Source organism: Scomber scombrus, chromosome 9, assembly GCF_963691925.1.
Source record: "Scomber scombrus chromosome 9, fScoSco1.1, whole genome shotgun sequence".
NCBI lineage: Eukaryota > Metazoa > Chordata > Actinopteri > Scombriformes > Scombridae > Scomber > Scomber scombrus.
In genome coordinates this window covers 3,176,507-3,248,595 of record NC_084978.1, presented here as the reverse complement: position 1 = coordinate 3,248,595, position 72,089 = coordinate 3,176,507, and the positions used below count along the sequence as shown (strand labels likewise).

Below are 72,089 nucleotides of genomic sequence, written 5' to 3'. Positions count from 1 at the left end.
CAGTAAAAGTAGTGGTTTTGTCCCTCTGACTAATATATTATTATATATGACATCATTAGATAAAAAGTACAATATTTATCTCTGCAATCTGGTTGAGTTGAAGTATAAAGTTGCATCACATAGAAATACTCATGTAAAGTACCTGCAAACTGTACTTAAGCATAGTGTTTGAGTAAATGTACTTACTCTCCATCACTGGTATTTAATGTAAGTTTCCTTATTTATGCCCTCTGGTGGAACATGGAGAATGTGATTGGTTGCAGCTGTATTGCTACTTCCTGTTTAAAGATGGTCCAGCACCGAAATGTCACTAAAATCAGTAAATGTATCACTGCAAGTTAGAAAGGGTGTGAGAGTTCGTTTGCACCTTTTTTCAGACTAGCAGTTTTTAACCAGCTCCCTGGAATTGATGACATTTTTATGATCAGGTCATCACCTTTGAATCTTTGAGTGGCCGTATAGATTTCAGGCACTTGACCTACTTACTATAAAAATGTTCCTCCACCTTCCAATGACCAAGACCCCAAACTTTACTGTTTTGTTTTGGTCTCTCTAATCTTTATGGTTTTTAGCTCCTCTGATCTTTTTAGCTGCTGATAGAGAGGTATGACACTCAACCTGGCTCCTTTAATTCTACCTTTTCTCTGGTCTTTCCAGTGGACCACAGTAGACGAAGAAGCAGGTACTGCAACATTAAGGTGTATTAAAAAAATCTGGCCTTCATTGGCCATTATTGAATGGTCCCTTTTTAAAGTTTCATCCTCCCTGAATATCCACCCTCAGCCTCCAAACACAGTCCTGCAGGATTGAGTCACTGACCTCAAGTGCAGCATCAAGGGTTCAAAGTCAACGACAGTGCTATTAAATAATCTCCACAAAAAAAAAAAATGTTCCAACACTCGGGGTTACTCAGAGTCTTTGTGCAAATACTGACGATACGTGCGTCGTTCAATCAATGCTCCTTCACAAACAGATCCATGCACAGTTTCTACAATTTACAAAAAGCAGGATAGAAGAAAAAAAAAACAAGGACATCTGTGTTGTTGTGCTTCAACAGACTGAGACAAATTCTGAGAAAATAATTTCTCTTATCAGTCACACAGCTCAGTAACAAACACCAGACTTCTCTTTAGTCTGTGTCAAGTATTAAGGTCAGGTATCGAGCTCGGCCGGAGGAACATAGAGTTGAAAATATTAAACTTTAAAGAGCAGTGGTAGCCTAAAGGTAAGAAAACCAAACAGGAAAAGAAGGTAAAAGCTGTGAGTTTGAATATCTATAATCAATATGTCATTGTGTAAAGAACACCCTGCTTTCCATTTACTCTGAGATACAGCTGAGACTGTGCTTGTGCTGTGGGCAGCTCCAATCTGTCAATGCAAGCCAATAACTGTGTGTTAAGTCAAAAAGTGGGGCCCTGAAATAAAATAAAATAAAATCAACTCTTTCTAACCGAGACCTCTCCTTAGATTTGTTCCAGAAGATCATATTTAATCATAAATATTTAACTAGCAGTCAAATCTCTGCAGATAGTTGTTTAGTTTTTTACCTCTGAGGCAGATTTTTCCTTTAAACGGCACCTGAATGCAACACGGCCAAACAAGAAGTCCTGCACGTCTCACTTTCCCATCAGCACATAAACAAATTGTATTAGTTATTATTAGAAAAGACTAATTATCTAATGGGGAATATCACAGACCAAGAGATAACACTGAAATCTGATTAAAACTGAATGAAAACACAATATAGAGTTGAGGAATGGCTGCAAGGAAACCGCACTTTATGGTCTTTATTACTTTTTATTACTTTATAACTTCAATCTGTCTTTGTTACCTCCTTCAAGAACATGTTGGTTTTGGTCTTTCCTTTTTTCTTCTTGGTGAATGGGTATGAGTCAGCAGAATACCTCAAAAAGTTCAGCTTCAGTCCACAGAGACACTGATGTTAGGGGCTCATTGTTCCACCAGTGTGTGTGTGTGTGTGTGTGTGTGTGTGTCTGTGTCTGTCTGTGTCTGTCTGTCTGTCTGTCGTGTTTGAAGACAGTGAAAACAGTGTGCAATCACAACCATCGATGACATCTGCATAATATCATGTAACATAATATCATGCATGCTGTAGGTGTAACATATAAGATAATAAATGGTCACAACTAATTGGTTAGACTCATTCTACACAATTCAACCTGTGCAAATCTTTATTTTTTTTTAAAAATTTTAGGGTTTAGGTAAATCCAAAAACCTTCATCATCATTTATCACTGTTTTGATGCTGAATGCTGATTATTTTAAACATTTTCAACTAGAAAATATAATAATAATAATAATGAAAGTCAGGTTTCATTTCCACCTCTTTTCTTTTCTTTGGCTTTTGACACCATGCAGAGTGTTGATGTTATGCGTATACATGCATATTTTTATTTTGTGTGGGCAGTGCATTTTATTTATTTTATCTTTCTATTGTGTACTTAATATTTTATTGTGCTTCTATTGTGTTATCTATTTATTGTGTTTTATGTTGTTGTTGCAGCACTTTGGAAACCTTGTGTTTGTTAAAATCATGCTATATAAATAAAGTGGATTGCATTGAGCTATTATCTCTTGTTCTGTCTCAGTACGACTGAGGTTGTTGACTTGTGCACATGACAAACAGTCCTCTCCACTGAGAGGACAAACTCAACCTCACGCGTACCATCCATGTCAGCCGTACCTGTCCCCGTGGACCAATCAGAAGCCAGAATCAGGACACACCACAGAAACATGTCAAACACACATGGGGTTCAAGGAGACACACACACAACATGTGCGCTTGTTTTGCAGGGATGAAAAAGTGTGTCACCTCAATGTGTGCATTTGACATGTACTTGTACACTGGACATGTACTGTCAATATTTGTCCACAATTTATATTATATCAGGGTTTAAAAGTTCAATTTTACATCTGTTATCATAAGAATGTTTCTCCTGATGATGGTGCTTCATGTGTGAGTGAATGTGCATGATGTGGATATAAGTGTTACACAAATGCAATCAATTTACCATTATATTATATTATATGATATTATATGATATTATATTATATTATATTATATTATGTTATATTATATTATATTATATTATATTATATTGTATTATATTATATTATATTATATTATATTATGTTATATTATATTATATTATATTATGTTATATTATATTATATTATATTATATTATGTTATGTTATGTTATGTTATGTTATGTTATGTTATATTATATTATATTATATTATATTATATTATATTATATTATATTATATTATATTATGTTATGTTATGTTATGTTATATTATATTATATTATATTATATTATATTATATTATATTATATTATATTATATTACACTTGATATTTTACATCCTTTTTTCATATTGTGAAACTTAATATTTTTTTATTTCTACACTTTCTTTTTGTTTTTAGTGCAGGAAGATGATACATTTTACTGACATTTCCTCACTTATATACTTAGTAATACTGTATATATTATTATATTATTAAATATTGCTTGAATACTGATTTAGAAAATATCACTTTATTCATCCTCACTGTACAAACATGTTAAAAGTAGCTCATTTTGGTTAAATAAAGATGCACATGCACAACATTAATATAAAGAGAAGAAGAACAATAACTAAAAAAAGAAAAAAATGTGCAGGAGGAGCCAATAAAACCCTTAAACTTTGTGTCGTCCTCCCGAGTCAAATTGACCTCGTCTGTTTTGACTGTTCCTTCTTTCCTCCCTTCCTTCCTTCCATCTGTCCTTCCTCCCTCCCTCCTTCTCTCCTTATTTCCTTCCTCTTTCCTCCCTTCCTTCTTTCCTTCCTCCATCCCCCTTTCTTCCTTCCTTCTGTCCTTCCTTCCTCCCTCCCTCCCACCTTCTTTACGTCCCTTCCTTCTTTCCTCCCTCCTTCCTTCTGTCTTTCTTTCCTCCCCATTACCTTCCTTCTTTCCTCTGTCCTTCTTTCCTTTCTTTCCTCTTTTCCTTTCTCGCTCCCTCTCTCCTTCCTTCTTTCCTCCCTCCCTTCCTTTCCATCCCTCCCTCCTTCTCTCCTTCTTTCCTTCCTCTTTCCTCCCTTCCTTCTTTCCTTCCTCCATCCCCCTTTCTTCCTTCCTTCTGTCCTTCCTTCCTCCCTCCATCCCTCCTTCTTTCCTCCCTCCCTCCTTCTGTCTTTCTGTCCTCCCGATTACCTTCCTTCTTTCCTCCCTCCCTCCTTCTGTCTTTCTTTCTTCCCCATTACCTTCCTTCTTTCCTCTGTCCTTCTTTCCTTTCTTTCCTCTTTTCCTTTCTCCCTCCCTCTCTCCTTCCTTCTTTCCACCCACCCTTCCTTCCTTTCCTTCCTTCTTCCTCCCTTCCATCCTTCCTTCCTTCCTCCCTCCCTCCTTCCTTCTTCCTCCCTTCTATCCTTCCTTCTTCCTCCCTTCCATCCTTCCTTCTTCCGCCCTTCCTTCCTTGACTCGAGGACAACAGGAGGGTTTAAGGGCTTTCCAGGTGGCCCTCCTATTATAATCTACATATGAAAGCAAAAAAAGAAACAAGCGTCTTCCAGAGCAGCTTCACACACACTCCTGGTAATTTATTCCCCAAGTGTGTGGAGGAATGAAAACCACTCTTTACTCTTTAATAATATATTCCCTCATTTAGTGTTTTGATGATGGAGTTGGACAACCTGCGGGTGTTTAACAGACTTGAGATTCAGGTGATTGTGACCATATCACATCATTTATTCATCAAACTACTCAGACACTCCTCACACCTTGTATGGAAGCATCAGCATTTCTTATCTTCCTCTTCTCTTTTATTCAGATTTTTATATTTAAATGTGTCACTCATCTTTACAGTGGCATGCATATAAATGAATAGAGTATCTCAGGCTGATGTTAAAAGTGCAGGAAACAACAGGACGGCAGACTGTTCCCTGCTCAGGCAGATGTTGGCAGCTGAGGATCTTTTTCCTGAACTATCGCCAAATCACAGCTGGTGTCTTTGAGACACTGTGACAGAATTTAAGGGATTAGATATTATTTGGATATTTGATATTATTCTAACTTTATTCATATAATACATTTCTTATTAAGTGCTTTACAGAAAGAAAATAAATACAGATATGAAGGCAGAAAAGAAAGAAAGAAGAAGAATAGCATCAAATAAATAAAAGCTTTTACATATTAAAAAAAACACTTTTCAGAAGAGATTTAAGCTAATTAATTTGTGTGTCTGAGTTCAGCAGGCTAAGAGCTTTATATTGTGGGATCTTTACTCGATGACCATTCAAGTCAAGTCAAACTTTATTTATAAAGCACATTTAAAAACAACCTCAGTTGAACCAAAGTGCTGTACAGTTATTAAAATACAATATGATCATACAACAAATATACTAATAAATAAAACAATAAAGGAATAGTAAGAGTTCGATTTAAAAAAAGACACACCCGGAGAGCAAGGTAAAGAAATGTTCATAAATGTTCAAAACAAACCATCAAAAAAGACTAATGTCCATATTTCAGCTCTGAAACAAAGAAGACTAGCTCTGGTGCAGGGTGAGATGCTTTGCTGAACGTTTAGGAGAGTGTACAGACATGTTTGGCTTATTATGAAACTGTGGTGGCACAAATTAGACTATGGTGGGCCGCCACAGTCAGTATAATTAATGGGAACACTGGGCTCCATCTGAGGATCCTAATGGCCAAGAGGGCACATACCAGGTCAATAAGGCAGAGATGTGTGTAGGTGTGAGGCCGTTTAAAGGCTTTAACCCTCCTGTTGTCCTCAAGTCAAGGAAGGAAGGGAGGAAGAAGGAAAGAAAGGAGGGAGGAAGGAAGGAAGGGAAGGAGGGAGGAAGGGAGGAAAGGAAAGGAAAGAAGGAAGGGAGGAAGAAGGAAGGAAAGGAGAGAGGAAGGAAGGAAGGATGGAGGAAAGAAGGAAGGAGGGAGGGAGGGAGAAAGGAAAAGAGGAAGGGAGGAAGGAAGGAAAGAAGGACAGAGGAATGAAGGAAGGGAGGAAAGGAAAGGAAAGAAGGGAGGGAGGAAGGAAAGGAAGGAAGGAAGGATGGAGGAAAGAAGGAAGGAGGGAAGGTAGGAGGGAGGGAGTAAAGAAGGAAGGAGGGAGGGAGAAAGGAAAAGTGGAAGGGAGGAAGGAAGGAAAGAGGAACAGTCAAAACAGACGGGGTCAATTTGACCCGGGAGGACGACAGGAGGGTTAAAGATGAGCTGTAATCATTTAAAATCAATATGAAAAGACAAGTACATACCTGTTAGTTTCAAGAGCTATGATCTGGATCTGACTGTGCTGTAAATAACTGACATGCTCTCTCTGTTTTTGTCATTTCCCTTCCAGTCAGTGCAACCCTTCCTACATGATCTGTTTTGAACTGGTATTGATATCTGCGCTCAAGATATCTGAGCTCATTTATAGCCGTCTACAGTCTGCGTGAAACATTTTGAAATGTGATACAGAAACATACGAGTCACGCTGCCTATGTATAGATATGCAGGTTATCTGTCAGTACATATTGTTTTTACTTGGGGATGTTGTTGCTATCCACATGTTTGCATTTACTCCATCCTTCATGTTGAAATTAATTATTCATCTCTACAGTATGCAGATAATTAAAACTAACTTAAAGAAACAGTGAAACATTTGAGGACGTTGTCTTGGTTGCTGTCTTCTATCTACAGAGGTATATCCTGGATGTTTAGCCCAGTGTTTCTCACTTTTTCACATAAAGGACCCTTAAATTGATCCAATTTACACCACAGACCCCCACCTGATTAAGTGTAGTGAACCCTATGACCAAAGCAGTCATACATTATGTCATAGTGTTACTTATGGATGGATTATAGTGAAAATAAATGACTCCCCTTTTTGATGGGGACCCTCTGGAACCCCTTGAGGGACCCCACTTTGAGAACCATTGGTTTAGCCTAGCTTAGCTCGACGCCTGAAAGCAGAGAGAAACTGCTAGTGTAGCTCCTTCTTCCAACTCCTTCTTATTTACAACATTTTATCTTTTTTATCAAACAGTTTCTCAGAATAAAAAAGTAAAAGTAAGGCATTGTAGTTTTACTAGCAGTTAGCATTTGAGCTAATTTGTTGTGCAAAACTTGGGAATCCCCAGGAGGAGCGTGGCACCTAAACCTAAATTATGTTTAGGTTTAGGTGCCACCTCAGTCTAAGGCCCAGATATGTGGCATAAAATGAATGAATGGATGGATGAGACTTAGCTCTTAAAACACCTGTCCTCATAGTGGTGTCATCAGGTTTGACTTCTTCTGACTGGCAGATGGTGGTTGGCTTGCATTTTATCTAAAAATGTATTAATTAAAGAGCTTTGGAGTTGCTGAAGGGTTTATTTTTTAAACTGGCGAGCAGTTGACTAGCAGTGGCCAAGCCAAGTGAGACACAACCTCTAAGCTGTGCACGTTTTAGGAGGTGCATGTTGCAACTTATATGTTGCTATATCATGTAGCCCAATGAACTATTAAAGTGCCCACTATCATTTTACCAGGACTTACACATGCCTGTAATTTAACCGACAAGCTCTCTCTCTCTCTCTCTGTCTCTCTCTCTCTCTCTCTCTCTCTCTCTCTCTCTCTCTCTCTCTCTCTCTCTCTCTCTCTCTCTCTCTCTCATGCAACAACCATCCCAAATGCACAACTGGCTACCACAGATTGCATTCGCTGTATGCACTGTATGTGCTGTACACTTTTCCTTATCGTTCAATAAATGTAAATGTTCATTATACAGAAACAAACCAACCCAGTACCAGTGTGTCTATAAACAGCACACCTGACACCTGGTATCTATTCAGGTAGCCCGGCCCTTCACGCTGCTGTCCGTGGTGCTCATTTTCTCAGCGTAAACAACAGCAATAAACAACAACTTCATGCTGCTTAATCAAGGCAAGCAAGGCACAATAAGAAATATAATCACATCAAAAATAACACACATTGCTAAATAGGCAGTTCAGTTACTAGTAAAGCTGCACACAGAAAATAGTAGTGCTGTTTACTCACTCAATATTCATTTGTTTTTATTCTTATTTAGTTTTTCAGTTTGCTTTTTTATTTCAGTTTAGTTTTAGCTAGTTTAACAAGTGATTAAGTAGTTTTAGATTAGTTTTTATTCAGTTTAATTTCGTTTAGTTTTAGTTTTTAAGGTATTAGGAGGAAAGTTTTGATTAGTAGAAGCTGAAAAGGATGAAATAATGCTGACAATGAGGTAGAATTAGCTGTGTTAGTGGTCTCACTACTGGTACTAGCCCGTTATCTCAAGAAGTCAAAATGAACAGAATACAGTGAAAATGGGGAAAATGAAAAGAAAGTTTAGTTTTAGTTAGTTTTGCATTGCTCATTGTAGTTTTTATTTAGTTTTCGTTCTCTCTTTTTTTTATTTATTTCAGTTAACTAAATTATTTTTTCACTGCTACTTTTAGTTTTAATGTAACCCTGGTGCTAAGCTAGTCCAAACACCTCCTGTATATATCTCTGCGCCGGGCAGCAGAGGTGAAACTGATCTCCATCTTCTCATCTGACTCTGAGGAAAGAAGCAGATGAGAGAGGATTCCCCAAAATGTGAGACTGTTTCTTATTAAACCACAATGACTGTTACATTTCCTCTACATTAAAGTCACGTGACCTCAAGCCAACATTTCAGTAACCACATCCTGACATAGTGCAGGAAATAACTTTGCCCGGTTGTCACACTGTTTTATGGATTAATGCAGCTTGTCACCACACTGCAGTTAATTCATCTCTACTACAATAAAAAGTCAAGTTGCTTTAACCCTCCTGTTGTCCTTGAGTCAAGGAAGGAAGGAAGGGATGAATGACGGAAGGAAGAGAGGAAGAAGGAAGGAAAGGAGGGAGGAAGAAGGAAGGAAAGGAGAGAGGAAGGGAGGAATAAGGAAGGAACAGAGGGAAGGAAGGAAAGGAGGGAGGGAAGAAGGAAGGAAGGGAGGAAGGAAAGGAAGGAAGGACAGAGGAAAGAACAAAGGAAGGAAGGTAGGAGGGAGGGAGGAAGGAAGGGAGGAAGGTAGGGGGGAGGAAAGAAAGAGAGAAGGAGGGAAGGAAAGAAGGAGGGAGGCAGGAAGGACAGAAGGAAGGAAGAAGGGGGGATGGAGGAACGAAATAAGGAAAGGAGGAAAGAGAGAGGAAGGAAAGAAAGAGAAGGAGGGAGGGAAGAAGCACAGACGGAAGGAAGGAAGGAAGGAAGGAAGGAAGGAAGGAAGGAAAGAAGGAAGGAAGGAAGGAAGGAACAGTCAAAACAGACGACACAAAGGTTAATCACTTGTTACATTTGTTAATTTCAGTTCTCCGTCCTTTATATATAAGGATACATTCCACCAGTTAACTTACAGTCTTCTGCTATTAATATCATATAAATATGTGTGTCTGTGGTGACTGTGGGGATCCTGCAGCTCCACAGATCTATGTATAGCAGAACAGATGAGCTGCGGTGTAGAATTCGTCGCCATAATAAGGAAACCCCTCTAAATGCGTAGTCTAAGGTTTCAGTGTGTAGGTTTATTTCTATTTACACTCTGATCCTGTTACAGAGACTTAACCCATCACCCATATATTTGCCGTGCGTTGTATCTGAATTACTTTTACTGTGCTTACATATATTAAATGTTTATATATGTTAACCCTTACATACTGTTTATATTCTGCTTCATAATTAGTCTCTTTGCCAATTCATTGATACATGTTTGATTATTCATTCGACAGACATTCACAAATCACTATTTTATGATCCAGAAGAACATTTTATAGAATAATACGAATAAAACAACATGTTTGAATGGTGTTTTATAATTTATTTATGCATTTGCATATGTGAAAATGTGTATCAGCTGCACAGTAATTTTAAAACATGTTGCACTTTATTTCCATTTTTGCATACTGTGGGTCACATTAGGAAAAGTCCAGCTACCAGAAATGTGTGTTTGGTGTTTTTACAACTCTGAAATGTAAAAATGGGTCAAATTTGACCCTGAACAGTATGTAAGGGGGTCAGTAAATGAGTATAGGATAAATAAAAATAAGTCCTTATTTGACAATACAATAATACAATAAGAAGAAAAATTGGCTGGTTTAATCTACCTCAGATGTTAACAGTGTGTGTGTGTGTGTGTGTGTGTGTGTGTGTGTGTGTGTGTGTGTGTGTGTGTGTGTGTGTGTGTGTGTGTGTGTGTGTGTGTGTGTGTGTGTGTGTGTGTGTGTTATATGCTATAGAATGACATTCCTCCTCAGCTCAGACTTTGACCAAAAACAAGTCGAAACAGAAAGAAAAAGGCAAGAAACTGTGTCAACCGAAAGATAAAAAGCCTGTGGGAAAAAAAACATCAGTCCTGTATAACTGCCAGTTCTTCTGCATGCTATAGATTGTGCAGACTGTAGTGAGCGGAAACTCATTTTCTTAACCGGCCACAGAGAAAGAGTGGACGCTACATGCATGGCAATACATACATACTTCTATTTAAGTATGAAATGATATCTACTTCCACAGATAACCGTGGACTTTCAATAGTTTCCTAGAGAGTTGGGATGATGGCTGCATTAAAGTAGATTTCCAGATTATTAAAAGGAATGAGGAGGCACTTTGGGGAAAAAACATAAAAAACAGCCAACCTCTGTATTGTGGATGGCAAAGAACCAACAAAAAGCATGAATCAAAGAAATGTTCTGTTGGCAGTTAAAATAAGGGATATGTCTTTGTTCCTAAGCAGAATAAAAGAAAAGATAGAAGATAGAGAAGCGATGGGAAAGAAAGTAGCAGACACAAGATAAACAGCTGTTCATGGTGGAGAAAGGGGGGGGGGGGGGGGGGTTAAGAGGACTCACTTGTGTTTTTCTCTGGTAATTTTCCACAAAGTGTTAAAGTGTGCATCACCCGTTATCAGCGTCTTATCACAGGGTGGAGTTCAGTTAATGTAAATGAGTAGAGGAGGAGGAGGATGACGGCAGAGCATATCCTCTAAAACAACTCTGAAACATTAACTTAGCAGACCAAGTATCATGACAGTTTAGGATCATGGAAAATTTTAAGCGTTTATATCGTTGGAGCTATACAGCTGCTTTAATGCAGTTCAAGGTGCAACATGAGACATAAAACTGACATTAAAGCCACACAATGTTCATTTTATGCTATTAAAATGGTTATAATGATGAAATATGAATAAAAAAGGAACATCAACTAGAGGAAATGTCTACTTAATGGGTCATAAGATTATTAAGAAGCCCTTATAGAAGATCCTCCATTGTTGTGGGACTTTAAAAAAACTATTGTTATAAACCACAAAACAGCAAAAGAACAATATTACAATAAAAACTGAACTGAAAGATGAGAATTAGTGGATAAGAAAACTGTTGTCCAATAAAAATGTTTGTTTAAAGTTAAGTAAAGCTTTGTTATTAGACCCTGTGGTCACGTCTGTCCTCTGATTTGACTCTTACTAACTATTAAAGAGCGACAGTGTAACACACCCGGGGAACACCTCTGAGGCCAAGGACAGCAAAGGAAGGAAGGTTCCTGATAGCAATTATAATACTTAACATATAATACCTAAACTGGAGCAAATGGAGGAGACACACACACACACACACACACACACACACACACACACACACACACACACACACACACACACACACACACACACACACACACACACACACACACACACACACGCCGGGTTTAAGACTCAGTATAGTGGTGACAGTGACTGGATTTACTGACCTGAGCTGCTTCATGTGTTATAATAAAAGTTTTTTAAAAAACAATAAGAAGTCAGATAAATGTTAGTAAAGTAAAAAGTGCAACATCTTCTCTGACATACAGTGTGGTAAAGGTGAAAAAGACTCAAGTAAATGACCTCAATACTTTATTTGAGGAGAGTATTTCAGTGACTGAGGCATCACTCTTAAGTATCAGCTAATCATGCAAAACTTAGAGCTCCTTCAGAAAACTATAATCTGTGTAATCTAATTTTACAGACTCATGCTGTGAAGTTTAACAATGTTAACAAAACTCCAGTGGAGATCTCAGACATACCAAAAGATACCAAATATGTCAGGAATTTTATTTTATCTCTCTGTTACACGCTCAAAAAATGCAAAGAATACAAAACTTTGCAAACCCTTCAACAAATTCAAACTATTTCCAGCCAATAAAAGCAAGATGAGCAATGTTCCTGTCTTTTTTTGTAGACATCAGTTTGAACTACAGCAAGCTTTGATAAGGTTTTATCTACTTCTGTCCAGAAATACTTCTGGGAAGGTCCAGAAATATGGATTCAATCACCCAGTTTATCCATAACAGGCAAAAATCTGTCAATCAAGTCAATTTTAAGTGTTGAGAGAGGAATATAAACACTTATGTATGATTTTTTAATTATATTACTCTATGAATCAGACTATATTTTGCTTCCAGAGGTGAATGCCATCCTTAAATCTTTCTCCAATGAGCACAGAGTCTGATTACTAAAATAAAACAGAAATGAGAAATGTAAATATGCACAGCTGACTACAGATGTGCTATAGTATGTGTTCAAATACACCATAAAATACCATTAAACCCTGTTTACAATCTTCCACAGACAGGATTTAGCCTCATATAGTCTAGTAATAATACAGAGTGTGTGTATAGCAGTGGTTCAATTTATCAGCAGCTTCCAGTTTACAGTGCAGTCTGTGTTCATCCCTGCTCTGCTTTACTCCTCATGGCTCATTTCCATGACTCTGACTCTATAGGCTGTGCGGCTTTTGGAGAGCTCCCACCTGATTGGCCAGGAGAGCCATCCCGCAGATCCAAGCCGCGCTCCTATTGGCCACTTGTGCCAACCCGGTGTGTGTCGCTCTTATCATAGCAGACAGTCTCTAAGATCTCTTTTTCTTTACGCACAAACAGACCTGCCAGCTGCGCGAGAAGCATACGTCTATTATCTGTTGTGTTTTTCCTAACCCCGCTTTGACTTGAGTGTGTTTTTTAATTTTTTTTTTTTTATTTATTTAATTTTTTTTTTTTATGCGCTGATTGATGAAGTTTGGACACCCGGAGCAGCTCTGAGTGAAAAGATGCAGTCCTCTAAGAGTTTTCGTTTGGATGATTTTATCGCAGGATGGATCGGCGGTGAGTGCCACAAAGTTATTACCAGCTTTTTTTTTATTCAGAGTGAGGCTCCTTGTTAGTGTTGTGTGGATCTGTGTGGAGGTTTTTTGGGGGTGAAAGGAAGGGGAGGTAGGAAGGGGAGGGGGGGGATAGCTGCACTCAATGTCCTCTCAAATCTGCATGTTTGTTTGGATTAAATCAGGTTTGCATTGAAGATTAAATACATCAGAATATATGTTAAAAAACGCGCAAAGCTTCCTTGCTCGTACTAGAACAGCTGTTTTGCAGGAAAAACTGCTGCAGACTCACATGCATCCAGATGCTGAGTAAACAATAGAGGGTCTGCAAAGAAATCGCCCCCCCTTACTCCTCCTTTCCCCTCACCAAAGGAAAAACACTTCCACCTCCTGCTTTAACCTCTTAACTCAAACAAAGCATGGAGTTAAAGGTGTATCTTAGTAGTTACATGAGTAGACAGACATTTAGAGGCTGTGGTTGAAGGATTTGTTTAATTCAAATAAGAGGGAAAAAAACGTCTTTTAAAGGGGATTGATGCATGCAGATCCCACCGCTAGGGGCGCTGTTGCAGCATCATTTTTTGTTGCATAAACAAAAAAAGTAGGCCTCCCAAACCCCTTTATACTGAGCTCATGTTGTTCTGTTTACTCATGCATGGTCCTGTGGCAACAAAGGCTGAAGAGTTACATGTGCAAGCCAAATTAACAAAACAAGGATGAGCTCAAACAAAAAAATAAATAAAACACTAAAGTAATGATACTAAGAGTTTAATCTGAAAGTGGTGCATTGTTAGATTAATCTGATGTGTTCTTTGATGACAGTTGCAACCTTAAAATCAGAATATTTATCATCAATGCAACAAAAAAAAGACCCACACCTAAAGAAAAACAACAACCAAACACATAAAGCATCTTTCTCTCTGCTGTTGACCCCCAAGGGAGCCTCTAAAACGACCCAAAAAAGCATCATGAAGCAATCCAGGCCAGATGCAGCCAAACTCAAGTTTCTAACACCCCCAAACGTCCTTCTTTCTTAAGAGTTTGAGGCTATGTGGTTTTTAAAAAAAAAACTAACTCACACGCAGTAATTACCTTGTTTTTCTTATCCGAGTCAATTAAAAAGCAATGTTTTAGAAATACATTGCAGGAAACCATTCAGAGGATGGTTTGAGGGCTTAAAACAAAATGACGGAGAATGCAACTAGAAAACAGATCCAATGTGTCCTTTGAGTTGAGGTTTGCATTTCAGCTGCAAATAACTTCACATATACAACAGTTTGAACCAAAGCTGCTCACTCAACTACAGAATTGATAGAAAGATTTGAGATGTCTTTAAAAAACAAAGTTGTCTTTTCTTGCTTCACTACAGAGATTAAGTACTTTAACAGTGCAAACTACACAAAGTTACACCCTAAAAACCATGTTGTGAGTGCTGTTGAGGGATCTAAGCAGTAAATGCAGGATAAAGCTCTTTTCTTTTCAATCTGTGTTCCCATAACTGTCACTAGAGGAAGTGAGTTGGTAAAATGTGTCACTGCATGTCAGCTGGTTTGTGTTATTCATTATTAACTGTTAAAAAAATGCACTATCAAAGCAAAACTATCATCAGGAAGGATTTGGGTAGTCAGCCCAGTCCTGCTATAGTACTTATTTGTGAGGTTTTGTTTGGCAAAGTGCCCAGAGTCCAAATCTAGCTTTAACATTGTCTTTCAATTATTGATATTGAGAGCTGTATAGTGGTCTGTAGTCCTAAATAAATTAATAGGCTATTACTCATTAAATCTGCAACCAGGGAGTCAAAGATGTGTGTGCGTGTGTGTGTGTGTGTGTGCGGACCGTTACTTCAGGTATTTCCCCATCAGATATAGAAACAGGTGAGTTTCCTGTTCTCCCTGAAGAGGAAAGACTCATGTTTTCTATGTGATTTAAGTGAGACTGAAGATAAAGACTATTTTATGTTTTATATCACATTATATAATGATTGATGGGTGACTTATTATTGAGTAAAATGTGCTTAATTTCCCTTTTTTGAAGATGTTTTATTACATTTTTCTTCTACAGTCGTCAATGCATGGAAATTAGACAGCATGCTTACAGCAGGGCATAAACAATGCACTCAATGCACTCAATGAAACATACATGTACATGTGACTTGGATGCATACATTAACACTTATCTGCTCATGCTATCTGTATGTCATTTCCACCTGACCTATAATCCTGTTATCATCACATGACTGCTACTAAGCAAAGATACAACCTCTCCCATGAGATCTCACTAATGTTAATCCATATTTCCTTCTAAGAATACAAAATGCACACCAAAAAAAATCTATATTTTTATCAGAAATGTGTTAAATCTATTGATACGTGCAGGTGAATGTGCCTCATTTCTGACTAGTTTTTCTGGAGGCTGTGTTTCAGGAAGCAAACCTTTTTGTTTATCTGATTTAAGTACAGAAGATAAACTTATTTAGTTGTAATTATGTAATATAAGGACTTGTAAGAAGAATATGTTTCATTGCAACTACTGTATTTTGCAGTTTTTGTAAGTCAATGTGTGCTGGGTGCTTGTGTGTGAATGACATAATTTACTAATTGGTAGTTGCTCACTGGGTGTCCAGGCATTAATATATTGTATAAGCTGTGTGTAGTGTTCAGTGTGTGTGTACTAGATGGGTACTGGAAAGTGACGGGACACCCACACAATGCACAGAGAGCGGAGGGAACAGGAGGTACAATGGCTCATTTTTGCCTCTGGGCCTCATGATTACAGCCCTGTTTGACTAGTCTCCTGCTGCATCTTTATAATAAACTTTATCACTAATCATAAGAAGGGAAAAAAGGACATAACATTTGTTTTAAAATGGAAAAATTAATCTAATCTTTGGGAAGATTTAAAGAATATTAAATGATGAAGAGAAACTAGAGTTTTTTCTGTCACAATCACAAGTTTCAGTTGTCTATCAATGACAGCAAACTTTCCTTCTTCCAGAGCAGATTCACTGTAACATTATTCTCTTTATTCGTCCTCTGGTATTTCATGCATTCATTCCACCCCCTCTTGTGTCTGTTTTCTTTTCTCTCTTTTGGCTGCAGGAGCCTCCAGTGTTGTTGTGGGCCATCCATTGGACACAGTAAAGGTATTTCAGACCCACAGCATGATTTTACCTCACATGTCCCATATTTTATAACTGTTACTGATTAAAGTAGTTATATAAAAGAACAAACATCTGCAGCTGACGAGGTTCAAGTATATTTGGCACTTAGTACTGTAAGAACAATAAAGGTCTAATTACTTTGTTGAACAGTTGATGAAGTTATTCACTCTGAAAAGCTGTTTATTCTCAAAACATGTATCCATGTCAGGCGGGGAGTTCTGGTCCTCTGAAATGAGGCCAACGCGGAAGTAACTTAAAACTGCATTCTATCAAAAGGCCACCAGGTGGCGACCGTTTTGATGTCAAAAGGACTTCCGTCACTATACAAGTCAATGGAGAATTCACCAACTTCTCACTTGATTTCTAACCTCAGTAAACGTTTTCAAAATGTGTTTATGGTCTCAATCGCTAGTTTAAAGCCTTCTTCAATGCAGTATGATGTTCATTTGTGACATTTTGGCCTCCCTGATTTTATATTTGGCGATAAAGCAGGGTATGCATTAGGGCGTGGCTACGTGGTGATTGACAGGTTGATTGGTTCACAGGTTCAGGAGGGCGTCTCATGCTCCTCCTGATGCCCATATAAGTAGAATCCGTGTTTTTATTTTTCCCGGCATGCAACTGAAATTTTCAAGATGCCGCTGCCCAGATCCGATACTATAGGTTTCCGAGCAGCAGTCCACAAACCAATTGTTTGACGTCACGGATGTTACGTCCATTTCTTATATACAGTCTATGATCCATGTACTGATGCATGACGTTTTAAATGGGGAAGCTATGGGAGTTTTTGAGAAATATAGCATTTAGTAGTCTGGAGATTGAATTTTATACTAAAAACATCGTCTGAAAACCTCAGTCTCTTGTATGAAGATTTGAATTCCAGATTAACTCCTTTTCTGCTTGCTTTCAATGTATCTTGCAGGCATTTGTTGTAGGACGCTAACAAAATCATTGTTTTATGCTATGTAAGAAGGTGAACTCACATTTTACTCTCTAGTAAAGAAGTAGATTGGTGAAGTTTGGTGTTTAGAGAAAGGACAATGAAATATATCTAATACTTAGTTCGGCTGATGCTAACGGACAGATTAGAGCTACAGCAGCTGTTTTACTCAGTTCTGTTGTGACACTGTTTGGTTTCTCTCCTGCAGACGCGGCTCCAGGCGGGAAAAGGCTATAAGAACACTTTACACTGCGTCCTCACCATCTACAGGAAGGAAACGGTAACTTTCCAGCTTCAAACAATCCATCTCTTTGTGCTGAAATGTGCTGAGAATAGTATGAATGTGTTCTTTCAATTCACTGTCTGGAAGCTTTGTGCATAGTCATACATTTGTTAGACTTTGGACCGATTTCCCCAACGGGGATTAAGTCTAGTCCAAGACTATACTCGTCTTTCAATGGAAAATTTTATAGAATCTAGTCTTTAGTCCAGGACTAGTCTTTGGACCTTTACATTTAACAAATCTGGGAATCCAACCCAGTCTTTTAAAAGATGCAAATGTACAATGTGGCTGCTGAGTTTTGTAAATCTCTGTTTTGTCTCAGTATATTCACATCTTTTCTACATTTTTTCCATGGATGCATTATATCGATCTCATTCCAACGACGTGATTTATGGGTTGCACATGTTTTTTATGCCCATGTTTTTTTTAGCTTGCTTCAGCTTCTCAGCAGGAATCCTAGAAGTTGCATTTGACCAAATTGAGTTTGATCAGTTTGGAAAAGCTTAAAACAATGACAGATCACCAAAGTGCCATCATTTGTGCAATATGAATGATTATAGTTGAGTTAGATTGTGCAACAGGTCTGATTCAAACTGCTTTTACTTGGTGGGAAATGAATAAAAGTTTCCACTTGATCCGGTATGAATCTTTGTGGTGTGTGCTGATAATTTTGTAACTTTTATTCACACTAACCTTTTCAAACATTGTCAGCCCAACAGTCCCTGTCAGAAACCAAAGGCCTCCTCCACTCAGTGGTCAGATGACTTGTTATTCAGTATGCAGCTGTGTTTAAGTTTCAACATGTGTCTCAAACTCCCACCCCACTAGGAGAGAATGTATTCTGCAAAGCAAAAATATTTGGCAGCAGCCTCGGCTCATTTTTCAGTCTGTGCATTGTTGGCAGCGTCGCTGAGTACACTCTGAGTTTAAAATATGCTCCTTTCAATCCAAGGTTTCACTCTCTTTCCCCTCACAAGAAAAACTCTTATTTTTGGTTTCATTACCACAGAAATGTAGTAACTGTATCCCAACCTGTCCTCTTGTTTCTCAGGCCATGGGGTTCTTTAAAGGCATGTCTTTCCCGCTGGCCAGCATAACAGTTTACAACTCTGTGGTGTTTGGCTTCTTCAGCAACGCACAAAGGTTCATAAGCAAGTATCGCTATGGCGACGGGCGGCATCCCTGCGGTATGCTGGACCTGACCGTGGCCAGCATGCTGACTGGATTGATGTCAGTGGGCCTGGGAGCTCCGGTGGATCTGGTCAAGATCAGACTGCAAATGCAGACGCAGACGGTTCTAGCAGGTAAATCAGGGTGTTTTTGTCCCTTTTTGTGGGGGGGGGGGGGGGGGGGGGGGGGGGGGTTTCTCCTTAGGCAGCAGAGAGAAGAAAAACAGTTCATTATAAAGCTAATTTCTTTAGTCAACTATGTCTTTGCAAGCACAGTCTGTCCTGGCAGGCATAGGTGTTGTTTTAATTTGTCTTTGGAAGCTCAAATAATGGTTAGATCTACAGGTACATTTTCAGGCAAATTAAAAATAATATGAAAAATACTTAAAACAAAAGAAGATAGAAAAAATATATAGATATAAGTCATGTGAGGATAGCATCAAAAAGAGGAAACCCTGTGTGAAGAAACAGACTTGATGTGTTCTGTCATCATCAGTCAGCCAATCAAACAATCAATCTTCATGAGGCAGGTCAAGGTTGATAAACAGCCGGCTGTTAATGTGACATAACGTCCTGACGCTGAGACCGAACAAACATTACTGACTGTTGAAAACTGTGTCAGCGTGTCTGTGTGATATTGCTGCATTCAGTGATTTTGAAACATTGAAACATTTCTACCATATCACGTTGTTTACTGTAAGAACAGCAAAGTCACTGTTTGACATTTAGACTTCATCCACAAGTTGCAGTTTTGGTGCAAGTCTGTCACCTAATGTATCCTCTCAAACACTCAACTCGACTCAAATACAAAATACTCCAATATGGACCATATATTAACTTCTCAAAGCACTAAAGCATCATAATCTTAATCTTTGGTGTTCATTTGTACTTTCACTATGTTCCAAACACAATTTTCATCTAAAAATGGAAAAAAAGAAGGTTAAATTTACTTGAGTGGCAACAATAAGTCAATCGTCAGAAAATGAATTGGTTAATTGGTTAAAATGTTCCAGCTCCTTAAATGTGAAGATTTGCTTAATATCTTCATTTTAAGAGACAGAACAACATGTCATGGACTAAATGATTAATTGGTATTAATCAAAAATAACCTGCAGTTTAATCAATAATTAAAATCATTGTTGGTTGCAACCTTAAAATTGAATTCTTCTCTTTAGGGTCAGATCTGATGAATTCTAACGATTTAATTGAGTTACTGGATACAAATACCACTGACTAATTTTAAAAAGCAATTATTTATATCAGATACCTAAAGTCAACACTTCCGAAAAAAGAAAAAAAAACAAACATTGTATTGCTCAAATTGTGCAATTTAAACATTTGAAATAGCCTAAATGTCTCTAAATGATTCTTTGAGGATTTTGTGTTATTGTATCTACTTGTACGGCCGTCAGTACTAAAGCTGAAGTATTGAAATAACTTGAAGTGGGAGTTGAAATAGAAGCTCTGAATAAAGTTGAAGTGGAAGCAGTGAAAAAAGCTGAATTGGCTCATGAAATGAAATGAAAGCAAAAACAATGTAGTGTCAGATGAAATGCAGGTACTTAAAAGTTGAAGTGGCAGTTATATTAAAAGTGCTGAAAGCACCTAGAGTTTCAGTTGAAGTGCCCGTTAAAGCAAAGTTAAAGTGTTGAATACAGTTGAAGTGTCACTGACAAAAGAGTTGGAAGTGGGTTTTTTTTCTTCAAACAATTGGTGATATTAATATCTGTACTCTCATCTAAAAATGATAGTTTCTTTGGCATGTGGATCATACTGAGCTCAGGGAACAGGAAACATTTGATAAGTGATACAGACACCTTTCAAAACTGCGAGCCGAGCGTATTTGATAGTTGTGCTGTCTCAGTTTAACAGTAAAGACATAAAACTGAGGTCACGGCCGTTTAATTGAAAGATGAACTTGCACCCGAAACCTTTTATTTGTTTATTGCGCCCGTTAAACTCACATCCTTTTTGTTTTTGGCACGTGATAACTCACAACTTCCGTTAAGACTCATTTTAGTTCACACAATCCTCCTGCCAGATTGATTATATGATGGTGCAAAGTGCCAGAAGATTCAGTCAGTATAAGGTAACAGTTTGATTTGATAATCCTGACAATAGCTGATTCATGGTTATATAAGAAACTGTTTTATTTCACAGTGGTTGGCATTTTGACTGCCAACCACTGTGAATGTGTGTTCATAATAGCAGGAAACATTAATAACGCCCCATGTACTTAGTATAATATATAATAAGAAGAGCTCGGCATTAACACGTTCATAGTTGGTGGTCCAACTCCCAACGTGCAGGATTACAGACACTTCAGAGTGTTTTAAACAATCTTTTTGCAAGCTCACCCAATGATCTCAGCTCGTCAAATGATCACAAACACTCACAAACTGGCTTCAATCATCATTTATATTGTTTGACGTTTTTTAAATTGAGGTTCATGGCAGTTACATTAAAAAAAAACAACTTTTTTTGGACTCAGTAACACAAAATCAAAGTGTTCCTTTCACCAATTTTTAACAACTATACGAGCAGAAATCTATCAGAAGAGGAGACAGACTAGTTAATACACCAACAGGAGCAGGAAATGCAAGTCTTGTATTTTATAAATTTGCCGATTCAAATAAGAAAAAAAACATCCTAAAAAAGCGCTTCGTTTGGGGGGAAAAATGGAAGAAACCTCAAGAAGGGCTACAGAGGAAGGATATCAATATTGTATTGATATCACTGATCTTTTTTATTTTCCTCTCTACTCTTTACAGAGAATTTGCACCTCGCTGGAAACGTATCAAACGGCACCAACATCCCTCTACGCTCCATCGACATCCCCAACCAGAGACTTTACCGTGGCCCCCTCCACTGCATCAGCAGCATCCTGCAGACCGAGGGCCTCCAGGGTTTGTACAGGGGGGCCGGTGCTATGATCCTGAGGGACGTTCCTGGATACATACTCTACTTCATCCCTTACGCCATCTTCCGTGACCTGCTGAAGTCCGATGAAACATCAAACCCCCATCCGTGTTCCATCTGGCTCGCTGGAGGACTGGCAGGTAAATGTGGCTTCATACTAAGATTGTGTTATGAGAGTTTGATTTACCTTAAGTTGGGTTTTCACCCCATTTTGTGCAAGGTCTGCTGTTATGTGGTCAGGAATCCAAAAAGGGAACCTTCAGGAACATTGTGCACATCTTGAAATATTACAGGTTGTCTGTCTCTGCTGTGTGCTTCTTAAATATGTGTGGATGTTTTTTATTCACTGGTTACCTCCTCATCTATGGCTCATCAAGTTGAATGTTGGGTTATGAGGAAGGAACTTAACCAGCTGAGGATTAAATTGGTGTTTTTTCTTCTTTGGGTTGTTTCCAGAAACCAGTTACATAACTGTACTTCCCAAGATTCAACTTTTAACCTGTGCAGAGTAATGTTGTAATACTTCCCTGATATTTATGAGTCACTGCTGATTTTTTCCTTGAAAGAACCAATTCACCAACTTTAACCCTTATCTGTAGCTTTCTGAATTAGGGATATAGTTTGAGAAATGTTTGCAGTTGTTGTTCTTGGTGTCTCTAGGTTTCATCAGTGCTGTGGTTTGACGTGTTTGGGGGGTTGAGGAAGAACTACAGGCCATTTCAGCCGGGACATCTAATCTGTACCTCATGGTAGCCAGTGAGCATGCAGCTCAACAAAAACAAAAATGTATTGTTCTCCCATCCCAAAATATGAGTGCAGATGATGTAACTGGTATTTTATCCAGAACCTGAGCTGCAAGAAGCTTGTGCGCAATGCATGCATGCGGCTCCACAAACAAAAAAAACGTATTAATATGGCATGCACTGAGGAATTTATAGCTTCATTTGACTACATTTACCATCAACTCTGCACATCCTCATGAAACGTTACAAAGTTTCCCTTGAACACATTGTTGGAGTTGATGTGTGTTTCATTGCACATAGAGTGTACAATGTAAATTCATCATGATTACAGAGTAGATTTGGAGTTCATTCATTCTTGAAATCGCTCCATGGACTGAGCTTCCACAACGTACCCATTAAAATTTCACTCTATGCAAACATATGATATATGTCATCAGATTAAAAGAGGTTTAATGTATGTGAAAACTCATTGTTGAGCGTGCTACTGAATGGATGAAATGAGTGCTTAAAAGACAATATCTGCTTGCATATTGTATCTATCTTCAGTAATACTCCTCTAGAATGGTGTAAAGGTAGAGAGAGGGCCAAGACATAGTGGTTGTCAAACACAGGGATCAGAGTGTTGCACTAAGTTGTACACACCAACAGTGATAAATAGCTATGTTAACAGTGGAAAAAAGACAGCTGCAGAGTTTACTTTCTGTCTCTCCTCCACACAGATGGTCAGTCACTGCATTAAATGGGTGTGGACGTCAGATTATCATTTTTTGGAAAGTTAAAGATATTGTCGGACGCAGCCTCCTCAATTCTGACATATTACAGTTGTGAGTTAAAATAAGTTTCCGTATCTGTTTGACCATCTGACAAACTCTTCTGATAGAGTACGCTGGCACCTTATATAATAGTTTCCTCTTCTATTTCAATGTAGCTCTCTTGTCCAGTCTGTTCAGCAACTGAGCCAGCAGCACACTTCCACCTAAATCAGTTTGGCAACAACATTTTCCGATAAGGCACCAGAATACTAACTGAGAATCCAGGAACATTTGTTTAATGGCAATTTGTAAGTTTCAGTTCACCTGAAATAGAAATTAAGTACATGAATCACCAGATACCCTGAAAGTCGACATAGTACATGAACACAACTACTCATATTTTTTAAAAGAAACAAAAATAAATAAGGTTTATTGTAAATTGGCAGTGTGGTGGCCAGTCTTTACACATTGCCAGTTCATTTTGGTCCTTCACCTGCTGCTTTGCCAATGAGAAAACACCAAATTGATTTAAATGTGAGTGTATATTCAGCCAAGACTGCACTTAAGCAATGCACAGTATATGCCCAGAAATGGACTGGTTTAGTAAGAAATGATGTACTTGTAAGTAGAGTAATCACTCTTTGACTTTTCCTTGTAGTAACAAACCTATTTGCTATCGTTTTACAACCCAGAGCAGTCCTGATCTGCTCAGTCGGGAGTGTGTGCAGTTTGTTTGTGCAGGCAAACCTTTTTATTGACGTCTGTGTGCTGTCTTTACTGCATTATGTGTGTCAGTTAATTTTTATTGGTTAATGAAACACATTGCAACAAATACAAGTGACCTCAATTTCACCTGAATCAGTAGTGTTGCTGGTTTATTAGTGTGAAGGTCTCATTCAAGGACTGAATAATTACAAGCAATCGTAAACCAATCGTCATCTGTGAACACGTGGAGGCTCAAACTCTAGAAATCAGGATGCAGCAAACAGATTTTGGAAGTAAAATGTCCTCAAATTGCATTGAAATGTAGAGCAGGACATGGTGTGTGAACGTACAGCCAACCACAGGGTCAGTTTGAGATGTGTGTGCAGTGGATAAACACTGTAAGGCCTGTGGATCCTGATTTGGGATTTGTATGGTCTCAGAGGTGTTGAGTATACTTCCAGATGCAGATGCAATCAGCTGTGTTTCTATAAATCATGTCATCAAGTTTAGTTTGCCATCAGGCCTGAATGTGACCCAGCTGGTGCCAAAGTGAACCATACAACCCTGAAAAACGTCCAAAATAAACAGTGGCTGTTCTACAAGGGTACAAACTGTGGTATTTTAGAGCAGCCTTACTTATTAATACATGAGTCATCACACTCACAGAAAAGCTTATTAACTTCATAGTTTAAGCCTTTAATGCAGATGAGTTGGACACACTAAGTTAACTTATCCATGTTTTGTTTTTTTTTCCATTTTGATGGTCCCAATCTCCAGATAATAGACTGACTTGTAGTATAAAATGTATCAGCTGAGAAACAACTTCAAATACCACTGCTGGCTTTTGTATTTTAACTTCAGTGCTGGTACTTTTCCACCTTGTTAGCTTTCAGAATGGATATATGACTTCACAGGTTTTATGAGATCACCTAAATGTACCATTATTTTCCATGAGGTTGGATCTATGTTTAGGTTCATCTGACTTCAGGTTCTCTGAATGATCCACAAATTGGCTAAATTGGAACGTTTAACTCTATGGTCTTATTTAGGGAAAAATAACAAACACTTACAGAAACATTAAGATGAGCCCTGACTTTCTGAGCACAGATTTCATGTTATTTGCCATATCTTTGTACACAGTAATGTACTTTAATAGTCACATGTTGTTGCTGGATTGTGCCCCTGTTTAATATCCAGTGCCATTTGTACTTTTCCATGTTAGATTCCAGTTATCTGACTTTCTGAATCACCCAGAATGCAGCTTTCATAGCAATGTGTCTCACATTTTTTTCCCTCTACTTCAGGGTCCATCTCTTGGGTCACTGCAACACCAGCTGACGTGGTGAAGAGTCGAATGCAGGCGGACGCTCATTTGCAGAGGAAGTACAAGGGAATCCTACACTGCATCATCCACAGTTACAAGACAGAGGGAGCTCAGGTGAGCTGCATGACTTGACAACCTGGAGAAAAGTTAGTTTAGTTTACAGCAGCCATAAAAGAGCTTATCACAAATAACATCCTGTCAAGAATGAGTGATCTGAATTATGAGCGTCTTTCCCCCCTGACAGCTGATATGTGTAGGGGAAATCTAAACAATTACAGGGTTGATCTAATGAATGAATAGTGCATTGTGTTAAAAAAAGGAGTTTTCTTTTTAGTTGCAGTTTGCCAAATGACAAAAAGCGGATGAATAGAAAGTGAATAGCAAAAGAAGCCCTCAGTAAGGAAGCAAATATTTGCCCCAGATTTACAAACCAAACCAGGAGCAAAACGACATTTGAGGAAAAAGAAAAAGAAAAAAGAAAAATCATTCAGCATGTTAAATTTAGAGGTTTTATCAGCTTGTTTAACTTACAGCTGCTAAACAGGCTGTAAATGTCATTGTCAGTCGTTAACATGTCTTCTAAACTGAGTAGAAAACACCCTTTTAATTTCTGTATTTTAAACAGTAGTGGGGAGTAACACATGTATTATAAAGTATCTTATACAGTAACTAACCCCAGTAACACTCAGTTTCTTGTTCACTTGGAGTTGGCGTGCCCACTCCTACTGGGATTAATAGGGTGTTGATATCAGTGTGGTCTCTGACGTCAGCCCACAGACACTCGGGAGGAGGAGAAATGTGACTAGCTGTAAATCCAAAGTTGTGTTGTAGCGTAGCCGGCTTTCTGACATTAGTCACATGCAGACACGCCTATATTCAGCAGTTACCTGACACCAATTTACTCACAGTTGGAGGGTGTGTGAGTTGTGCAGCTGACGTCGAGACTGTTTCCTGCATGCTTGTTAAATCACCTCATTTACTATCTCTACACTTAGTTACTTTACACTTAAACATTTTTTTTGAGCTGCAAACTAAACTATAAGACTAAGACAGGACATCAAATTAATACAAATCAGCATTTTAATGGGTTGAAAATAGCTCCACACATGAGCTGCTGTTTTAATTCAGTCCTGAACCTTAACAAGGCCAAAGAGTCGATTGTTTGGGACTTATCTATGTCGCTACACCCTGACACTCCCCCAGACATACACACCTCAGAGAACCTCTCCTAACAAAGCCGTTGGCTCAGATACTGCACGGTTACCACAGAAACTTTAACAAAGGACCATAAATGAGTTTCTAATAACGGTCAAAGCTCCGGCGGACTCTGTGTGTTTCCAGCAGCTGCTCATGACTGGTTAGCTCCAACAGCTCTACATCACTGTTCATGCTACACTGAGCGGTGGTCACACAATGTCCCCTTATCTCCCATGTCACACACAGTAGCCATGTAGCTTTCTCCTGTCCAGATCTCTGCTGCATTTCTTAAATATTCGGGTGGTGACGAAACAAGTATAATTTGGGTGTGTAGTCACTCTTTAAAAAAGTTAAATGTTGCAGCAAGTGTGGAGGATTATGAGTTGTTTAAAGGCAACTTTAAACAATGGATGGAGCCAACGGCTGAGTATTTAAAGTAACAATCTATCCATCAAACTTTGTTTATACAGGACTTTTCATACAGTTTAATGTAGTTCAAAGCAGAAGTGTAGACTAAGGACAACATAAAGGAAAATACCAAAGAACAAATTTAAAAGAAAACCAACTAGTAATAATGCTATACTTTTGCTGCTGGTTAAAGTAAAGTAATATAATTACTCTTTCAATGGGTAATGAACTGATTCTAAAGCCTGTAAAAATACAAATGAAAGACTTCCCCAGGGTTGCCCTACTAGCTGCTGTAAATAAAACAGCTGGTTTAATCATTCAGAGGTGAAACCCTAAACAGCGTAACTGGGACGAGAGTCAAACTGCTTTCTGAGAACTTTAATACCCTGAAGTGTTGTGATCCACTTGAGTCTGTGGGTGAATGAAAGCTCAGCATCCAGACCAGCCTTCTCTGGTCAAAACACACTTTAGATTTCCACTGATATGAGAGGAACAGAGAAAAGGTTTCATTTAATGTGGAATAGTGTAATTTATAGGAAAAGGTGGATTGTTTAAAAACTGATAAATAGAGTTACATTATAATAAAATATCTCATCCAGAGTTATGAAGTAGTTTTGATCTATCAGCAGAAATAAGATTATAGCTGTAAGCTGTTATATGAAACTACAGACAGCTGATTTGTGACCTTGTAAAGATTTAGTGGGGGTTACGTCAGCTGAACCGTTACGACATGATTGTCTTAATCCTTTCCCAAATCAACACATCTTCTGCCAAAAGCAGCATCCTGACGTCAGAGTTCATAATGTTCTTGATGTCAAAGGTTGCAAAAAGTAGACAAACTATTCAGGCTTCCAACACGGAGAAGCGTCTGTTTAACAAAACAGCCATGTGATCAATAACAAAAGGTCAGTGGCATTCCACGAAATTGGACTGGACTGCACATGTGAACCTGATGATCACAGATCAATGAGCCAGGTTATTACAGGATACTGTCCTCGAAAGCTAAATCAGATAGGACACTGTGCTCCCTGTGCACTGTGGCCTTTTTTTTGTTTAATGTCAGACTATAAAATGCTCTTCTTTAGTTTTGATAAAATGCAAATAAAATCCTAGTTATAAAAAAAGTGTGCAATATCTGAGATTAAAGTTTGATACAGTAAGATAAAGTCAGAAAAACCTCCAGCTGCAACTAACGATTATTTTCATTGTCGATTAACCTGTCAATTATTTTCTCAAATAATCAATTAGATGTTTGGGTCAGAAAATGATGAAATAGTGTAAGGAAAGAAGGACAGAGGAAAGAAGGAAGGGAGGAAGGAAGGACGGAGGAAAGAAGAAAGGAAGGAGGGAAGGAAGGAAGTAGGAAAGGAAAGAAGCAAGGGAGGGAGGGAGGAAGGAAGGATGGAAGGGAGGAAGGATGAAGGAAGGAAAGGAGGAAGGAAGGAAGGTAGGAGGGAGGAAAGAAGGAAGGAGGGAGGGAGAAAGGAAAAGAGGAAGGAAGGAAAGAAGGACAGAGGAAGGAAGGACGGAGGAAAGAAGGATGGAAGGAAGGACGGAGGAAAGAAGGAAGGAAGGAAGGTAGGAGGGAGGGAGAAAGGAAATAAGGAAGGAAGGAAAGAAGGACAGAGGAAAGAAGGACGGGAGGAAGGGAGGAAAGAAAGAGAAAGGAGGGAGGGAGGAAGGACAGACAGAAGGAAGGAAAGAATGAACAGTCAAAACAGACGGGGTCAAATATGACCCGGGAGGAGGACACAAAGGTTAATATAATTATTAATATAATCGATTGACTAATTGTTGCAGCTCTTATTGCAATTATTTCATTTCATCCTCAGCTTGCAGTTTTTGAACTCAACTGTCACTTTCACCTGTTACAATGCCAAAAATCAATGACGCAAGACTGAAGTTAATGCCAAAAGTAACTTGCCAAATTAAACGAACATGGATGTCATTAATGATGTAAGAAAGGCGTTACTCCACAATTATGGATGGGTGGTTTCCTTTTTGTAGTCCATTAAGTCCTGGACCCAGCTTCAGGAGTCAAAGTCTTCCAGTTAAACATTGCGTATGATTCTGACTCAGGCATTATTGTGAAATATGCTCATTTGCTTCCTTGAAATATGAAACTAGGAGCAGGAAGTGATTATCTTATCTTGGCTTAGCATAAAGAGAGGAAGAGCGGGAAACTGCTCTGCCCAAGGTTTAAAAGGTGCCTACCAGATTATTTATTCTGTACACAAAAAGGAAAGCACAAAGTATGAAAAATAAGGTGTGCAAAAATCAATATAATACAGCTGTTATTTCATGTGTTTGATATAAGTGATGAACATTTAATATCTTGTGCTAATTTTGTATGCAAGTCATAAACATCTGCCTAAATCTCTAAAACTCTATGTATGTTTCTGTTTGCAGGTTTTCTTCCGTGGAGCATCAGTCAACGCTATTCGAGGCTTCCCGATGAGCGCCACCATGTTCCTGACTTACGAACTCTGCCTCAAGTTCTTCAGGGGTATTTAGGACCAGAAACGATTGTTATGGTAAAAGGAACAACACTCAGTTTTTTGGCAAATGAGCACACAGCAAACAAACCTCAAATTTACGCAAGTTTCTTCCAGACTGTTTTACTAGCTTAGTCAGCAGCTCTTTTGACTTAGCTACTTTTAACTTTAGCTTGTACGTTGCACTGAATGCAGTGTAGCAGTGTTGGCATGCTTCTCTGTAGAGTGATCAAATACTTTAACTCAAATAATACAAATTACGACACCACAGTCATCCACGTGTTAATGGAAAGATCATGTCCATGAAGAACAAGATCTATCCACGTGTATTTAGCATGTTGAGCTACTTCTCCCAAGTTTTAAAGCCCAAACTTTCGAAGGTTGACAACAGGAACAACATTATATAAAGACAGAGTTTGAGACTGGAGTCAAACCAGGAACCTTAACTATTGAAGATTGTCCCTAAAAAGCACTTTTTATGCCAATGCATTTCCATATGATGTTTGATGGCACTTAAACTTAACCAAGTGCTGAGAGATGGTTGCTAGCTAGCATTAACTAGCTAGCATTAACTAGCTAGCATTAACTTGGAAGTAAAAAAAACAACAAAAAACAGAATATGTAATATAATTGTCTGATTTGTTTTGTTCTAGACAATGATATTCATTATTTGTATTTGAATTTGTAGTGTTTGTAAAGCTATGTACAGATGATTTTAAGTAGTAAACAAATTCTGGTTAGAAACTACATCAATCCCTCAATAATCAAAGTGTATTCTTCTGTTTTTTTGCGATAACTTAAGTTACTAAAGTTGAAATATTGTAGGTCAGCTATATAAAAAAAAAAAAGTTTTAGTCAGCATCTCTGTTGCTAGCTTGTGCGTTAGTTCACTGTAATTGAAAACGCCCCTGTTGGTGCTGCCAACACCATAAGCATGATAAGCATGTGATAAGAAAAGCCTGTGAAGGCAAATTCAAGAGAAAGTAGGTGCTCCTCGCTGCAGTTAAAAAGTGTTTGTTGAGATTGAGGCTTGATTGTTTGACTTTGGCTGTTTTACGCTGGAAGGTTGTGAGTATTGTGAAAGTTGCGAGTATCCTCTTGTTAGTTGTTTAGCTGCAAAATATTTCCTGACATAGTAAAATATAGCAAAGCACAATGATAATGAAGCTAAATGTAGATAAATGGATGATTCTGGTGGAATAGCTGAACATTTACTTGATGCCAATTTGCCAAAGAACTTTGTGTGTTTCTTTTTACGGTAGTTTAATGGAAATTAGATTATGGTTTGAGTATGGGATCAGTCTGTCCTGCAGCAGAACTTTACCAGGACAACAGTCACCTGCTCGCACACCTGCAGGTTTTTTCCTGAGAGACCATTATTCTCCTGTGTTCATGTGTGATGAAGAAATACTCAATCATATTTTTATTACACAGCGTCACCCATTAAGCATTGATTTGCAGGTCCAAATAAGTTTAGACATCTAGATTTTAAAATAATGTCAATAGTTTTTTTCTAGACATTGAAACATTGACACATGGAAATGGTCATTTGAGTGCTTTGGAAACAAACCAAACCAAACTAGTTTTAAACTAGCTGTCTGAATGTTGTTTGACCTGCAAATCTTAACATTGGTGCTTATTGTCCATTGACTACATAATTTTGTATTCATTTATTAATAAGAAGGGAGCAGTGCACTTTTATCTGAGAAGAAATACTAATGCTAAAAGCTTGTGTAAAGGATGTGACATTTTCAACACAACTGTGAGTTTAAATTTAACATTTTTGTGGCCTTTTTTGCAGATCTGTTTAAGTTCGCTTTCAGTGTTGATTTTGTTTAGATCAATTTTAAATTTGTATTGTATATAAATTATATATAAAGTTTTATTTTAAATTATATTCCATAATAATTAGTGCATTGGCAAGTGTTAATTTCATTTTTTGGGCATTTTTAATACTCTATAAGCTATAATGAATGTCAGGCTAGTCGCATTAGCAATGAAATGTTTACGTTGTATTGAAAAGTACAGTGTAGTGTTGAAAGTGACTCACCCTTTTGTTCACAACATGAATTGTTGCCTTCCAATGCACATGGACTGTATGTGCATCCCATGTTACCGTCCACTTGTACATATTTGTGTGTTTCTTATATTAAGAAAATTGAGTTTTACAAGTTAATTTTAACTTCACATTAACAAGCTAACTTTGCTTATGCCACTGTTGCATTCATGCATTCTGAGCCATTTCAGTACAGTTATATTATTGCTTTTTTAAAGCTCGCAGCATACATATAGAATCACTAACAACTCAACAGTTATATTGCATTTACACTACTGCAATTAAGTTTCATTCCAAAGGGAAAATTCTTTAAAAAAAACAAACATTTATTCAGTCAAACTCATTACTTTCATGGAAATATAGCACATTTGGGGGAAACACTTAAAATAGACATCATGTCAAAATCTTCCTGTATCAAAAAGTATTTTTTAAAAGAGACAATCATCTGCTATTTTTGAATATATTTCCTAATTTGACCCCGCACATCTTCCCAAAATTAATATATCTAATTTTGAAATGAATACCTTCAAAGAAATGATTTATAGCGATATATTCAATATTGTTTTCTTGTCATGTAAATACTTGTAAATATATAAACTGCCATTCCAGATGGTGGAGAGCCAGAAATTGTCTTATTGTATATAAATAAAGCTTTTAAGAAAGACGTCAGTGACCCTGCTGTTTCTCTAAATCTGCTCTTCTCAGAACTCACGTGGATGTCATGTGAGAACCGCTGCATATAGATAATGTTTTTTGACCAGATAAACAACGATTACGCACGTGACGCTGGAGGTGTTGATTCTAATGAAAGTGGACCTGCCGGGAAGCTTTAGGTAGTGGTAGAAAAACAGGCTGACGTTGGCGCTCTGCCTGCAGACCACTGATAAGAGTCTGAAACTCTGGTCACAGTCATAACTACAGTGGACTATATGCTCTGTTTTGTACTGTAACCTAAACGTGTGATATTAAACAATGACCACTAGATGGCAGCATGTCACAAAGTGTTTTTTTAGTGGTTTCAGGCTGGACATCCACTAGAGTAAAATCTGCCTACAAGAAAATAATATCATTACTTAGCCTTTTTATATTGCATGTTTTAAATGTTAACTTTATTTTCTAATTTACACTTGTTCATTTTAACAGTTTAATTAAGTAATTGTTCTGGTATTTAATGCAGGATATCTACTCCAGCTGTCTGGTGAGGTGTAGGGAAGCTTTCTTTTCATGATTAGTCATGGGATCAATTATGCAATTTATTATGTATATATAAAACATATAGACACATTTTACCACTGAATCCAAAAAAAGCAAACCATGTTGAGAAAATGCAGTACTACAACTTGTCCTGGTGATCTCAGAAATTAAGCTGTTTCTGTTGTTATGTGTAGGCATCACAGTGTAACTCTGACCTATGAAGCTGTAACAAACAAAACAGCCTCCATACACAGTTAGATAACCACTCAGTGTACAAAATAATTTACTGTTTTTTTATTATTAATGCATGTAGAAGGTGGACAAATGATCAATATCTACAATACCTGTGGAAAACTACATTTTAATAACTTTGAAGCTTATGAGCCTAACAACTAAAAACTTGATTATTCAGATTGATGCATTTCGGGGGGGTTGATGAAATAAATCTCATGAAATCTTTCAGTATTATTGAAAACATAATTATGTTCTAATTCATAATTAGTCTAAATTATCTTCTAATTATTGAAGGTCTGACTTCTTGTCTATTATTTTGGGGCAAAACATTTTTTTAAGTGTTGGTATGTCACTAATTTCACTGCAGATGTTATGTTTTTAGCTCTGTAAGTTAGCTGGATATCATAAAACTGGACAGATTTCAATGATAGTTGTTGAAAGTCTAAGTTATAAATATGTCTTCAAGACAAAATTGGACAACATAGACATGAAAAAAGGGGCCAGATAGTCACTGGTTGAACAGCTGGTCCAACACTCAAACACTGCAAAATCCTCCACCCTTAAAAACACAATGCATTTACGAGGATAAATGCAGTAAGACAAGTGAGAACTACATTGGCAAAGAGAAACTGTGATAACATAGTCTTTCAGTAACAAGTAAGACTGTTGTCCTAGTAATGACAAATCAACCGAATCCTTCTGTATATGCTGACAATCTCAAGATTAAGTTCAGTCTCTTTAATCACCTCCACAGACGGTTGAGGACATGAGTAAGTCCAGCATGTTGGTATATTTGAGTTTACGTACGGGTGTGAATATGTGTTATCTGAAATGGAAAATAAAAATGAACACAGTAAAGTTATATTAAAATAAAAGTCACTTGTTACAAGTGAGGTAAAATAACTGCCAATGCCAGTATAACACAAGCACAGTTAAATATGCAATATATCAAACCGCCACCAGAGGGCACTCTACATATTTGATAGACAATGACCCATAATGTTTAGACCCAGCAGGTGTCTATTTCCTCAGTATCTGCTGGGCATCAATAAACAGAGCAGCTGTACGGAAAATAATTAGAAAACTCTATTTTTATGATGTTTGCATAGAGTTTCTCCATATAATTTGTATATAGATATCACATTATAAAATTACTCATACCATCATGGAAGATTTTATTTATATTTCCTACTCCTAACTTTCACTAACACAGACAAATTGACAATTTATAAACAATTGAGCCTAACAACAGTTATATATTTTGTTTTTTTAAATCACCAAATGTGTATTCACTGTCGACTACTGAGCTGTATAAAGGTGACTGCCTTTTTTGTATATAACATTATAAATGCCTGTATTCTGCTGCTGCAGTCACTAGCAGTCACTCTTGATGAATATGGGCTAAACAACGGGAGGAGAGAGCGCACTTTAAATGTAAATGAGGCTCTCGTGTTGACAGGCGTTCTGATCTGGAGGCCAACAGATCAGCAGCTGGGATTTGGTTTGAGGTTGGGTCAGGCCATAGATCAACTGGGGCTGTAAATTGTCACAGCACCTGGGAGGCTGGCTGCCCCCGTGTCTGACCTTTGATATGTTAATGTACTCAATTTTAATATTTCCTAGAGGGCTAACGGATAAGCCGAGACCAGTACAGTCACACCGTGTCCTCACTAGTACAGATACACCTGAAAATACCTGCAAAAGAATGATTGCTCTGTTCTAATATGCAGCTAATTTTGACTAAAACATATTTCAATCTGGAAAAAGACAACATAAAATATTCTTACTCCACTTCACTCCTATAATCTGCTCTTCAATTCACATCTGTAATTTTTTGTGACCCCTTAAAAACATCACTTTGCCTTCCTTCCTCCGTTGTCAATCTCCTCTCTCTCAGCCTCCTCCGGACCCCCCTCTGTCCACTCCTATTTCTTTTCCTCCCTTTTCCTCCATCCTGCCGTCATTTTAGGGGCTAAAATGTCTGTGATTTTCCTTCCTGGCTGTGTCCCCATGCAGCTGAGGTTCCCACCCCTGCACGCAAAATACAGAGTCCAACACGGAAACACACACACAGGACACATGCTGACTGATGGCTTCAGTTCAACTGTTGAGTGTGGATGCAGCAAAGTCTACAACTAATAATCTAAAATGACCAAACTGCAAATTTAATCATCTTACCTTAAGATTAATTGTTTAAAAGATACTGGCTTCCTTTTTTTTTTTTTTAAGGATGGTGGTCCATCTGTCTCGTAGTAACTTTAACAACATGGCTGACAGTTATCTATATTTCTTACTGTCAATAAATCTCATGTGCAGAGCAAAACCAACAATGAATTGACTTACTTACAAGTAGGGCTGGACAGTATGACCAACACCTCTTATTCCAGTATAGGTAATATCATATCCTGATAATGATATCTATCCTGTTGTAGCACATTTTGCACGGGAGTTGACGAAAATAAACCTGATACATTACTTTAAGTGCAATACAAACTATGCTAATGAAAAGTAAAGAAGTGTAATGTAACAATGTAATCCACACAAAAGATGGACATGGACGTGATTTTGGTTTGGTTCTACCTTTAATGCGTCCAAAGAAGATGATCCTTGATTATTTTGTTGATCCCTGGCCTTTACACCAGCACCTGCACTGGGTAAGATTTACCATCTGCAGAGAATACGGCCAAGCTGAGTTGATAAAAGGAGAAAAAATGAATCAAAATGTCTCAATTTCTTCATGTTTCAATGCACAAATGCATACATGCTGTGAGTCCATTATACTGCAGTGAAATTTCATAAAAACCCAGGTGTTATTGAGTTTTTACAATAGTCTTGTATTGCATCAACAGGATACAAGGCCAATTTAACAAGAAGGAATCAATTGTTATCTCGAAGACGGTTTTATTCTGTATTGAGGCTTGTATCCTAACTTACATTTCACATTTTCCAGTTTTTGCTTTGTTGCTTTGAGCAGAAACACTGGAAATATAATTATAGATATATCCCAAGACACACAGTGCATAAGCTTACAACCACACACACTATTATACAACCTCTCGTCTTGGCATTTACAGTTTCCCTGTTAGATGTGAGCGTTCGCTGAAATAAACAGCTAATCTCTCCCTCTACATGTAAATGCATTGTGTTGAGTTTTCCTCAGGAGACAGAAATACACTAAACCACCTCTCAGCCGTCTGTCATTCAAACCCCTTAACGAGGAAAGTCTACTGGTCTCTGGAAATTACAAACAGCCCACACAAACACGCACACACTAATCTGTCAGGGAGTCTTTCATTCAGGATTTAACAAGACTGTAAAAGAGCAAATCACCGCTGGTAATTCATCGGTTACAAAACACCGATGGCGGAGGCAGCAGCTTCGAGGGGGAGGAGGGAGGTTTGAGGCTGTGGATGACTGCAACAACGAGAGAAGGAGGGTTTAAACTGGACGAACAGTGTGAATGTATTGTATTGTATTTAAATACTACGTTTTTTTGTATTGCACCATTTATATATCCCTGTATTGACCATTAAGGATTCAGTTTGGGATTGTGGGAAGAATGTGGCTATACTACAGTACCTGTAACATGTGTCAATTACATTAATGACTATGTCTTTACATCCCTACAAACACAACAATGCAATAAAATCTAACAACATCCTCTGGCTACCACACTGTGTCAGTAAGAGGGAAAACCTTTTAAAGTTGTTCTCTCTGAATTAAATCATCCAACTTTTATGAGCAATGTTTTCAGAGAAGGTAAAGTTAACTTTTTATAACCCATCATTGTTAATCATATTGACAAAATGTGCACTAAGAACATTTTTCATGTGGATATTACTTCTATATTGATGTGTGGTAACTACATTTATACTAAAAAAATAGTTCAAATGTGAAAGGTAATGAATGCTTTGAGAATTATGACCCAATTCTGCATTTTTCCAAAAACTCTACGAAGCTTTATAGCTATTGTCATCTGGACTTGTATTTGTCAGGTGGACAGAAACAAGTGTTGCTCCATATCTGCTTACTAATCTAACTATTTGATAGAGTGAAATAAGTGAAAATAGTTCAACACCAGTATCTTAAATCCTGCCTTATAAGGAGGATAATAATGAAGACACAATACTAGTTTATGAAGATAGGTAGACTAAAAGTTACTCCAGTGAATAAATAGAATCGTCTAGCTTTTATTAAGCTTTCTTTTTAAATGTTTTCTTTTTAATCTATTTGAACCTTTTATTTACTCCAACTTTTAATACACTTTTCTCTTGTTTCTTTTTATTGTCTCTTATTTATTTTAATATTTTTAAACATTTTTATCATTCTCACTTTCTCTTGTATGCATTGGTCTCATTTTTTTCTTTGTTTGTTTTTATCCTTTATGTTATCCTTTGTCTACACTGTATCCAGATGTTGAATCAAGCAGTTCCTCCTCAAGAGCAGCACAGGTGATTGTAATTGTGCCTCCAGCTAACCTCTGTCAGATATACCATATACCAAAAAAAACAACCTGCATATCATAGTTTAAATTACCCAACATTACCTTTGGTTTACATCAGCACAGAAAATAAACTCACCTGAGAATAATCATCAAAAACACCAAAGTCTGGTCCTCCGTAGCTCCGTAGCCCTCTACTATACGAACATACAGAACCTCTGTCCTCAATAACTTTAACTTCAACTTTTAGTCGTGGTAGAAGTAATTTAATCAGTAAAACAACTTTTTCTTGTCATTCTACTATTCGCTATCTGCTATACCTGACGTTGTTGTTTGTTTGTTTTTCTTCTGTCCTTTCCCCTTTGACCTCATTAATGAACTTCTCTGCAGTCGCCATCTAGCGGACGCTTTGAAAACTGCAACTTCAACCCCACAACTCAATTTGACTGCTTTCTGCAAAATTGATGGTTGTTATACTTTTGTTTTATGTTGGCTATCACTTTTCTTATATCTTATGTTTGTTGTATCCTTTGTTGTTTTGTATGACTTTGTATGAAACAATTGTACATTGTTCTTAATAATGATAAAGGCAGCTGAATCGCTTGTCAAATGTCTTTTAGAACAATCATAGTCATAGAGAAAAAAAGAAATACACTTAGCCTATGTTAAAACTTATGATACTAGGCCCCAGGTAAATAGAGGTTAAAATACATTTTATTTTAGTGCATGTTCAGTTTAAGCATATTTTATTAAGGAAAAATGTGCATATCATACTTTTAGGTCTATCCCTATGTATATATTTTAATTTTAACAATGTTGATTTTTCCATACATTAGGGTAAACTATACAAAGACAATAAAGAGGGCAAAACCTACTCTGCCATAATTAGCACCTGGAATGCAACCTCACATTAGATTATAATGCTGTGCCCCCATGGCCGTGAAGTAAATGACTACTGTAAGCTAATTATACTGTGACAATAATAGCAGGACATTATAACACTATAGCCGACACTATTTACACACATTTCTTGCACTTTTTGCTTTTGTGCTTTTGGAAGTGAAACAACACTCAACTTAAAAACTTTAATTTAACAAAAAAATAAATAATACAGTCCAAAAAGGAACAAATACAAGTAATGTCTGGTAATCAAGCAAATAGTTCTTGTTTAAAAGAAATGTAGACTATACAGGCATTGAAGTAGCATACAAACGAGTAAAATAAAAACACAGGAAGCTTTTTTTATAAACCTATTTTATTAGTGTTATGTATTTAATTTCCAAAAAGAATGATTCAATTCCATTGATGAGACAGTTTTACAGTGATTGGGCTCCACATAGAGTATATGACATGCAATTAAGGAAAAAATAGCATAAGAACTTGTATTTTACATTCTTAACCTCTGCACCCTGAAATTATTTGTACCCTGAATTAAAAAGAAAGACCCTCTTGATTCAATTATATGCACTTTTTTTTCCTTTTTTTTCTTAGAAAAATCCATTCCCTTTCCAGTCATCTATACCTTTTGTGTACACTTTTTATTCATTATTTCCCCATTGTCCTCTCAGTTTTGTTGTTGCCAGTTCCTACTGTGAACCATGGTCCATGTCAATGCCAAATCCCATGCAGGGGACAGACCATCATGTGTCTAACCATGTAGAGTCTAAAGCTGCTTCGCCGGACATTAAAGACAGCTAGCACACTGTACAGGACAAGGTCACATCTTTGCAAACCAGTAAACATTGCCAATTTTTTTATTTTTTTATTTTTTTTTGTTTGGTTGGCACAATTGGCCAGACTAAAGGGACTGTTGCCAGGTGATGAATCCTGGTCTCCACAGGTGTGGCTGAAGGTATTACCTCTAATCCCTTTCAACTTCATCGCATAGAAGGCCGGAGGACAGTAAAAAAATAAACGTAGTTGGTATCGGTGAGTCCTTTGATGCCACAACGGTTGTCAATGTAACATTTTAACATATTCTAGTGCAAATGCCAAACAGACTGGAATGTATTCAAATAGTGTCTCTTCACAGTAACAGTTGTGCTAAAAGCTAACAAGAGCTCACCAACATCTCGACATCCACCGGAGGGAAGGTAATCTTGGTGATACAACAAGCTAAGTACCATGCTGTCTCGGTTACATTTTTTTCAAACGAGCGCAACTTCTACATCTACTGGCAGGTATCAGCAGGGCAGTTACAATAACAGTACGTTTACGTGAAAATGTTACCGAAGAGACAAATGTTATGACATCATCATCACAGCGTTCAGGCAAATCAAATCCAGCCTTGTTTGGAGGTGGAGAAACGATAAAGTTTAAAGGAAAGTTTTTATCTTTAAATGTCCTCCATTTTAATTGCACCGTGCATTTAATTAAGTTATATTTAAAATGTAAACGTTCATGGCATGTCTTTTGCACACTGCCAGTATGGATTCTTTTTTGTGTATATATCATACTAGTCATGAGAAATATCATTAAAGCTAATGGCGAAGCTTTTTGTTTTGGAAGGAATGTACTGTGGTTTTCAACGGCAGTTCCAAGCCAAGCCTGTTTTGTCAGTTATGGGCTCCTGACAACAGAAGATGCTTTGATAATCCAGTCTTTCAGCTGCAAACTCTTGCAGCCTGAGTCCCCCCCTGAAACCATCCCATTGACCGACAACGGAAGTAGCCTTTGAGTTAAGACGTTTTAGAGAAACACCAACCAGGATTTGATGTAGCTGCTTAATGTCTTTGAGGCCTTTCATCTCAAAATCTACACTCGCAGTTTTCATCTCACTCATTCACGCACGTCTAAGTCTTTTCAACTGTTAAAAATATACACTTTTCTATATTCCAAGTAAAATAATCCTCATTGTTAACAACTCCTACTCAGGTTTTACACTATTGTCTATCAAACCAAAAACTGATCTAAACTAAAAAAGCCACAGGGGCGTCTTAGATCAACAAGTCACTCCACAGTTTTTCCACACTGAAGTATCTCATGCAACCAGAAGGAATTAAAAAAACAACACGTCACACCAGGACAAGCACAGATGCGACAGATGAGTTTCCACTAACCTCACAAACAGATGACATGGTAATAGCCCTTTTCAAAGGCAATTCACATGCTGTGACGCCTCGAGACGAGTCCCACTGAGAGACAACTTTACATACAGAGGATGTATGGCTGTAGTTTCCATGAAGGGCCCATGAATTAATAATAGTCCAGGATTTGTGTCCTGTTTTCCATTTCCAGCGAATGGAAATGAAAGCAAGGAAAGCAAGGCTGGAATAAGCTTAATTCGTGCACTGTAGGTGAAACTGGCCTGACCTTAAGGTGCAGGAGGAAATGCGGGAATCCCTATGTTGATGTACTCAATCAAATAAATCAATATGAATCTCCTCATACAACTCAAGCAAAGCACACTACACTTAAATCCATCTCAATATCTGCGCTCAAACCATTTTATGCAGCTAATCCTTTAATGCAGTAATCGAAATTATTATTTTTTTGTTTACAATGATGAGCATTGCAACTGCAGGTTAGTCTCATATATAGAAACATGAGAATTTGCATGATGTCTTCTACATTGAAATCAAAGTGGCAAAAATATTCTAGTACTATAGGTAGATTATCAAAAAAGTTAATATTTTAGATACAGTATCTTTGTCTTTTTTTTAATTGCACGTCCCCCAGTTTCGTTCTAAAACCTTCAAGCCAGTTGTCAATTCGCTTACTTGATGTTTTAAGGCTGTGATCACATAGGATGATTTTTAGCTTTGCTGGCACAAGTTGATCGCTTTGAAAAATGACTGGTTCAGATTACTTTTATCTGGAAAATAAGTTTGAACCAACAGGTGCAGTTTTAGTTATCTGTCTGACTAAATATTGTCAGTACAGGAAGTGCAATACATAGTGTCCACTTTGCAAATGCATCATAGCACACTCTGGATGTGCCATACAGGCATAATGAATAGTCAAGGTATGTGCCAATCCTAATGCTTTTATGGAGTGTTTCCAAACATTGACACAAAACAGGGCAGTGGCACATCCTGTCAACATGCCAAGGTGCCACCAGTGGGTGGATTTACATGGAAAACAACAGGTTTAGGTGTTTCGACAGGTTCATGCATACTTATTTCTACTGCGGGCTGACTGCATTTCACATGGCAAGCAATTGAAACACAGTTTTCTGGCAATGCTCACAGATTAACTTTGTATTTGAGAAGAAGAACAAAGCTCCTGTCTGATCACAGCCTTAAATTGCATCCAAACTCAATTATGTCAGCACACTTAGACAACAAAGAACATCCAACACCCAACAAGCCCATGACACAGCTGATCTCTCTGGATCCAATGCACAGATTCTGTTGCCTGGAGACTCTGACAGAAACAGGAAAATTGTCTATTTTTGTCTTTTGACATTTTGGTGTATTCTCTTCTTTAACAAACATTTGCATGCTTAACATTTGAAAGGAATGTGTTAAGTATTCTTTCTTTTTTTTTGAGACAAGGCACAACTAGGGAGCCACCCTAGCTTACCTGTGCACAAAATAGTTCAAGACACATTTACGTAGTATAAACTAGGACTATATGGATCAACAACATGGTGTCACATCACAGACACGTAGAAAGACACACATATAAACACACTCACATACAGTACACATGTAGTACATTGAGACAGTTAAAACAATGGCTTCTTTTTTCTACATACATTTTTCTTTTTGTGTATACATTAGTATACATGTCTAAAGATAAAAGAATGTTGAGGAATTTCAAACAGATATGCAAATATCTTTCTTTTTTCTTTTTTTTTTTACAGAAAACAAAGATGAGACAATTAACTTTCAATGTATTTTCTTTTTTAGAATTTTAAGTAATTATTGCAATCTAAACAATATGGCTTTGTCTAGTGAAAAGTCCTATCTGAGCTAGAAAATGAGAGAAAGAAAAAACATGTTTTCATAGTGCTTATGACAACTTCATCATTAGTCTTCTTAATTCTTAAAGATATTCTAATTTATAAACTCATGGAACAATGTATTAATCTTACATTGTCGCATAACTAACCACTGAAAAGTCACCGGACTGTTTAGGAACAACCAACATGCTTTGTTTTACTGTTAAATGTCCATATATTAAGGTAGTTTCACTAAATAGAGATTGTTTCCATTTACAGTACATCTACTTAAATGCTATATGACAAATCACTATGATATTTTGTTGGATTAAGAGATGCAAGATGCAGAATATAGTCCGCTCTAAGTGAGCTCTTCAGGCAGTGAGATGCGACAACTCACAAACCAGTTTTCTCAGGCTCAGTCTACAGTTTAGTTATCTAGTTTTATTTAGCCATGGAATACTTTTGAGGAAGTTAGAGAGTATAATTTTAGTTTAGAGGTGGTCTTTGGAATGCATGCACACACTGAATAGGCTGCTGTGTTTCTCCTGCAGGCCTCGCACATATGATAAGTCCGGCATGCACTTCTTTGTTATTGGCGGTGACGAAAGAAATAGTAAGGTCTCACCAGTATTTCTTTGGTCTCGATGTTGATGAATTCAAACTTCGGTCAGGGAAACCATGCATTAAAAGATGAGGGGAAAGGTTAGCTCAGTTGGAATGTAAATTTGGCTGTGTTTGCACCTGGCATGAAAAATGCATCTTGGGTGATCCTATCAGTGGACAGCTCTAAGTACAGGTGTGATGCACTGAGGATGCATTGAGATCCAATCACTCAGACCACATTTAGAGGTGTATGCAATGTGTCATGGTCCAACTGACATCCTCTTCACAAGCGGAAGTACGTACTTATTTGTGTGCCAATGATGTCTTATTACAGTGTGGAATGAAAAGAAGAAGCCACAACAGGCAAAATTGATTAATTGTCAATATTTCTAAATTCCTGTGCAGACTAGGTACCTCCCTGTTTAACCTCTGCAGGTTAAAAACAACAAGGCAAATGGAAATGATGTAGGTGTTTATTTGCATATAGTGTGGGGAAGTGAGATCCGATCACAAATGATCGTTCTAATGCCGAGTGTGAGCAGATGTACTTAGAGCTGTTCACTTGTAATCAGATCACCCAAGACGCTTTTGATTGCCAGATGTGAGCAGGGCCTGTGTGAATTACAGCATAATTTCACAGTTGCATGAAAATAACTCGGCAGCACATTCACAAACAGCAAAATTTAAAGTAAGTAAAAAAAGACAGACATTGCCTGGCGTTTGCATTCACGTGTGAAGTGGTGAAAAAGAAAAGAATATCTGAATAAATACTTTAAATAAAGAGCCACTTGATAACAATCAGGTAACCCACTTTGAACCAGTCATGGATGACAGGAAATGACAACATGTACAGTACCGGCTACCCCCACTGTTTCCCAGTGGTCGATGTTTTGATTGTCTATGGGGACCACGCTACCAAAAATCATGACAACTTGGCTTGACCTTTATGCTGAGCTGTATTTGTTAACAAAATTGTGACCATTTTGAAAATTAGATTCTAAAAAGGTAAAAAGAGTTGTGTTTTCTTGCATGAATGACACCTTGAGTGAAGTAAAGCAAACTATAGTCTAAAATCCCTTTTTGATTGAACATATGAAGATCTTAAATTGTACTTTTCCAGCATAATGGCAGTCTAACTAGCTGATAGGGAAAGAGAGTCTAGCGTTTGAAAAACTAGAGGCGGAAGTAGGACGAAAAAACTTTTTCTTCAGCAAACAGCTCTTCGGAAGCTCATAGCAGTGAATTACTTTGTTAAGAAGTTGGTTGGACTGTTAGGCCTTCAAAACGTCAACATCAAGGATTTCCAAAATTGGTTGATATGAACAACAGCTTCTGGAAACCCCAGAAAATTCCAACAAGCAAACCTTATATCAAATACATTATTCCAAAAGTGTCCTATATTGTATGCCTACATGTTACCAACAACTGTACACCTGTTTCACTCAAAATGAAACCCTCATTTACAATTCCTCTGCTAGAGGAGATGATATGAAGGCACGTCCTAAAAACTGAAATGCTGATTTGTTTTTTGTTTTTTTTTATATAAAGACCTCCATCAGGCTCATAAAAGTAGAAAACACCCACTGAAATAAAACGAAACATGCTCCATCTACTGGAAAACATGGAGGCAGTGCCATTTGGAAAAAAAAACAACATAGTAGCAAGAGGACATGTTCCTAAGCGTCCACTGCCCTTCTTTAAAAGGGAATACTGTTCTCCATTGGTCACCATTGCCTGGCCACAGATGGTGGCCAACCAATCAAAATGTCTGATCTTGGTGGGTGTAAAAATAACAGCAAGAAAAGGACACAAAAATACTAATTGTAAGAAATGTGCTAAGTGGCAGTTGAAAGGTTGAACGGCAATAGTGGCAAATAAAAGGGGGAAGATTGACGCAATTGTCGAGGAGTAGAAAACAAAGTAAACATTTTCTAGAAAGGCAGTGTGTAGCCTCTAACAGTTTGGCAAGAACCCCCCACCCGAATATTTATCTCAATCCCTACTTGCTTAAAAATACCCCAGCCAGTTCCCCACCAGTCTTTCTTCTCCACATCCCTGCAACACTCAAAGTTCGCTCAACCCTTTCCACAAAGATCCCCTCCTCCCTTTTGCCCCGCAGCCTAGCCCAGGCCAGACCGGACCCTGAATTTAGGGTTCGTTTGATTGGTGGTTTTTCTTTTACTTCTTGAACATATCCTGTAGAGGTCCGGGCAGAAACTTGAGGACAGTGTCGAGGATGCTCTCCTCATCTTCCTCGTCGTCGTCTCCGCAGCCCCGAGGGATCGCCTTCTTCGGACGTGTCAGTGACCCTTCGCAGGCCTGCTCCATAGCCGCTTTCTCCTCTGCCTCCTTCTCCTCCTTCTTCTTCAGTCCGTACTGAACAGACAGAGAACAGGTGGTGAAAAGAAGAAGAAAAGTAGGTTGAATGAGAAGTTTGGTACAGAGGTTAAACCTGCATTAACAGATTATTTTTCTCCTTGTTTTTTTAGCAGAAACACGCAGTGAACTCAGCTTTTAAGTTGATATATTGAACGTGTTGGCAAACTGTTGCTTATTTCCACATCCAACAGTTACCTAGCAACATTAGCATTCATTTGGAGTCGTGTCTCTGTCCACCTGCTGAATGTAAATCCAATATTCATTCTTTATGAGCTCTGTTTTTGCTCCTTACCAACTCCTGAGGGAAATATCCGGCTCTTTTGCTGCTAAATGCTCCACTATGTTCATCAGCTAATCTACAGCCTTGCAGTGAGCTGAAACTCACAATAAGGCTCCGTAAAGCCTTGGGGAGCAGCAGAGTGGTTTATAATTCTCTGTAGGTTCATCACTGCAACCATGATCATGAAATTACACACTGTTATTAGATGCACTGTTATAAAATATTGAATAGCATCTTCTATATTAAAAGAAATAGCAAGAATGTACCTTAATATTACTAGTTCAAATGTTCTTTTAAATCAGACATCAATAAAACACTGAATGCTTGTAAAAATGTGTCATGAACATGTTATGTTTGTTAGCATGTTAGAATATCTGCACCAGTTTTTTCTTTTTTAATTGTGACGGTACATCTGATCAGAGGGCTTGACAAGTTAGCAACACTTTTAGCCTCTTTAAGCTCATCACTCTCATCAATCTTATTTCAAGCAGCAACAAGCAGGTGTTTTTAGCAAGCTCTGATAAAGCACAGTACCCAGCACCGCACAACAGACAGATAAAAAGGTTGTGAAGAAAGTGGAACATCTAGTAGCTAAAGAGCCAGGTATTTCCCTCAGGAGTTCATGGAGTCCAAACCAGAGCTAAAGGATGGTGAATTACTTTCATCAGGTGGACATAAGCGTCACTCCAATTGGATAATAATTATTGCTCTGTGTGTTTTGAATGTGTCATTAGGCAGTTGTTGTCCTTTAGAAGTGAGGGTTAGGGTTAGGTTATGTTTTTGAGTTCCTATGTTCCCTAGTAGCCATTGGTATTGATGAGTTTCTAACAGCCTCTAACCTAATACGTCTAAAGATGATGGTCTAAACATGTAGTGGTGAGCTAAAAATGGATAAAATGAAGACAATGATCAGACTTCTGGTTTTGATGTCTTCAACAGCAGCTCAACATGCTTTGACAACATGAAAATCTTGATTTCGTGGGTATAATACATCCAATAATCTGCAATGCTGAAACACCCAATCACCAATCAGGTTCTTCTTTATACCTGATCGATCACCAGAGGGGTAAGGTCTGTTGTGATCGGCTATTGTTGGAGGAACATCTTGTATTACTGATGCATTTGTGTCAGGATATAACATCAAACCGGGGCAGTGTGTCCGTACCTTGTCCCTAATGGTCTGTCGTACTTTTTCCCTCTCGGCCTCCATGCGGGTGTGTTTGGCCTTCCTCTCCTCCTCCTGCTGCCTGAGCGCCTCCTGCCGCTCCTCCTCCTTCTTGGCTGCATCTGGGTCTTTCTCCTCCTCTCCACCCAGCATCTTACCCATGTCTTTGGTGGCCCCTGGACAGAAAACAGAATGATAGAGGTAAGTCAGGACTGTTTTACAACATTTACGATCCCGAAAATAAATGCTGGAAATGATTAAATGTTAAATATAAGCTACAGTTAGACAGCTGGACATTCACTTTTGAATTCAAATGTACTTTTAGAGAACACAGAATTGTTGTTCTTTCTGTAACATTAAAAGGTACAATGGTACCACCATTGGTATTTGTTCTATACACATCTCTCATTAAGGTAGGTATAATAATTGATGTGGCAATATGCTACAATCTTGACTAACACCGGTGATCCACTGGAACACATACTATATATAGGATAATAGACAATCGCTTCTTTTTAGTTAAGACTTTTTAACTGTTGCTTTCTGACAGTCCAGCCTTTCCCTAGAAGCGCGAAGGCCTCAGACTCTATTGATTGAAGTTGGAGATACCTTGTTTAATTTCAACAGACTATACAACTCAATGAAGCTGGTATTGCAATAAGTGTATCAGTATATTGATTAATTATTCAGAACTTTCTTAAATAACCAGTTCTCCATGTTACACTATCCCGAGATCATTGAACAGTGTGGAGCAGCTGTGGGTGTTGTTCTCAGATGTAGCTACTTCATTTCCCACAGGCAGAATTGGTTATCTAAAAGTGATGTAATCAAACTCAAGCGTTGGTTTTGTCCAAAGAACAAACATGAAAAGTGATTCCTCCTGTTTAAAATCAATTTTATGTTACATAAATCATGGGATAAAGTTGTAAAACTAAGATGTTGCAATTCACTTTTACTTCTGTCCTTCCTTTTTAACTTTAGTTTTAGCAGACAAAACCAAATTCATATGAATAAGAAGACATTCAAAATACTGCATGTCTGCCATAAAACACTGTGCATTAGCAGTTCTGAGGATTATGTGACTACGGGGTTCCCTGAAAGTCCTCAAGACATCTTTGAAAACAAGGAGGAAGAAAAAGAGCCAGCTGGAAAAGCTTCAAAGAGCCACTGAGATAGAGGAAGACACATTTTTTCCATCCGGAGTCGGCCATCTGTCAGCCCAACCTGTACCTCCACATGTATTGTATTTTCTGTCGTAAGTCAATTGATGGCAGTGCAGTAGTGCTCTTGCCTTGGAACAAACTTTTAAATTAAGCCTTGTAGATCTAATATGAATGAAGATTCAGTAACTTGATTGCTTATTTCTCCCCTTAAATTTATTCAGTAGCAGATTTTGGTGGACCCAAAGTGAAATTAGTGAAAGTTTACATACAGAACCGGGGGCCCCAGGAGGGAGGTCTGCAGTTGGACCCGTCTCTAAAGGATATTTTGGGTTTGCAGTGTTTTAAGACTGTCTTAACCCTCCTGTTCTCCTCAAGTCAAGGAAGGAAGGGAGGAAGAAGGAAGAAAGGGAGGGAGGAAGGAAGGAAAGGAGAGAGGAAGGAAGGAAGGAAGGAAAGGAAGAAAGAAGGGAGGATGGAAGGGAGGAAGGAAGGAAGGAAGTAAAGGAGGGAGGAAGGAAGGAAGGAAAGAGAGAAGGAGGGAGGGAGGAAGGACAGATGGAAGGAAGGAAGGGAGGAGGGAGGGTGGATAGAAGGAAGGGAGGAAAGGAAAGAAGGAAGGGAGGAAGGAAAGGAAGGAAGGAAGGACAGAGGAAAGAAGGAAGGGAGGAAGGTAGGAAGGAAGAAAGGAGGGAATGAAAGAAGGAAGGAGGGAGGAAGGAAGAAAGGAAGGAAGGAGGGAGGGAAGGAAAGAAGGAGGGAGGGAGGAACGAGGAAGGGAGGAAGGAAGGAAGGAAGAAAGGAAGGAAGAAGGGAAGGAAAGGAGAAAGGGGGATGGAGGAAGGAAAGAAGGAACAGTCAAAACAGAAAGGGTCAATTTGACCCAGGAGGACGACACAAAGGTTAAAACAGCAGCCGAGTCCATATAAACACTGAAAGAGGATTTCCTCATTGTAATCATTCCTCTTGTTCATACTGTTCTTCAAATGTGCTTTTCATGTAAGTGATTCCTTTACTGGATGTTTTGGGGTTGCATGCCTTGCACAAAGGCACCTCTGGTTCAGTTTCATCCGCACTTTTTCTGCCTCTGCTCGCCTCTTTATCTGTGACCGAAGCTGCTATCTGGACGTGAAAGCGACTCCCTCAGGCCTATCGATACTGCTGTTGTTACCACAGTCTGATCGATAGTAAATACAGGACCACCTGAGAGTGTATGAATTATGGATCCTCCAGCAGAGAGAAAACTTAATCTGGGTATTGATCTGCCTCTCAGGCGCTGGTGGAAGGAGAGCTTTGCTGGTGGCCTGGTTTGCCATCTAGAGCTTTTATTTAACCAGAGCCAGAATACTGACCTAATATGGTTCACCACTGAGGAGATCATTGGCGGAAAAGCAAGGGTGTAAACAATCGAAGCTGTGTATTTTTGCAGTGCATTGAAGATTAAATGTCTTGAAACATAAATTAAAACACTAGTTTTTTAGCTGCTTGACATTTTTTTATATCCAGCTACTGCTTCTATTGTAAAGTCATTAGTTCTTCACTGAGGCCCTGGATGTGTTAGCACGCTTGTTAAACTGTGTAGAATACATGCCAAATACTTATTAAAGTTATTAAAGGGTTATTCAAGTAAATTACACTGATGACTTGTATTTTTAATCTGCTGAACTCGTCTTGTTCCTTCTTTATTAATAATATAGATAATTCATGTTTTATAACTGGCTCTCTTTCATGGTTAAAATTGCCCCTTGTGCAACATTTTAATTCATGTCATGTACCTTCTGTTATCAAATATCTGTCACCATGAGCTGATAAGATCATTATCTTCCAACTTTAGCAGGTTAACATTTATTTATTTAAAGGTTATTTTTATTTTACAGATGATAAACCCTTAACTCTAGTTTATATATCATCCTCATGACAAAGTTCATGTTGGTTTCCTCACTAGTGGTAAAAATCTAAACATGGCAAAGTTGTTAACTTGATAATTAAACTGTTTGTTAATTTGATTGAACTGGTGTTAATTGGATTTTTTTCTAGAATTGTCAATTAGTGACTATGATGGGATTGAAATGAAAGAAATAAGGGCAGAGTGCTGTTGTTAGTCTGGTTTCTCCACTGATGTCAGTGTGGAGATTTTGCTCTTAGAACATTATTAAAGGGACTGAAAGTTACCTTTGTAGGCTAGAGTCATAAACATGATGGTTATGTTATTGGCATTGATTACCAACCCTATCAACCTACACAGATATATTGTGGTGATTTAGTATTATGGGGTAGTAAAAATCGGACTCACTGCCGCTTTAAGCACATAGGAGCCAAAGGGGAGCATTTCTGAGTAAATGACTCTGAGGAAATGTGACTGTAAGGACTGTGCTGTTCCCTCTTGGGTTCATGAACCCAGGGGTAGCCGGTCCCGTCGCTCTGCAGCAGACTCAAACAGTGGTCCTAATTGCCCTGCAGCACTGTGTGGTGGCAGCCAACCTCAGGATGACAAATTATCACTCAGCTGGTGGGATGGGGAGGGGGGGCAATGAAATGTTCCCTAGGACGCACAGGGGAGCCAGGTTAAGGTCAGACCGTCCGCTGTGGGTGCTTCGTTGTGTTAAAACACACAAACACACACCGTATGTGGTGAAACTGTGTGCTTGTCACCTCACACAGCATTATGAGTAAAGACAAAGTGCACAAATGTATACTGTGAAAAAAAACACTCAATCACTGCCACTTTTTTGCATAATATTTCATGAAAAAATTAATAGTAAAAGTGACACAACATTCCCATTTTTCAATTATTCTCAAAATTCTCTCTTTGTGTCCACTATTAAATGGACAACACACAATCAAGCCAATGCAGACTAACTGATTAGTTGATTTTTTTATCATTGCCCTTCCTCACAATGAATGTACACACTGTAATTTTAATTTTGACTCCATCCCACACACCATCCTGCTAGAAATACTCACTACAGCACCAAATGTGTATTCATCCAGCACTGAAAATAGTTCCAAACCAATGCACGATTTCCTCCCATTTGAGTAATGTTTGCTTTTTGAAATATATAATTGTGGATTGTTTTTTACAGATTTTTCTGAGAGCTGAGAGCCACAGACAAGCCACTAAAATCAGTACTGAAAGATGGACTCATACAGTACGTTAGGAGAATATCAGCAGAGAACTTAAGTCAGCATGTGCGTATCTACATGTGCTGGAAACTACGTATAAATGAGACCTCTGAGCCGTAAATGAAGTGATCTTTGTAAACCAGAAGAAGACGAAAGGCTGCAGATAGTTAATGAAATGGGACCATAATTATAACTCCACTCTCCAGAGGGGTAGACCATTTCCTCTTTGACCCATCTTTGTTTTTTACCCTTCACATGTTCCCTCCCCCTATCTATCCATCCTTCTAATCTGTCCTCTACTGTTCTGCTCCCCCCCACCAGCTTCCTTCTCTATTTTACTTCTATTAAAGTGATATTTTAGGCACAAATTTGATCATCTACAGACTTTCTTCTCTTTTATCAACCACTCCTCTCCATTTATTATACTGCCTCCTCTTCAGTTTCATTACTTTTTCTCTTTTTTCATTTGATTCCTCTCATTTCTTTCTTGCATTCGATTCTGTCATCCGATAACCATCAACACAACACTCTAGCATCCCTGTTTCCTTTGCTTTGTTTCTAATCCCTTCTCCATCCTCGACCTCTCCCTCCTTCATCAGTCCATTAGAGGCGAGCTCGCAGTTTGCTCCACAAACAAAAGGTGGGCAATTCAAGGCTAAGTGCTCAAACGGCCTCAGTCCTCTTTATTGTGCATTCAATCGCTCATTACTTTATTCAACGTTTCCGTGAGCCACGTCTTTTTGCCTCGGGGGTTTTAATGCAAAACAAAAACTCTCGAATTTGAAGAGGCAGAGATATACGGTGGCATGATGGTTAGAGCAGCACGCCTCCTCAGACGCTTTAACAGACACCGAGAAACTGAGAGCCCCCGTAGTTAGATTAGGCTGATTTTGTAGATTTGGTTAAAGCTGATTAAGGAATAAAAGAGTATTACTGTCTCTGCTGTATGTCGAGAAATATCAGCCGCAAGTCGAGAGTGAAACTTAATAATATATCCAACTGAGACAATTTTGTAGTTTTTTAAAAGTTCGAGCTGCTGAGAATGAAAATAACCTCTGCAGTGGTTGAAACTGAGACTTTACTACTATTTCAAGAGTATGACTAAAACATCATCATGATCTTGCACATATGGACTTTTTTGCTGCATGGTTTTAACAATATCACCTTTTTTTGAGTCGAAGCATCTGTGCATCATATTTTCTAAGATATCTACAGTGTTATGTAATCATACAAGTTTTATTTGACCAGATTTTTTAGATATCCATCTTTGAGATTTACTTCTTGAGAAGAGAAAAGAGACCAATCTGTAAACAAACAACTTTAAAATCATCTCTCAGCTGATCTAACAAACTAATACATGATTAATTAAAGTATAATCACTTAGTACTATAAGTATAAGATTTTCTGGGGTTTTTTGGGTTAAGTTATAATGACTGTTGAACATCTCACCGACCGACAGTAGGAGAGGAGTATTTCTTAGTGAATCCTGTTAGTGTTGCTTGAACAGTAAATCTCTGAATATGAAAAGGTTAAATAAACTGTATCATGACTGAGCTGAGGCCACAGAGCGAAGACAGCGTCTCTTCAACCAGAAGATGTCACATAATATTTATCGGAGCTTTTCTGAACCGCTGTGGCTCGCCCTCCCTACTGGAAGGCTGATTTCTACTGTCTGGTGAGCAATGAGGAAGGCGAAGCTGAGAGATTTTAAACAGAGATGAAGACAATGTAAGAGCAGGAGAAAAAGAAGAAGAGATGCAGGAAGGAGCTATAGGTTGCTATAGGAAATAAATAAATAATACCTCTAACCTGCAACTGCTAAATATTTTTTTTCAGGAATGGAAGGAAACCTGAGAGAAGTTGTGATTGAAACTCATTTGTCAAATACATTAAATAACGCCATAGTAACATTTGTAGTAAATGTGTTGTCCACAGCCTCCAAGAAACAGTGGTGATGATGAACATTACTTAAAATTCAAAAGTATGTTTCCTTTTGTTCTGATGAATTGTGTCTAATGAAAAGATATCTTTGACATTCCACACAATCTAGCGTTATTTGGCATTGTTTGTCTCCAAAGACCTAACTTTGTACAAAGTCAATAAACCAAAAAGATTTTTAGGACCCAAAAACACCAATCAAGAGAAAATAAATATGTTTTAAATGTGTGTGGGGGAGTATTTTTACATGTTGTTTTGTTTTTTGTTTGTTTTTGTTTTTTTTACTGTGAAACCTTTTAAGAAAATGGTTATACAGTTCTGGTAAGAAGCCCCTCCCACTTTTAGTAATCCAATCAAATGTGAAGGATTTATTGACACGATCTTATTCCTTTTTATTCTGTATTAAGTATTTGAGCCTTTGCATTTAAACTCAGCTTTCCACTAAAAAAAAACATGCAAAAAAAACCAACATATCAGATCATCAATGCCCCGTACATGATGTACTTTATTATGACTATACTGGATATTGATGTCCATCTACAGACCCATTACTGCCATTAATCCTTGTGTTGTTGTTTCTTTAACTCAAATTTAATTAATCAAATCCCTTTCAAAGTGCCATTTTACTGTTACTTTAAATCCAATCGTTGGGGACAATTATAATTCCCATATAGCTTTTCATGTAGTTTTTATTAAAGAGGAAATCTAACTAAGAAGAGCAAGTGTAAAAATAGAAAAAGGGGTAAAGACAGGAAGCTTAATAATGACAGAGGATGTGAGGATGGTTAGGAGGAACACAAGACGGAGGAAATTGGAGAGACGAGACATGGACCATTGACTCCCCCCCCCTCCAGCCGGTCAGATGGATGGCGGTGCTGCTGGATCATTTGTAAGAGATGAGGAGGGGTTTGAAAAATGGAGTTCATTTAAATAACGGATGACCTCCATTGCCAAATTACGCCCTCATAAGTCACATGAGTGCCTGAAAAATCGTTAGGGGCGGCGGGGCAAGGACGGCTTTGTGGTTAAATCGCTGGATGGTAACTCAGTTCAAGCCAAAACCCCAAACCTGTGTGTCCTGTGTGGAGTCTCCGGTCAACTAATCAACCTGCCTGTGACTTCCTGTTATTGCATCGTCCTCAAAAACAGGAAATTAAACTGCGAGCTCGACCCACCTGCTGAGGACCAGCTTGTGCCGATCTTTCGGAGGTTATCCTAACATTATCTTTTATATGAGCTCTCTTATGAGAAAAAGGCGAGATGTTTATGTGTTTGATATCCTGGCAGAGGCGGAACATAGAGGGGGAACATATTGGGGATAAAATAAATGTGTTGATGGACACATTGCTGGAGAGAGCACACACATTGGTCACATCTAATCACCAAAATAACACAATACCCATTTTTCACCTTATATTTCCTCACTCTAAGGACTACATTAACTGTCTCTGGAAACTCCCTCGACAGTTTGATCATTTAAATAACCTCGATCTTTGCTTCTAGTGTAAGAGCACACAGGAGACAGAAAAAGACTCAGGTATATTTAACATATAAAAAAAGTCTGAACACAGCTGAGCCACTATTCCCTCAGGCTGGATAATTTCATCTTCTTTCACCTCCTCAATTTGCTTCTTGTAGGCAAGACCTTCTGTCCTTTTCTTCAAATGCCATTTAGATTCAAATGACACCAAATAAAAATACAGAGAAGGCAAAAACATCTGAGTCCACAAACTACAAAACTACCCAAATTTCCCTAGAGAAACTATAAACGATTCTGAGAAGGAGACAAATAAAACCAGCCAGGTTCTAGATGGGTGAACCAGTGATTCAGATACTGTGGTTCATGCTCATAGATGCTGAGAGAATAATTGTGGAAAATGTTGTTAATAAAAGATCAAACTATCATTGTGACTTAATGATCATAGTACCCAACAACCCAACTGGGGATGGGCTAATATGAGCACAATATCAGGTTGTGTGAATCAAGTGAAACAAATTTGTGATTGATTCTGATTATCCTTCGTGTCGTCCTCCCGGGTCAAATTGACCCTGTCTGTTTTGACTGTTCCTTCCTTCCTTCCTTCCTTCCTTCCTTCCTTCCTTCCTTCCTTCCTTCCTTCCTTCCTTCCTTCCGTCTGTCCTTCCTCCCTACTTCTCTCTTTCTTTCCTCCCTTCATTCTTTCCTCTGTCCTTCTTTCCTTCCTTCCTCCCTTCCTCTTTTCCTTTCTCCTTCCCTCCCTCCTTCCTTCTTTCCTCCCTCCCTCCTACCTTCCTTCCTTCTTTCCTCCGTCCTTCCTCCCTTCTTTACTTCCTTTCCACCCTTCCTTCCTCCCTCCCTTTCCTCCTTTCCTACCTTTCTTCCTTCCTCCTCACTCCCTTCCTACTTTCCTTTCCTCCTTTCCTACCTCCCTTCCTTCCATCCTTCCTTCCTCCCTCCTTTCCATCCTTCCTTCCTTCATCCTTTCCTTCCTTCTTCCTCCCTTCCATCCTTCCTTCCTCCCTCCCTTCCTTCCTTCTTCCTCCCTTCCTTCCTTCCTTGACTCGAGGACAACAGGAGGGTTAATTCACCTGGATTGACAAAAACTCGATCCAATAGTTGTTGACATATTGGAGAGTAAAGTGTTGGACTGAAGCCAGCAGGTCAATCATCCCTTGCCAGCAACTACATTGGCTAAAAAATGATATACAATAAATATAGCTTTAATGTCTATAAAATGACTTGCTGTGTTATTTCGGTGTCTACACTGTGCGGGTTCACAGCCTGCTCCATGGATCCACCATCGTTTCTACTGGTTCTGTAATTAGAAATCGGATTCATTAATTTCTATGTTGTGTTGGACTGATTAATCCAACACAACATAGAAACTGATGAATCCGATTTCTAATTATAGAACCAGTAGAAACGATCTGAGGCCGACGGCTGAAATCTATACCTCCGTTTGTACCAATGAAACGTTCGGGAGATGTCAGACATCTAATCACATTACCGAGGCCCAGCATGGCTGTGTGTGTGTCAGGCCAAATTAGATAAAAGTTTGACGGCAGATAAACTGGACAGAGTGGACGGCTTTGTGTGTGTGTGTCCGTGTGCGTGTGTATGTGTGTGTGTGTGTGTTTGTGTGCACATTTATCTTGGTATACCAGTGTGTGTTGCGTCCATTTGTTCTTCACTCACATTTCTAAATGAAATATCACTGCATGTGTGTTTGTGTTGATAACAAACACTGACAACAAATTCAGTCAGTCCAATTAGGTTTTAGTGTTTCCCCACTAGCTGGGATTACATATATTTGTGGTCTTTAATGAGGATTACTATTTTTTTTACAGGAATACAGCTTCCCTTACAAACCAACTACTCCAAGATGCATTAATAGTTTCCAGTATACAGACAGGGAGATAACATTCCTTTGATGGTTTTACTTATATTAGAAATATAGATAGATAAAACTATTTCAAAAAGCTTCATGAGCAGTAGTGAACATATCATGGACATATTTTCTATTGGGGAAACCCAATAAATTTGGAGTTTCAATGGAACCAATGGTCCTTTTGGTTTGGTTTGGTATCTTGATCATTCAATGCTTGGCTATCGTTATTGTCATGGCGATACAATTAACTCAGTTCAGATTTAATTGTCTAATCTGTTTAAATAAATCCTGACTCAATTGTTTTCCACCCACTTCTGAAACAATGGCTGTGTCCAATACAAAAGCGGGGCTGCTGACAAAATTACTTTTTCTTACAATCAACTGCATTTTCCACAGTCTTGTACTAATTATACAGAAAATTGAGAAAATGTTCAACTGGTACACTTTAAATTAAATACATGTGAAATTAGTTTAGAGGCAATAATACAATTCAACATACATGTAGAATAAAGGTTCTGAAAATACACAAATATCGATTGAAAATGTGCTAGTTGAACCTTGCACGAACCTTAAATGCATAATGTAAGTTACTGTTTCCACTATAATTAACAAATATGAACAAGTCAAATAAAAGGTTACTAAAAATAAATGTTTTATAGGCTGGTGCAAAATCACTTTAGTTGTGCCCCCCGATCCATTTCTATGTGTGAGGAACACTGCAGAGGTTTGCTGTTAGATTGATGCACCGACTCGCCCACCTAAATACAGCACCTCCACTGACAGGAGCACACTTCATCTCAAAATGGTCTCGTGTGTATTTGGCGAGCACTTTTTGGTTGCTGTGTATGTGGTCATTTCTACATTTGTGTGTGTGTGTGTGTCTGCGTGTGTGTGCGTCTGCGTGTGTGTGCATGTGAGGCTGCTTGTATATATTCATGGACAGCCAGCTGTGTCCCAATGAAATAAATGCCAGTCTGCTCCAGGAGAAAAGGTCACGGCAATAGATGCTCTATGGGAGGTAAATTACAACACTCCAAGGATGGACAAAGAGGGGGAGGTGGAAGGAGGGATGGAGTACATATACAGAGGGAGGGATGGAGGAGAGAACAGTGGAGGTAGTAGGTGGAAAATAGATGTTTGCTACACTCAGATCTGTACCAGCTATGGATGGAGGGAAGGATGGATAAAAGGGTGGGTTGGAATCAAGGGATGAGGAAAAAAGCCTGCGCTGTTCAGAAAGCACAAAAGGACAAAAGGGTGGATGGATGGATGGAAAATAGATTAATAGAGGGAGGCAAATGGAAAAAGATGGAGGAGGGCGAATGGTACCGAGCCTGTGAGAGAGAAGGATGGGTAAATTAGGAAAGAGAGAGGGGTCGAGGAGTGGACAGAAGGGAAATTGCCCCATCAAAGGCTAACAGCAGGTGGTGTATGAAGGTGGAGGTAATAAAGAATGGATGGAGGGAAGGCTGGATTACCAACAGGGCAAAATGGAAAACTGCCCAGAGGCCTAGAAAAAGCCAAGGTTTACCCATGTTTATTTGGGTCTATATTATATGATTAATTACAAATTTGTTAGAAAATTCCATCACTGGAGAGGGATCCCGTCAAAAAGACTTGAATTGCTATTGTTTATATTGTACTCATTTATTGTTAAATGATTTTAGCGTATAAAATATTATCGAATGTCAATCATTATTTCCTGAAAAAACAAAAAACCCAAGGACTTTGAGTTTATGACCATGGAAAACAGGGAAAATGAGCAAATATTCACATTTGAAAAGCTGGTGCCTGAGAATTTTTGGCTTTTTGTAGTTATAAACCTATCAAAATTAATGTTGTGTCAAATACGACTATGTATAATGGGGGTCAATAGGGGCCCTGACAACAATCTTTTGCCCCAGAGCCCATAGGAGGTTAATCCAGATCAAACTTAGCCTAATTTTATTCGTACAAACTTGATCACGGAGGCATGAAACACAGCGATTTATCAAGAATTGAACCTTTAAATGTAACATACTTGTATCGTCCACTATGGTTGACTGACAACCTTAAAATATCCAGTTGCACTTGTTTCGAGTCACTCAGGAAAGGGAAGCACAGCTGCTTTTTATTCCAACTCAACTACTTAAAGTCCAACTGAAAAAAATGTTTTGTCTACTGCACCTACAGCATACATATCTGCTCTGTAAACCACTCGCCATGTGTTCACTTTTAAGAAAACAAAGAGGGGAAGTCTATATATATCATGACGTCACCTTCTAATTCTGCATACATTCAATTTTTCACAATATTCATCTATGTAAGCTTGAAGCATTGTTTTCATAGAGCAAATCAAATCTTGCATAAAGCAATAAAGTGGTGTTCTATCAAAGGCAGAGCAGCTAGTCACACTGAGCCTGATTGCATCCTGCTACACAACACAAGAGCCACAGACTCTGAACAACCCACAATAGCTTTCCTGCTAAAGTCTCCTTCTTATCTAACTTCTATCTAACTCTAACAATCATGAACACACATCTTATCCTGCACCTTAGCTTGTTGAACTTGCCACCAAACAAAAGTGCACCACTAACATGTTTGCAGCTAACCCTGCAGCTACAGCACATTAAACATACCTGCAAATATCAAATGTCGTGTCAATAGGGCATTTAAACTAAAGGACAGGGATGAATCAGATGGAAGATGCATTGAGATGACAGATTCCAACTGTGGCTTGAGCATAAAAAGCATGTAGAGTTGTTAGAAGCGACTTCTTTTCACTGCTTTGGAAATGTAGTGAAGCTCAAAAGATACACCTACCAGCTTGCTGGGCTTTCAACCTGATCTCACAATTGTCCTCTGTAAATTAAACTGGTTCAAGTGTCATCACCTGACCTATATGTGGATCTTCTGTCACGTGACCAATGACATGTAGGTCATGTGATGGTATTTCAGCAACATGCAATTGAAAGCTCAAAACGTTAGCAAGTGGAGCTTTGAGCTTACGTTTTCTTTCCCTTTTCTTCCCAAAGAGAAGGAAAATGTGTTTATTTTGAATTGAACTGCTTTTACTTCTAAGATGAGTAAATGTGTTGCTCCATCGGTAGCTAAAATTTGCCCTGCATTTAATCTGGCCACACCTCAGGTCAAGACTACACCAGAAAGAAATACTGTGAGATTTCTTTTACCCTTTTATACTTACAACCTCTTTCACAAGTTGATTTATTAGGGCTATGTTAGACTAAAAGCAGCTATCAAGTTAACAACACTGGCACGCTCACTAGACAGAAAAGGAGATGAAAACAAAGGAGAGAAGTGAAAAGGTGATTTAAGAGAAAAGGCAGATTCGGGAGAGGAAGGATAGTGAGGGAATAAACCACGAAGGAATTGGAACCGTGAGGATTAAATGAAAACGTGGGGATGAGAGATGAATGAGGAAAGGTAGGAACAAAAGAGCGATGGAGGATGAGAGAGAGTCAGGAGGATGGAGGCAGATAGAGAAGGAAGGGCAGGCTGAGCTATAGAGGAATAAATCTCATTTAATACTTGCTGGTGGTCACTGAACTGATGAAACTAGATGAGAGGGTTGATTTAAGGAGGCATTGACCTCTGACCCTTGGGGGCCCCTCACTTACAAGAATATTCACACAGCCTTTTTTATGTGGCTCTTACTGAATGAGTCCTATCTCAACCAATGCACAAGTCACCTGTGATGCTAATGAAATCCAGGGCCAAAACCTTAAGAGAAATTCAATCATCTTGGCTGAATTATTTTGAGTTCTTGAGGGAAATAGTCCAGCATTTGGATAATATAATTGATTTATCTCATCTGTGTATCCAGTATGGACAATTTGGGCTTTTCAGTCACTAGTTTCAGATATATATGTTGACATTTTAACCACTTTAAAATAAAACAGACCAGACCTCGAGAGGATTAGAAAGTACGTATCTACCACTAACGCTGGACAAGCCTCCAAATGTGTTATTTCTGCATTAAAATACACACAGTGACTATTATCAAGTGGAGTTGTTCATGAGAAAAGGTTAATGACCTCTGTTATATATTCCCCGTGTTGTGGCCATATTGGACCACCACATTCTCCTAAGTGTATGAACTGTAACTTGCCTCGCCTTTTTTTTCCTTTGTAGCCATTACTTTGTAGCAGCAGCCATACTAGCAGCTGTGAGGCGGTAGACAGCAGTGCTTTGAGCTGAATGCTAACATGCAAATGTTTAGCAGGTAATGTTTATCACGTTTGACATCTTAGGTATTATGTTAGTATGCTAGAAACTACTAATTGACAACTGACAAGAAACAGAGCCAAGGACAAGAAATACAATTTTTTCCACAGGTCTTTGGTAACAAAGAAAAAGTACCGGACATGTCGACTTGCTTGTGGCAAATTGTCACATCATTGACAGGTAAAGGTGTAAATGGAAAATGGCTCCACAGTTGGGTACTTACCACCTAAAGCTTGCTTCATTACAAAATCCATGGTTGCTGCTGATTCGTATGGTTGATCTTCTCAAAGCCGAAGAGATCTGAGCATGTAGCCACCAAGCCTGGGATCACTGGGTGTGTCAATCCTTCTCACTTTCCCCTTTTTCTGTGGTGATGCTGAGGCGTCTTTCAATGATTTACTGCGGGACGAAAGAGAGAAAAAACATGATGAAATTTAGCAAGAGACATCTGTAAGCTGGATTTTAACCTTTGTGTCGTCCTCCCGGGTCAAATTGACCCCGTCTGTTTTGACTGTTCCTTCTTTACTTCCTCCCTCCCTCCTTCTCTCTTTCTTTCCTTCATGTCTCTTTCCACCCTCCATCCCCCTTTCTTCCTTCCTTCTGTCCTTCCTTCCTCCCTCCCTCCTTCTTTCATTCCCTCCTTCCTTCCTTCCTTGGTTCCTTTCCTTCCTTCCTCCCTTCCTCCCTCTTTCTCCTCCTTCCTCCCTTCCTCCTTCCTTTTTTCCTCCCTCCCTCCTACCTCCCTCCCTTCCTTCTTTCCTTTCCTTTCCTCCCTTCCTCCCTACTTTCCTTCCTTCCTTCCGTCCTTCCTCCCTCCTTTCCTTCCTTCTTCCTTCCTGCCTCCCTCCTTTCCTTCTTTTTTCTTCCCTTCCTTCCTTCCTTCCTTCCTGCCTTCCTTCCTTCCTTCCTTCCTTCCTTCCTTCCTTCCTTCCTCCTTTCTCCCTTCCTTCCTCCCTCTATTCCTTCCTTCTTCCTCTCTTCCTTCCATCCTTCTTCCTTGACTCGAGGACAACAGGAGGGTTAAATAGACGTTAAGCCATTTTCTTTTACTAGCATCGCACAAGAGTCATTTCGATTAAATCAAATTCACAATTCATTCTTGTTGTAATCATTTCAGGTTTGGAATAAACAGAGGTCCTTTTCTCCCTCATTTCCTAAAAAAGCCTCACATCAGGGAGCCTGATGCAATTTGAGTATGCTGTCCAATAAATCAATTGACACACTAAATACAACAACAGATCTCCAATGTGTCCAGCTTTGGAGTGTGAGACAGCGGATCACAGCGATGTTAAAACAACAGATAATGGGGATTTTCCTAACAGTGTTTACCCCTGTGACAGGAATCCCATTCTGGGAAGCAGGTAGATCAATGGCCATTTGCTCCAGGTCACTTAACCATCCGTAACTCAATACTCAATGGATCAGTCATATTCTGTTGCTCACTGCTCATAAATATTTCAAAGTGAAATGAAACATTGTGGTTGTTTTCTGTTCAGATGACACACTTTTACATCTACATCCGCCATGATGCAGATTGAGGAAATCAGCTTATATCGACACATAATATTATACATATAAAAACACACACTTGCATTATTAGGAAAGGAAATCTTCTCTGTAACAAAGGATAGTCACATCCAAATTTTTTCTTATTAATATTTCATGAGTTATGACAATCGGAGTCAGTTTCATAAGATACTTCCTGCATTTCCATCACAGTCTGTAATACAATCGCTTTGTGTATCGTTCTCATGGACTGCAAGACTGCCTGAGTACAAATCAGCATAAAACAATGAACATGAAGTTTATTTACAGTGCAGTTTATGTGCAGTATTCAAGCAAAATGAACTCAGAGAGTGTCCTTAATTTATTAAGCTACAATGATTTGTTGATAAGTGGATTTTTACTTTGGTAATTGAATGAATTGAATGCCTTACAGCTCACAGTCTACAACTTAACACTGTTTTTTAACGGTCAGTGACAGGAAAAGTAGATTCACAGCACACAGTATACACTCTTATAAAACACTGTGTTGTCAGTTTCAACTTCATTCTTTATGAAGTTGTGGCTAAATTAAATGTTCAGTTTTGTGAACGTGGTTTATTGAATCAAATCAAAGTGCAGTTAGTGTCTTATCTGAGACATACTTCTGTTTAAGCCCTATTATCTGTGTAATGGTGATTGAATTAGCTACTGTAACATCATACCATGTTCAAGTAAGGTACGGTCAATGAGATGTGACAAACTGGGAAGAATATGTGGTGAATTTTAGGTTTTTGGGTTTAAGTTTAACTTTGGATACACATACAATACTTGGTACCGATTCAATTTTCAATTCAATTTTATTTATATAACACCAAATATATCAGCTAGATATATTATGTATTTTATATTATAGGTCAGTTCATTGTTGGTTTGCCTCTGCACATACAATTTGTTGAATAGAATAGAAAAATATAGACAACTGCCAGCCTGATCCTTTAACCTCAGGCAGGAGTAAAAAATAATTTGATATTACTAGTTATCTTATTTGCGCCTAAGCATAGCATTTCCACAAATATGATATATTTGGGATTTCATGAGTTGTATCTCCACAATGATACGTTGCCTCTATTAAGGTATAAAAATGGTCATAATGGTTGCTTTCCCTGGTCATTAATACTAGTTTCTAAACTGATTTGATCATTTATATCAAAGTATAGACCTACCACAAGCTTCAATTCTACCAATCTAGTCCTACCAATTCAAGGCACGTACAATTGAACAACCACCTTAACCAATCATGCACCTAACAGAGTGATTAAGAGTCTATCTCCTGGTGCACGTTGCCTGTTTAAGGGTTACAAATGGAAAGGAAAGACCTTAATTATTATTGGAAGAATATTTATTGCCTTCATATTTTATTAGAGAAGTTGGATTTTATATTATTTCCAGTATAGTTGGGTTTTTCTTGGAGCCACCAGTTACCATCCAGTAACTGCAGCTTCAAGCTTATCTGCACACTGAAGATGGTGCATTGTCGTCCCTGCATACTGTCTGCCCCTGCATCTATTTGATAAACTGTTCTCCTGCACGAGTGTCAACGACAATGAAATCCTCCACATTTATTGCACCCGGCGAACCAGAACACCATTTCCATTTTGAAGCACATCCCTCTCCGGCTCTCCTCCACCGAGCGCCCGGTGTCATTTAGCTACGCCAATATTTTTCGGAGCTGAATTGACCCTGGATGAGATGGGATGGGATGGGGCAGATTGAGCTGCACAGCTTATTCTGGGAGGCAACAGGGGAGACGAGGCCGACTGGGATGAGAATCCATTTGTAACTGTGACCGAGTGCTTCAGGGGGTGACGCACCTCATTTCCATACACACACACACACACTCAAAATGAGAACACACACACAATTTCATTAACAGGGATGCAGATACACACTCACACACAATACAAGAAACACAAATGTGCACACTTTACCTACACACATTACCTCGTGTGAGGAGAGTAAACTGCATCGGTACATAAATGTGTGTTTGTGTGTGTGTGTGCATATAAAAATAGGTGCATACATGCATGACAGTAAACAACAGTGTCATTAATCTGAGTTTATGTCGGACTGAAAGAATAACTTGAATCAAATCAATTTAGAATTTTAACCATTACTGAACAAGGATGCACACACACACACACACACACACACACACACACACACACACAAACACACACACACACACATTCAGGATTTGTCAAGAGCCTTGAATAGAGTTGTACATGTTCAAGCATCCGTGAATGAAAGGATTTTGTTTTGTTTTGTTTTAAATTGAGCCAATATTAATAGAAAAACAATACAGAAACTATATTTACTGTATATGTGTAATGACTAAAATATATGGAAGAAGAACATGTCTGTTGCATGTGAAGCAGCCTGTTTTCTCTTTAAATTGAAATTTACAAAAAGTGACAGCGGCAGAAAAGTCTGACTGTCACGTTTTCTTGCTGACATATAAACAAGATGCTATTCCATGTTCAGAGCATCATAAATACCAAAAATATATGAATTAAATAATAGTTAGAGAGATATATCACCAGGAGATCATTCATATCTTGTCAACACAAAATCATATAAGAGCATAAGCTTTTAAAGATTAAACCTTTCTGTTATCAACAGCTAATCAGTTTACTTGACTTCTACTGTGATGTTCTTTATAAAGACTTCAATTAAAGCCCTAAAATAGTACTTTAAAAAAGACTTTGTAGGTAAATCTGCATTTTTTTTTTCAATTTCAAGAAAATGTTTTCATGGTTGGTGACTTTTGCAGCAAGATAAATATGTTGTTATGTCAAATAAGTTCCTTGTTATTTCTAATTCTGATAACAATATGAAAAAATAACATTAAAGAAGTAAAAGATCTGATATGCCAGTTTAAGACTTTACAACATCTGTTCTGAAAGATGAGCATGTCCCTGTCAGTTTGAATGCATGTGTTTTTCACATCGAAGTACGAGCAGTATAAAAGTATTTCCCTCAGAAACATCTCAGCCTCCTACACCTGAGCCTTCACGCAGGGTCAGAGGCCAAAGACGCCCACGATTCAGCTATTGTACTAACGGTATATATATCTTTTTTTATAACGCTTCATGCTGAAATATCTGTCCATGATTATGAAACTGTGGCCTTCTTAGCTTGTGGATAACAAAAGAAGAATAGCAGTAAGAGTGAAACCAGGCGGGAAAAAGAAAATAAACTGATGAAATCCACCTTTTTATCATCATGTTGGGTTTGTAATTGTTGCATTTTCAGACATTTATTAGACATTATTTCGTGTTTCTTTGTATTTATCATTCAACTGTATTGTGCTGTGGTTTAATTTTGAGTCTACATTGGTTTTGTGTCGACTGTCTTACATCTTACATACATACAAATACATCACAGTGTATAGCAGCTCGCTCTCTCTCTCTCTCTGTGTGTGTGTGTGTGTGTGTGTGTGTGTGTGTGTGTGTGTGTGTGTGTGTGTGTGTGTGTGGCCTCTGGTGTTTGTGGTCTGGCAGCAGAACATTTCTCTTATCATTACAGAAACAGACTCAAGGACACACTAATGGAATAAAGGGAAGATGCAGCTGTCAAAGAAGGACATCTGGAAGAAAGGGACACACACACGCACACACACACTCAAGCACACACACACACACACACACACACTTGTGTATTGAGGGCATTCAGTAAAAGTCCTAATCCGTGACAATGAATGTTCGATTAATTTCGATCAGTGTATCCCAGCAGTGATGCAGCTTGTATAAAACTTCTCTGAACCTGATCACCAGAGACGGCTCCGCTTTCTGTCCTCAGAGTCAAAACCAAAACCTGGAGAAGCAGCGTTCACGTGTTACGCTCCTCATATCTGGATCAAACACCCAGAAGACATAGAGGTCTGCTGCAGCTCTGTTCTTTTACATTTAAGGCTGAAGATGCTTCTGTTTGCTGCTTTTGATTCAATCAGATTTGGAGCTTTTGATTAATATCCTGTGCTGCTCTCAAACCTTTATTCTCCTGGTTTGTTCTATTTCAGCTTATTTTAGTTTTATATGTATTTCAATGTGTTTGTTTTAATGCATTGTGTTTAAGTAAAGCATTGTATTTGATATGTGCTATACAAATAAACGTGCCTTTCCTCTGTTGACTTTGTTGTTCCTAACGTTCATTTTCTTCTGACTCTCTCCTATAGAGTATTATCCACAGAGGGTAATTCCTTTTACATAACAGTTTATTTAAGTGTAAAAGTGAGGAATCATTGGGTATTAAACTCACACAAATCAGTCTGATATGAAAAAAAAAAAGTTTTCTTGTAAACAGAAAAAAAATTGCATTTACATTCAGTTTTTCTGACCAAAACTTCTCTCTAGAAATACTAAGTCAATCATCTTTCTCAGTCATTCTGGTCTCAATCCCTAAATTCAGGTCCTCTTGACCTGATTATGATACCTGCCCTGTTAGTACATTCAACTGTATTATAAATACAGATATTAAGACAGTTCCTCAAAAAGAGAAGCCAAAACATCTGGGTCACCCATTAGTGGCTGGCTCTACTACAGACAATAAGTCCTGCCCCCTCTATGTTAGTAGTAGCTAATGTCTTTGGTCTGAGGTAGCAGAAGAGGAATAAACATGTTATAGTGTCATGTGCCACTAAGCAGCTTTCATAGGAATGAACACTGTATCCAGTTCTCTATATACATCCATGCTACAAATCTTTTTTTTTTTTTTTTTTAAGATTCTGTTGGCATAGACACCTTAATTTAGCAGCAGAACGACAGGAAACAGGGGGGGGGGGTGACATGCAGCAAAGGACCTCTGATCGGGTTTCGAACCTGTGCGCCTCCGTGCTACAAATCAGCTCCAACGCAAATCAATGGGTGACATCACACCTCAATACGTCCATCTTTACATACGATCTAGACATCTAACAAATGTTTTGAATGCATCACACACACACCCCGCCCCCCCCCAAAAAACCAACCAAAAAACCAAAATTTGTATAAAAATGTACAGAATAATTAAGTAATTTTAGTTTTTTTTACAGTTTTTTTCTTCCCTGACTTTTGTCCAAAATAATAAATGCTTGATGTATTTGCACCATTTATACTCTGTTTATGCAACTATTCATAACATAGTGACAGCCCTTTTTTACCATAATGCCTAGTGCAGGACAAGGTAGTTTGTTAAGATTGCCTTTATGTTCCAAAATATTAATGTTTCTAATGTATCTAATGCTGTAACTTTAATGCTGCATTTAAAAAGAGAAAAGAAAGCAAATGGAAGTATAGAAGTAATCTGTTGCTGCACAATCCTGACATCTTTAACTACTAATTAGAAATTAATTTTAAAATAACTGTTGTTGCCGTATTGTAATATCCTGTTAATATATATTCTTGATTTCAAGCTTCATAAAAATTGAGCGTGACATATTTAAATCAATGCCCTGAGAGCAAACACATTTATTTTCTTCTTCTTCTTCATCCCTTTATCTATCTGCCAAACTGAAACCTCTCCAACACAACAGAAATAAGGACAGCGCGATCTTAGAAAACTCCTTCATATCTGCCAACGACCGGAGCAATTCATCACGCTGTTATCGGCTGAAATGGAGAAACGTCGCTTCACCTGCCTCCATTTACATCCTCGTCAGAAACCAGAGGCCTGAACTGCTGCTCGTTATGTAAGCGCTTGTCAGTGGGCGGTTAGCGTTGGACTGGAAGCTGAAGCAGCTCTGCCGCATACTGAACTTCTCCACTGTGGTGATAGTGGAAAGGCTTTGAAACCTTACGTAACCCTCCCTTTCACACAGGGCCAAATATACCATACAATCACTGACAACAGCACCCAAGGGCAACTCCTCAACCCCCCTCCAATCTTCCATTCCCCAGCACCCAACCATTTTCCTTCCATCCTCCACCAGCCTTTCTTCTTCTTCTCCTTCTCCTTCTTCTTCTTCTACTCCTTCTTTTTTTAATTTCATAATCCGGGCGCTGGCAGCGGTGCGTGACTCGGGATAATGTTATCAGAGCCGGGCAGGACCGCGCACTGATCCTATCCAGTTAATTGGAAGTTGTTTCCTAGTTTCACGGCCGGAGACGGGGATGGGAGCGGCTCGGGAAGGCGGACATGAGTCTGTCAATGGAACATGTTTATGACAGGCGAGGGAAATGTGTTAGAAGAAAGGGAAGAAAGGGAGAGGGGGGAAAAAAAGGATACAGAAAGACTTAAATGTGTGTGATTTCAGCTCAGGGATGACAGGTCCATTAAAGGAGAGGCACATACCGAATCCAGTATGCAATGTTGCTATTACCTTCTTATTTTCTAATGATGGGATAAACAACATATTGCTGTTGTCATACAAAAAACCCATTACTCCAGTTATGCTGATGCTCATTTTTTAAGCTTTAAAGGATAACGCTGGCCATATTCTACAGTATGAATTCGTCATTGTCTAAAAATCATATAAAAAGGCTAAAAATCAACAGTATGTTAATCTGACACAAATAAAATCATTTTTAATTGTCTAATTCTTTAAAAAGGCTCATGAATTTCCTGAATCAGCTGGAAACTTTTAGTAAATATTAATCAAACAGGATGAAATGCTATATTTGTGAGGGACTATTTCCAGCAGTGGATGAATCCACATTTAGTGCTCTAGTGAGTATTTCTAGCAGAAGGACAGTGTGTGTGGAATTAAGTCAAATTAAACTACAGTGTGCAACAGTATGGCTCATTGATGTGATTTTTAATAAGATATAAGGCTTTGTCTACATGGACAATATGAAGGATCAATCCAATGTTGGTTTTGGTCTTTTAACAATAAGATAATATAGAACATGACCAGACCTATATTTTATTTTTTACAGCTAAAGGTTATGTAATGCCATAGACTGTATATAAGAAATGGACGTAACATCCGTGACGTCACACATTGGTTTGTGGACTGCTGCTTGGAAGTTAATAGTTTCGGATCTGAGCAGCACCATCTTGAAAATTTCCGGTGCATGCTGGGAAAAATAAAAACACAGATTCTACTTATATGGGCATCAGGAGGAGCATGATGCGCCCTCCTGAACCTGTGAACCAATCAACCTGTCAATCACCACGTAGCCACGCCCTAATGCATACCCTGCTTTATCGTCACATATAAAATCAGGGAGGCCAAAATGTCCCAAATGAACATCATACTGCATTGAAGAAGGCTTTAAACTAGCGATTGAGACCATAAACACATTTTGAAAACGTTTACTGAGGTTAGAAATCAAGTGAGAAGTTGGTGAATTCTCCATTGACTTGTATAGAGACGGAAGTCCTTTTGACACCAAAACGGTTGCCCCCTGGTGGCCTTTTGATAGAATGCAGTTTTAAGTTACTACAACTCCCCGCCTGTGTAATGCAGACCTTTCAAAATACCATTTACTTTAACCACATTATCAAATAATGATACAGACTGAGAAGAACAAATGCAGTCTGGATGTTCACTGTTGTGGATAATCACTCATCAATATTAAAGCAGGTAGCTCAACTCTTCTCTATTTGACTTTAAAACTTCTCAAAGCAGATAAATGGATGACTACTCAAACAAGTTTCCTGAGTCTGCTAATTAATGTTCCTACTTTGCAAAATGAATGGAAAGCAATGGAGGAGGAAGTAACGTGTTTCCACATCTCTGAACTGCTGTCTACATTGTTTTAGTGATTCAGTTTGTCTGGTGTAGTCCTCGTTAACATTTACCTGAAAACCAAACAAGCCAATCAGAGCGCTGCAGGTGGGATTAAGAATAGCGAAGTCTTCAAGCTATGTTCTTGTGCAGAAATATGGCAAAAACCTGGTTTGACGCAGCTGTGCAGATTGTTGTAAGTCAGCTGACAAATCACCATGACACACATTAACTGCTCATACTGCAGCTACTGTGATGACTGACGGATAAGTCAGGCGGTACTGATTGGTTAGGGTGATGTAACGTCCATCCCCCCAAACAGAAAACAGCTAACATGAACCCAATATCAGACTGAATAATGATTGAAGTGATTTAATCTGGTTATTAGACTGTGGAATAGACAACACATTTTACAAAATCTAAAATTTAGGGCGACAACAAACGTTAAGAAATGGTAACGTGTCATTAGTCGATTGACAGAAAAACAATTAATCATTTCAGTAATTTTTAAAGCAAAAAAATGTCAAATATTACTCAGTTCCAGAGTTAGTCACTTGTCATCTGTGTTGCTTTTCATCATCTTATGTGATAATAAATTAAATATTTTTGGGGATTTTTAACTGTTGGGCTAACAAACGAGATTATTAGAATACATAATACATCACCTTGGATTTTAGGAAAGAGTAATGGACAATTTCCACTGTTTTCAAACAAAATCCCTAATGCCTAAGGATCATCTACCCCTTTTTATCCCTCCTAAAGAGCTGAGAAGATTTGAGGTTTTTACCCTGTAATTCATGCATCCATCCTGTATTGTACCAGTCTGGTCAGTGGTAATGGTTGCAAAAGTCCCACATCCTGCATCTGTGCTGCATTAGTGGTTGCAATGCAATTGTCAAAACATCTACATCTGTGACAAACAGTGATCATCACAGAAATGAAGCCAATTATACGACAAGATGGAAGTCCTTCTGATATTTCCATTAAACCTTGGCCTCCACTTTAACCCCAGGCGCTCAGAAAGATGAAGATGAAGGTTTATTAAACAGAAACTAAACAGCTAATGAGCTCTGAAGTGCTGAGAATATCACTTTTTTTTTTAGGAGAATCAGTCACGGAAGATAAATTACAGGTGAAACACTGCTGTCCCCGCTAACCAGTTTCAAGGAGAGATGTTAAGAACAAAAGTCATTTGAAGCGGTCAGCACACACACACACACACACACACACACACACACACACACACACACACACACACACACACACACACACACACACACACACACACACACACACACACACACACACACACACACACACACACACACACACACACACACACACACACACACACACACACACACACACTGCCCCCAGCTAGCCTTTCACCCTGTGCTTGATGAGCTGACCCATGGGGACACTCGGTCAGACCTGAATGGGAAAATCGATACCGAGAGCCGGACGAATGAACCAAGATGGATTCCTGACAGGAGCTGTTTTTCCACCAGGTTAGCGAGATGCCAGCTGGACATTCAGTCTCTATCTGTCAGCAGTTAGGGAACGCAATACTCTGGGATATGAGACTAATAATCACATTTGAGGCTTTTGATTAATATCTTACACCACTCAAACATATACTCATGTCCTATGCTATTTAAGCTATTTATTTCCAATGTTATACTTTTTAATTGTATTTAAATGTATTTTCATATTGCCTTGTGTTGTCTTTACATTCTGTCTTGACGACTAAAGTACTTCATAAATAAATAGACATACAAATAAACTCGCCTTGCCTTACACAGGACTACAATAATGCAATATCCATTACAGACTAAAACTTAAAATACTATATTTGATCAAACATGTTTTTACTTGTTAATTAATTGTAAATTTGCCTTTTAAATTTCACTCTTGGTAAACATATACTGTAATTTAATAGTATAATATTTTTTTTATATATATGTAACTGCTACAACACAGCAGACATCCCACTTTAATTTAGATTATGAAAGCTTATTATACATCAGTGTTTTGGGGCATTATACATCAAAAATTTCTCTCCTATTGTCTAAAAATGTCCAAACTATTTGCCTTTCTTTTTAAAAACCTACTTAACTTTGATGCAACATATTTATTCACATAAAAGAAAGCACAAAGAAACCTGACCTAAAACTAGAATTAGTTAGAGTTAGAGTTAGTTTTTTTTTTTTTTGGTGAACATATTTTATCATTTTCTGTCATTATTAGGACACACTAGTTTTTAAATAGACCACATTTTGTGATTGCCCCAAAAACCTGCTTTTGATCACATTTAGATGGACAAAAGTCGAACAAGACTATTTACATCTTTAGCTATTTAATTGAAAAGAATCAGATTTTAAGGACATTGCAGTAGTTCTAAAACTGGAGGTCGGTTCCTGCCTTTAAGAGCCAGATATTAAGTTAACCTTCGTGTCGTCCTCCTGGGTCAAATTGACCGTGTCTGTTTTGACTGTTCCTTCTTCCTCCCTTCCTTCTTTCCTCCCTCCTTTCCTTCCTTCTTCTTCCCTTCCTTCCTTCTTTCCTTCGTCCCTCCTTTCCTTCCTTCTTCCTTCCTT

At 38.3% G+C, this 72,089-nt stretch overlaps 2 protein-coding genes and 1 long non-coding RNA gene across 3 annotated transcripts; 1 reads left to right on the top strand and 2 right to left on the bottom strand.

Moving 5' to 3' along the window:
* The first annotated feature begins 12,957 nt into the window (after nucleotides 1-12,957).
* On the top strand, nucleotides 12,958-31,969 carry slc25a48 (solute carrier family 25 member 48). Its single transcript, XM_062425742.1, has 7 exons — nucleotides 12,958-13,158; nucleotides 16,253-16,296; nucleotides 17,463-17,534; nucleotides 18,589-18,841; nucleotides 21,478-21,765; nucleotides 25,130-25,263; nucleotides 29,164-31,969. Exons 1-7 carry the CDS (start codon nucleotides 13,104-13,106, stop codon nucleotides 29,266-29,268), a joined length of 951 nt encoding a protein of 316 aa, XP_062281726.1. The 5' UTR covers nucleotides 12,958-13,103; the 3' UTR covers nucleotides 29,269-31,969.
* Nucleotides 31,970-32,778: 809 nt separating this feature from the next.
* LOC133985994 (uncharacterized) lies at nucleotides 32,779-37,493 on the bottom strand. The gene is made up of 3 exons (XR_009925488.1): nucleotides 37,314-37,493; nucleotides 35,314-35,421; nucleotides 32,779-34,764 (listed from the first exon to the last, which is right to left on the bottom strand). It is a non-coding gene; the product is annotated as an uncharacterized LOC133985994 (long non-coding RNA).
* A 7,350-nt stretch (nucleotides 37,494-44,843) lies between these two features.
* On the bottom strand, nucleotides 44,844-49,846 carry LOC133986374 (complexin-2). The gene is made up of 3 exons (XM_062426196.1): nucleotides 49,822-49,846; nucleotides 46,490-46,665; nucleotides 44,844-45,041 (listed from the first exon to the last, which is right to left on the bottom strand). The coding sequence occupies exons 1-3, from the start codon at nucleotides 49,844-49,846 to the stop codon at nucleotides 44,844-44,846; spliced, it is 399 nt and encodes a 132-aa protein (XP_062282180.1).
* Nucleotides 49,847-72,089: the final 22,243 nt, after the last annotated feature.

Bases quoted from the DNA above. Each gene is read 5' to 3' on its own strand.
- slc25a48 (XM_062425742.1), top strand. From the start codon at position 13,104: ATGCAGTCCTCTAAGAGTTTTCGTTTGGATGATTTTATCGCAGGATGG. The intron at 18,842-21,477 runs GTAAATCAGGGT...TACTCTTTACAG, and splicing joins GACGCAGACGGTTCTAGCAG to AGAATTTGCACCTCGCTGGA. The intron at 25,264-29,163 runs GTGAGCTGCATG...TTCTGTTTGCAG, and splicing joins ACAAGACAGAGGGAGCTCAG to GTTTTCTTCCGTGGAGCATC.
- LOC133986374 (XM_062426196.1), bottom strand. From the start codon at position 49,846: ATGTTTATGACTCTAGCCTACAAAG. The intron at 46,666-49,821 runs GTAACTTTCAGT...TTTTCTGTCCAG, and splicing joins TATGACTCTAGCCTACAAAG to GGGCCACCAAAGACATGGGT. The intron at 45,042-46,489 runs GTACGGACACAC...CTGTCTGTTCAG, and splicing joins GACAGACCATTAGGGACAAG to TACGGACTGAAGAAGAAGGA.